This window comes from Pristiophorus japonicus, unplaced genomic scaffold (genome assembly GCF_044704955.1).
Source record: "Pristiophorus japonicus isolate sPriJap1 unplaced genomic scaffold, sPriJap1.hap1 HAP1_SCAFFOLD_1131, whole genome shotgun sequence".
In the NCBI taxonomy this organism is placed as follows: domain Eukaryota; kingdom Metazoa; phylum Chordata; class Chondrichthyes; family Pristiophoridae; genus Pristiophorus; species Pristiophorus japonicus.
In genome coordinates this window covers 5,990-78,078 of record NW_027250790.1, presented here as the reverse complement: position 1 = coordinate 78,078, position 72,089 = coordinate 5,990, and the positions used below count along the sequence as shown (strand labels likewise).

Sequence of the window (72,089 nt, the reverse complement as noted above, 5' to 3'; positions counted from 1 at the left end):
ACAAATCAGGCGCAGGTTACAAATCAGGCGCAGGTTACAAATCAGGCGCAGGTTACAAATCAGGCGCAGGTTACAAATCAGGCGCAGGTTACAAATCAGGCGCAGGTTACAAATCAGGCGCAGGTTACAAATCAGGCGCAGGTTACAAATCAGGCGCAGGTTACAAATCAGGCGCAGGTTACAAATCAGGCGCAGGTTACAAATCAGGCGCAGGTTACAAATCAGGCGCAGGTTACAAATCAGGCGCAGGTTACAAATCAGGCGCAGGTTACAAATCAGGCGCAGGTTACAAATCAGGCGCAGGTTACAAATCAGGCGCAGGTTACAAATCAGGCGCAGGTTACAAATCAGGCGCAGGTTACAAATCAGGCGCAGGTTACAAATCAGGCGCAGGTTACAAATCAGGCGCAGGTTACAAATCAGGCGCAGGTTACAAATCAGGCGCAGGTTACAAATCAGGCGCAGGTTACAAATCAGGCGCAGGTTACAAATCAGGCGCAGGTTACAAATCAGGCGCAGGTTACAAATCAGGCGCAGGTTACAAATCAGGCGCAGGTTACAAATCAGGCGCAGGTTACAAATCAGGCGCAGGTTACAAATCAGGCGCAGGTTACAAATCAGGCGCAGGTTACAAATCAGGCGCAGGTTACAAATCAGGCGCAGGTTACAAATCAGGCGCAGGTTACAAATCAGGCGCAGGTTACAAATCAGGCGCAGGTTACAAATCAGGCGCAGGTTACAAATCAGGCGCAGGTTACAAATCAGGCGCAGGTTACAAATCAGGCGCAGGTTACAAATCAGGCGCAGGTTACAAATCAGGCGCAGGTTACAAATCAGGCGCAGGTTACAAATCAGGCGCAGGTTACAAATCAGGCGCAGGTTACAAATCAGGCGCAGGTTACAAATCAGGCGCAGGTTACAAATCAGGCGCAGGGAATGGGGTGGGGGAAGTTTAAAGGGAAGTTTACAAACATTAAACACTTCAGTTTTACAAATAAAGAGCCATCATCAATAATAAATGATAAAAACATCAATAAATCAACCAATAAAATCCCCCAAAAATTAATAAGAATTTTTTTTTTTAATCAATAAATAAAACATTTTCTACTTACTGACTGCAGCACCGGGAGCCCTCCAACAGCGTGCTGGGTTGCCCCCAGCCCTCCAGTGTGTCTCTGTCTGTCAGTATCTGTGTTTCTGACAGGGAGGCGGGAAGAGCGGTGGAGTTGGGCGGGAAGAGCGGTGGAGTTGGGCGGGAAGAGCGGTGGAGTTGGGCGGGAAGAGCGGTGGAGTTGGGAGGGAAGAGCGGTGGAGTTGGGAGGGAAGAGCGGTGGAGTTGGGCGGGAAGAGCGGTGGAGTTGGGAGGGAAGAGCGGTGGAGTTGGGAGGGAAGAGCGGTGGAGTTGGGAGGGAAGAGCGGTGGAGTTGGGAGGGAAGAGCGGTGGAGTTGGGAGGGAAGAGCGGTGGAGTGAGGGAGAGGGGGGAAGGGAGGGAGAGGGGGGAAGGGAGGGAGAGGGGGGAAGGGAGGGAGAGGGGGGAAGGGAGGGAGAGGGGGGAAGGGAGGGAGGGGGGGGGAAGAGAGGGAGGGGGGGGGAAGAGAGGGAGGGGGGGGGAAGAGAGGGAGGGGGGGGAAGAGAGGGAGGGGGGGGAAGAGAGGGAGGGGGGGGGAAGAGAGGGAGGGGGGGGGAAGAGAGGGAGGGGGGGGGGAAGAGAGGGAGGGGGGGGGGAAAAGAGAGGGAGGGGGGGGGAAGAGAGGGAGGGAGAGAGAGAGAAGGGAGAGAGAGAGAGAGAGAGAGAGAGAGAGAGAGAGAGAGAGAGAGAGAGAGAGAGAGAGAGAGAGAGAGAGAGAGAAAGAAAGGAGAGGGAGGCTGAATGGGCCGGGCCCGGCCGGGCCCAAGACTTCGAGCTTAGACTTACCGGATTGACAGGTAGGTGGCGTCGGGTTCGGGGTGCCGGGAGCCCGGATCGGGGGCGGAGATCGGTCCGGGGGGGTGGGGAAGGTCGGGAGCGGGGGAAGCGGAGATCGGGTCGGGGGGGTGGCGGTCCGGCGGGAGGGGGAGTCAAGTCGGGTCGGGTCCGGGGGCGGGGTTGCGGGAGTCGAGTCGGGTCGGGAGGAAGCAGGAGCTGGGCGTGGAAGGAGCATTATCCACGTAGCCCCAGTGAGGCCATTCGGCCAGGGCTCAGGGCTGCGTGCTTCGGGCCCCTCCCACAGAGTTTTGGGCGCCTGGAGCAACTGCACATGCACGCCCACTGTACTGCGCATGTGCAGAGGTCCCGGCACTGTTTTCAGCGCAGGGACCTGGCTCCGCCCCCTGCAGCTCGGGCTGCGCGCGCCGAGGACCAGCAGGGAGCCGGAGAATCTGGAAGTTTTTTTTTAGGTGCACTTTGTGGCACGAAAAACGGGCGTCCAGGTCGGGGCTGCGCCGTTCTAGGCGCGGCCAGAAACTTGGGTCCATAATTCCATCTACCATGTTCTTGCCCACTCACATAACCTGTCTATATCCCTTTGCATCCTCCTCACAACAAACTTGGATACATTACACTCGGACCTTCATCCAAGTCATTGATATAGACTGTAAACAGCTGAGGCCCAAGCACTGATCCTTGCAGTACCCCACTAGTTACATCCTGTTAACCCAAAAATGACCCATTTATTCCTACTCTGTTTTCTGTCCGTTAACCAATTCTCAATCCATGCTAACATATTACCTCCAATTCCATGAACCCTAATTTTGTGTAATAATCTCTTGTACAGCACCTTATCGAATGAGTTTCGAAAATCCAAATACACTACATCCACAGGTTCCCCTTATCTACCCTGCTAGTTTATAGTCTCAAAAAACTCCAACAGATTTGTCAAACACAATTTCCCTTTCATAAATCCGTGTTGACTCTGCCCAATCATATGATTTTCAAAGTGCTCTGTTACCACGTCCCTAATAGATTCTAGCATTTTCCCTAACTTGTCTATAGTTCCCCACTTTCTCACTCCCTCGTTTCTCGAATAGCAGGGTTACATTTACTATCTTCCAATCTGCAGGGACAGTTCTAGACTCTAGGGAATTCTGCAAGAACAAAACCAATTCATCCACTATCTCTGTAGCCATCTCTTAAAATCCTAGGATGTAGGCCATCAAGGTCCAGGGGATTTGTCCACCTTTAGTCCCATTCATTTCTTGAGTACTATTTCTCTACGAATACTAGGATAATTAACGAAAGAGTAGAGGATAACTAAAGAAAGAGTAGGGCCTATTAGAAATCAAAAAGGTAACCTTTGTGTTGAGGCTGAAGAAGTGGGTATGGTTCTTAATGAATACTTTGCGTCTGTCTTCATAAAAGAGAGGGACGATGCATTGTCGTTAAGGAGGAGGAGTGTAAAATATTAGAGGAGATAAACAGTGAGGGAGGAAACATTAAGGGGTGTAGCATCTTTGAAAGTAGATAAATCGCCAGGCCCGGATGAAATGTAACCCAGGCTGTTGAGCAGCAAGGGAGGAAATAGCGGAGGTTCTGACCATCATTTTCCAATCCTCTCTGGCTACAGATGTGACTAGTAACGTTGTACCGTTGTTTAAAAAGAAAGGAATAGACCAAGTAATTACAGGCCAGTCAGCCTAACCTTGGTGGTGGGCAAATTATTGGAAAAAATTCTGAGGGACAGCATAAATCGTCATTTAGAAAGGCACGGATTAATCAAAGATAGTCAGCATGGATTTGTTATGGGAAGGTTGTGTCTGACTAACTTAATAGAATTTTTTGAGGAGGTAAAGGAGGGTCGATGAGGGTAGTGCGTTTGATGTAGTCTACATGGATTTTAGCAAGGCTTTTGACGAGGCCAAACTACTCAAAAAGTAAAAGCCTATGGGATCCAAGGGAAAGTGGCGAGTTGGATCCAAAATTGGTTCAGTAGCAGGAAGCAAAGGATGTTTTTGTGGCTGGAAGGCTATTTCCAGAGGGGTTCCAAACAGAGCTCAGTACTAACTCCCTTGCTTTTTGTGGTATATATATCAATGATTTAGACTTGAATTTAGGGGACATGATTAAGTTGTTTGCAAATGATACAAAAATTGGTTGATAGTTGATAGTGAGGAAGAAAGCTGTAGATTGCAGGAAGGTAGCAATGGACTGGTCAGGTGGGCAGAAACATGACAAATGGAATTCAATCTGGAGAAGTAGGAGGTAATGCATTTGGGGAGGGCTAACAAGGCAAGGGAATACTCAATAAATATGATACTGAGAAGTGTAGAGGAAGAGAGAGACTTTGGAGTGCATGTCCACAGATCCCTGAAGGTAACAGGACAGGTAGATAAGGTGGTTAAGAAGGTATACGGAATACTTTCCTTTATTCGCCGAAGCACAGAATACAAGAGAAAGACGGTTATGCTTGAACTGTATAAAACGGTAGTTAAGCCATAGCTAGAGTACAGGAACGATGTGATTGCACTAGAGAGCATACAGAGGAGATTTGAGAATGTTGCCAGGACTGGAGAATTTTAGCAGAGAGGAAAAATTGAATAGGCTGGGTTGGTTTCTTTGGAACAGAGGAGGCTGAGTGAAGACCTAATTGAGGTGTATAAAATTATGAGGGGCCTAGGAAGGACCTATTTCCCTGAGCAAAGAGGTCAATAACCAGGGGGCATAGATTTGAAGTAATTGGTAGAAAAATTAGAGTGGAGTTGAGTAAAACATTTTTCATCCAGAGGGTGGTGGGGTGTGGAACTCACTGCCTGAAAGGGTGGTAGAGGCAGAAAACCTCATGGCATTTAAAAAGTACTTGGATGTGCACTTGAAGTGCCGTAACCGACAAGGCTACGAACCAAGATCTGGAAAGTGGGATTAGGCTGGATAGCTCTTTTTCGGCTGACAATGGACCAAATGGCCTCCTTCTGTGCCATAAATTTCTATGATTCCCTGACGAATTTCTTTACGTTCTTCATTCTCACTATACCCTCAGTTCCTCACTATTTCCAAAATGTTTTTTGTGTCTTCTTCCATGAAGACAGATACAAAATATTTGTTTAATGTCTGCCATTTCATTACTCCACATTATAATTTCTCCTGCTTTTGCCTGCAAGGGACCAATGTTTACTTTGGCTAATCTCTTCCTTTTCAAAATATCTATTGAAGCTTTTACAATCTGTTTTTAACATTTCTTGCTATTTTACTCTCATATTCCATTTTCTCTTAATTTCTTGGTCCTCCTTTTCTGAATTCTAAAGGTCCTCCCAATCCTTTGGCTTACTACTCTTTTTGGCAACATTACAAGCCTCTTCCTTTACTCTAATACTATCTTTAATTTATCTCATTAGCGACGGTAGGACCACTTTTCCCGTGGTGTTTTTATTCCTGAAGAAAATGTATACTTGTCGGGAGTTATCAATTATTTCTTTAAATGTTTGCCATTGCTTACCTACAGTCATATCTTTAATGTAGTTTCCCAATTCACCCCTCAAACCTACATAGTTCACTTTGTTCAGATTTAAGTTTTGGACTTAACTAAATCACTCTCAAACTCAACATAAAATTTTATCATTATGATCACTGCTTCCCAGCCGCTCCTTTACTACAAGGTTACTTATTAATCCTATCTCATTGCACAATACTAGATCCAAGATAGTCTGTTTCCCAATTGGTTCCTAGAAATACTGATCTAGAAAACTATCTTGAATGCATTCCATGAACTCACCCTCTACACTATTACTGCAAATTTGGTTTGCCCAGTTTATATAAAAATTTTAAGTCCCCATAATTACTGTCTTACCCTTGTTACATGCACGACACTACAACTTCTGTTAGGGGGCATATAAACTACTCCCACCAGAATTTTCTGCCCCTTGTTGTTTCTAAGCTCCACCCAAAGTGACGCAGGTTCAAATGACCGCTTCTTTTCATACCTGGTAATAGGCCTTCTTTATCTCCCTCTGTGTAGCATTGCGTGCGATCCCCAGCAGCTCATAATAATCATCCTTGGCTAAACTAGAAGACGTGTGAAATCCAACAACACCCAGAGAATGTGGTGCAGAGCCTTGGGGGTGGGGACAGAATGGGGAAAAGGAATTAGGAAAAAACCCACAATCTCCTGCAGAGAAATTGTAACAAGCAATATTACTGCTCCCACATCAAGGAGCAATCCTCCCCTCCCCTCTAACCAAGGAGCTCCACTCTTTAGTCTACCTCTTGTTCCAATCAAACTGCCCCCTCCTCATCCCCGTTTCCTCCTCCTCCAGTTAGGACATTAGGTGATTGTTGCTATATCCAGCCACAACTGGGCAAACAGCAAAAATATTTCACAATACTTTTACTTGAAACAGATTTAGTCTCAAAAAAACTATCTTCATGAGTTTGGCTGAAAGGCCAAAACGTTTGAGGGGAGTCACTTTGAAGTCTGCCCACATTCTGCACTGTACTCCACTTTACCTTCGCCTGCACTCTGGCATCTTGATGCAGAGACAGAAGGAAGCATCATCTCTTCCTCAATCTCTTCAAATAAATCATCATAGGCAGTCCCTCGAGATCAAGGAAGACTTGCTTCCACTTCAAAAGCGAGTTCTCAGGTTACTGAATAGTCCAATACGGGAATTACAGTCTCTGTCGCAAATGGGACAGTCGTTGAGGGAAAGGGTGGGTGGGGAGTCTGGTTTGCCACACGCTCCTTCCGCTGCCTGCGCTTTATTTCTGCACGCTCTCGGCGACGAGACTCAAGGTGCTCTGCGCCCTCCCAGATGTTCTTCCTCCAGGGTGGTCTTGACCAGGGACTCCCAGGTGTCGATGGGGATGTTGCACTTTATCAAGGAGGCTTGGAGGATGTCACTGAAACGTTTCCTCTGCCCATCTGGGGCTCGCTTGCAGTGTAGGAGTTCCGAGTAAGCATATGCTTTGGGAGTCTCGTGTCGGGCATGCGAACAACGTGGCCTGCCCAGCGGAGCTGGTCGAGTGTGGTCAGTGCTTCGATGCTGGCCTGATCGAGAACACGGACGTTGGTGCGTCTGTCCTCCTAGGGGATTTGCAGGATCTTGCGGAGACAATGCTGGTAGTATTTCTCCAGCGATTTAAGGTGTCTACTGTATATATACTGTAAATCATCATCATAGGCAGTCCCTCAAAATCAAGGAAGACTTGCTTCCACTCCAAAAGCGAGTTCTCTGGTGACTGTACAGTCCAATACGGGAATTACAGTCTTTGTCGCAGGTGGGACAGAGTCGTTGGAGGAAAGGGTGGATGGAGAGTCTGGTTTGTCGCATGCTCCTTCCTCTGCCTGCATACTAATTTAAATAAAACTTGCATGGCAACAGTTTCAGACAGGAATCCTTCGATTCACCTAACCACAGTATTTGCTTGGTGCATTTCTAATAACCCTGAATCCCATGTGTTCACCTGTCTGGTTCTTTCTTCAAACCCATTAAGGTTTTGTGTTCCAGCTGCACCGCCCACCACTCCCATTTCCCACCCCTCCAATCTCATCACCCCTCTGCCCCCCCCCACCCATCTCATCACCCCACTGCCCCCCCCACCCATCACCATCACACCCCTCTGCCCCCCCCATCACCCCATTTAAACACATAACATTTAAGCAAAGCTGGCCAAATGTTTGATACTGTGCACTATATTTGCATTGCACTTTGCTTGGTTTCCTCCTCTGACCAGTGGCAGCAGTTACCTCACTCAAGTAGCCATTGTTCTAGAGTGAGCAGCAGTGATATTCATCGGGTTCACCAGCACCACCACCAAGTTCAATTCTTGTCTCACCAGAAGGTTCCTCCCAACCCCTCAATACTCTCAGTGGGTAGTGGTTAGGAAGCATTGATCCTCCCTGGCTTTGGGGGGGGGGGGGGGGGGGGGGGGGTAGGAAGGAAGGAGAGAGAAAGAGAGCACTGACCTTCCCTGGCCGGTTTGGGGAGGGGAGGGGTGAGGTGAGGGGAGGAGTAGTAGTATTGACCCTCCACAGCCCTGGGGGGGAAAGAGAGCAAGGGGGAACACTGGCCCTCACCACAGGGGGGTGGGGGAGTATTGGCCCTTACCGGGGTGGAGAGAGAGAGAGAGAGAGAGCCGGGGCAGGGAGCACTGACCCTCCCCGGCCTGGGGACTCTGGGATTCCCCTCATACTGTCAGGGGAAGGTGAAGGCGATGCAGAAGTGAACAGCCCGATGCGCCTGCCCTTGGACCGGCTGCACCACCGCTCCCCCGGCCCGGCCCGGCCCTCTCTCCTCACCGGGCAGCTTCAGGGCGGGCCTCAGGCCCAGACCACCAGCCGACAGCAGTCCATTGCCCTTCCCAAACGCGGTACACCGGGTGCGGAGGCCGAACACCCGCAGAGTCCCGGCATCGAGCAGCGCGGCCCCGGCCACCGGGCCCCAGGTCACCGACACCAAACGTGACCAGCACCGAGCAGCCGCCATCTTAGTGCGCCTGCGCACTCGGTGGTTCCACCCCCTCGCAGTCACTGCGCCAGCTCGCCTCCACAATCACTGCGCCTGCGCGCCGCACCACGCCGTGCGCAGCCAGCTCGCCTCCATAATCACTGCGCATGGACGCCGCACCACGCCGTGCGCAGCCAGCTCGCCTCCACAATCACTGCACCTGCGCAACAAGCCTGGTTGCCTAGCAGCTTTGAGATAGCAGCTGCCCGAGGCCCAGGCATCGGAAGCGCTTATTTGCATTGGCAAAATGCTCTGATTGGCTCGCTATGATCATATCATCATAAACAGTCTCTCGAAACGAGAATGACTTGCTTCCACGACTCTTTTAGGGAGTACAAAACAAACATCGAGTGCCCATTGATCTGGGGGACACTCCAGACACTTATACCTGCCCTCTTTTTTTTTGTTTTTTTAAAACTTTTTTTTGTGTTTTTTTTTCCTTTTGTGATTTTTTTTGGGCATTAAAATCATATAATTTACAAGTGCCCCCTATAAAAGGGGAGGGGGACACTAAAACCGGCAATTAAAACAAATTAAACTGTAAAATAAATAAAATCAAATTAAAATTTGGTTGCCGGGGGTGATGATGCACTCCAGTCCCTCCGGTGCCCACCTCTCGCGGAAGGCCGCGAGCGTACCGGTGGACACCGCATGCTCCATCTCCGAGGACACCCTGGCCCGGATGTAGGCGCGGAAGAGAGGCAGGCTGAACGACCGCCCGCTGCCTGGCCCGGCTGATGGCACCCTTGGCCGTGCCCAGGAGCAGTCCTATGAGGAGGCCCTCGGACCTACCCACTCCCCTCCGCACAGGGTGCCCAAAGATCAGGAGTGTGGGACTGAAGTGCAGCCAGAATTTCAGGAGCAGCCCCTTTAAATATTGGAACAGGGGCTGCAACCTCGTGCATTCAATAAAAACATGGAACACGGACTCTTCCAGACCGCAGAAATTGCAGGCGGCCTGGGAGCCCGTGAACCGGCTTAAAAATTTGTTGCACGGGACTGCTCCGTGCACCACCCTCCAGGCCAAGTCCCCGATAAATAGTGGGAGGACTCCCACGTAGAGTGTCCTCCATTGCTTCCACTCCAACAAAGGATGAGTTCACAGGTGTTCCAATGAAGGGCCTAATATTCCAGATCCCGAACTACATCTTAAAGGGTGGAAGATGCCTGTGCGTGAATTTTTTTAACCCCTCACGGGCTTGACAGAGCTAGGTCTTGGTCCAGTGGCAAGGATTACCCAAGACGACTGGAGACCTGCTCTGCTGCACGGACCTAGTGCGCACACATATCGCAGTGTGGGCTGGCCAGTGCTGTCCCTGGGCCCCTGGCCCCGAACTCACGCCTCCCCTGGGTCCTGATCACACCCCTCTACAATCTCTCGCCGCTCCTTCGCCCCGACCTCGCCGCTCCTGCTGTATCTTCCCACGCTCCAATCACTGACCTGGACCTTGATGACGTCCCTCTTCGCTGCCGTCGCCCTCCTGCACCAGCTCGTGGTGACCTGGTTGCTGATTGGTCCCCTTGGAGGATAAGTGAGACATAAAAAATAGGAGCAGGAGTAGGCCGTAGGAAGAAGTACTGAAGGTAGAAAGGGCACAAATGTACCCTGCGGCAGGTGGTGAGAGAACAAACACAAGGGAAAAATCTACTTGACCTCATCCTCACCAATGTACCTGTCGCAAATGGACCTGTCCATGACAGCATTGGTAGCAGTGACCGCCGCACAGTATTGTGGAGACAAAGTCCTGTCTTCACACTGAGGACACCCTCCGTTGTGTTGTGTGGCACTATCACCGGGCTAAATGGGATAGATTCAGAACAGATCTAGCAGCTCAAAGCTGGGCATCCATGAGGTGCTGTGGGCCATCATCAGCAGCAGAATTGTATTTCACCACAATCTGTAACCTCATGGCCTGGCATATCCCTCACTCTACCATTGCCATCAAGTCAGGGGACCAACTCTGGTTCAATGTAGAGTGCAGAAGAATATGCCAGGAGCAGCACTAGGCGTACCTAAAAATGAGGTACCAACCTGGGGAAGCTGCAACACAGGACTACATACATGCTAAGCAGCAGAAGCAGCATGCTATAAACAGAGCTAAGCGATCCCATGACAGATCAGATCAAAGCTCTGCAGCCCTGCCATATCCAGTTGTGAATTGTGGTGGACAATTAAACAACTAATGGTAGGAGAAGGCTCCCATGAAAATCCCCATCCTCAATGACAAGGCTGAAACGTTTGCAACCATCTTCAGCCAGAAGTGCTGAGTGCATGATCCATATTGGTCTCCTCCCGAGGTCCCCACCATCACAGAAGCCAATCTTCAGCCAATTCAACTCACTCCACGTGATATCAAGAAGCGGCTAAGTGCACTGGATACAGCAAAGGCTATGGGCCCCGACAACATCCTGGCTGCCGTGCTGAAGACTTGTGCTCCAGAACTAGCTGCGCCTTTAGCCAAGCTGTTCCAGTACAACAACAATACTGGTATCTAACCAACAATGTGGAAAAACTGCCCAGGTATGTTCTGTCCATAAAAAGCAAGACAAATACAAACCAGCCAATTACTGTCCATCAGTCTACTCTCAATCATCAGGAAAGTGATGGAAGGTGTCATCGACAGTGCTATCAAGTGGCACATTCACCAATAACCTGCTTACCGATGCTCAGTTTGGGATCTGCCAGGGCCACTTGGCTCCAGACCTCATACAGCCTTGGTCCAAACATGGACAAAAGAGCTGAATTCCAGAGGTGAGGTGGGAGTGACTGCCCTTGGCATCAAGGCAGCATTTGACCAAGTGTGACATCAAGGAGCCCAAGTAAATTGAAGTCAATGGGGATCAGGGGAAAACTCTCCACTGGCTAGAGTAATACCTAGCACAAAGGAACATAAGAACATAAGAAATAGGAGCAGGAGTAGGCCATACGACCCCTCGAACCTGCTCCGCCATTCAATAAGATTATGGCTGATCATCGACCTCAGCTCCACTTTCCTGTCCAATTTCCATATCGCTTGATTCCGCTAGACCCCAAAAATCTGTCTATCTCAACCTTGAATATATTCAAAGACTCAGCATCCACAGCCCTCTGGGGCAGAGAATTCCAAAGATTCACAAACCTCTGAGTGAAGAAATTCCTCCTCATTTCTGTCTTAAAAGGCTGACCCCTTCTCCTGAGACTGTGCCCCCTTGTTCTCGACACTCTAGCCAAGGGAAACAACCTCTCAGCATGAACCCTTCAGAATCTTGTATGTTTCAATGAGATCACCTCTCATTCTTCTAAACTCCAGAGAGTATAGGCCCAATCTACTCAATCTCTCATCATAAGACAGCCCTCTCATCCCAGGAATCAATTAGACCAAGTGCCGAGTCTCAGAAAAATGTTTTTCCGTTGTGCCCTCTGTGGAAGTACTTCATATTCACACCAATATCAGTTTAAGGACCACTTATCACAAAAATCAATGTTCCCATCTTTGAAAAGTGAGTATTTTGCAGAAATTTTCATTAGAAAAGAGGCAGATATCTCGTCAAAACTCAGTCATGACATAATTGCAGGTTACTTAAGTGACCAATCACACTGCTGTATCTGTCAGCACAGCGAAATCAGCCAATCACGATCTCAGTACTAGATCGATTAGAGTCAGTGGGCCTGAATTTGATGAAGGCCTCCGTCCGCCCAAGTGCCACCCATAGGACCGCCGATGGCCGCCGAGGTACCTGACGGGTACTTTGAGCGGGGTTTTCATTGGAGAGGTCCCTCAAAGGTCGGCGGGTGGCGAATGAGTGACTTACAAAGCCAATCTGGGCGGCAGCGGGCAAAAGGTCTCATTCTCGGCGGCAAAAGCGCTTGCCGCTCAAGTGCCGCCGAGGATGGAGTCGGGCCCACGGAGGGTTGAAGACCTGAAAAGCAAAAGCATAAATTTTTTTTTAAACCATCTGAACACCTGCAGGGGACCCCTCCAGGTAAGTCCCTGTAAAGAAAAAAATTACAAAAAGCCGATTCCCGGCCACATCAATATCGCAGCTCAGTGGGCGGGAGGTCAGTTGCGTGACTCGGCCGTCCGCTGACGTCGGCAGCCGCTTCCCGGCGACTCTCCCCTCCAGCCCGCTCCAAGCCACGCCGAAAGTGGCACTGGGCGGTTTGATGCGAGGAATGTCGGCGGCAGTGAGCGGTAAGTTCTTCAATTTCGGGCCCAGTGACTGCATGCACCGAAACAATGGCGGCTGCATGCACATAGTTGCGGGAGCCAAAGGCAACATAATACTTTGGGGAGTAAAATTTTTCACGAGTGTTTATCAGTGGAAATTTACTGAAACTAACGAAGCTAAAATTGCAGAGAAGGCCATCGAAAGTTTAGATCTGGAGCTAGTTATGGCACCAGAAAGACTCGCAACAATCTTACATTCGATTGGATATCATCAGCAGTGCTGCATGCGTTTCACTGATAAATCGACAGAGCCAAGAAGAAGCAAGAAAGGAAAATTTAGAACTATGACAATGAGTACACGTGATTTTACAGTATTTCCTATGAAACTGTGTCAACCTAGAAATGTTTATATCCAACTTTCATTCCTTAGTTCAATGGTTATGCCGTTTGACATGATCCATTTCGTGGGCCTGCTTCAGCCCCATATACTTATTTCCGTGTCGACTGACTGGGGCCGAATTTGGAGCAGGTTGTGCCTGCAGCTGCCGAGGATCCGCTGGAAATGTATGTTTTCTGGGCGATTCCTCCGGAACCGCCCATCTGCTGTCCAGGCTCCGCCCGGCACCAGATTGGTCGTGGAGAGATCCGCCGGCGTGACGTCATGCTGGATGCTGTAAATCGGCCATTTTAGTCAGGGATGCTGGCCTCAGCCCGCCAGAAGGACCGCTCGCAAAAAGCAGGTCTGACCTGGCCGTGAGTCGGGCGGCAGGGAGAAGGGCTCAGAGTGCTGCAGCGCTGCGCTTCGCGGCTATGGTGCAGATGCTGGACCATCATCACTGGGACTGCTGGAAAAAAGTTAGATGGATGTTGCTTTACTTTATTGCCGATGGTCATGTTTAATTTGGATGTGATAAAAGCGACTGAAATGTGTCCAGGAAACTTTCTTCTTTGACCTGTTTGAAAGACCTTCATTGAGAAGCCCAATGGCAAAGGCAAAATAATTATGAATAAGTGAAAAGTCACATTTTGTCCATCCAAGCTGATTAATTAATTCTGTGATACAGTCCTTCAAGAAGTTCTCAGGGAAGCACTACATATCACATAGCGGGTGAGAGGATTAGGGTTAGAATGATCTATTGTAATCCTGAGACAGCTGCAGACTCTGACAACATTTGTATGGGAGGAAAAGAGTATAAAGTTACAGCTATTCGACTTTAGGGGCAGCGCGATTACAGAGCAAACTGAGGAAGGACTATGGTCAATAGAACACAGCAAGAGACAAGCGTCGTGGTGACTCAGTGGCCTACGGTTGAGGTTTCAATGACTAGTCTGTCACTATCGCCTTGTTAATGTGTCTTTCTTTGTATGCAAGGAAATTACTTCATAAAATCTGTTCTGATTCATCACAAAAGACCTGTACCCAGCATGCCTTGCTGTGGTGACGGACATAAGCCTATTCTGAGAGATGTAATTAATCTGACACATCAAATAACCCTCACAGCACATAAAGCATGTTGCGATGGCCTGATGGCCGTACCCATTATACACAGCAGTCAGATGTGGATGGGAAGATATTCCTGATAAAGCAGATGACCTAAGAGACAGATGTGTGTTCCTCACAAGGCACCACACATGACGTTAAAATCAGACACTCACCAAGAGAAGGTCAACAATGTGAGTGTATTTACAAGTGCACAATAACAAAGGTTACATAACATGATTATATTTACAAACATTACACCACCAACACCCATCCCTCTACCTAACACCACCACCTCTCTTCCCCCACCCTTGAAGCGATGCCCAAGCTCCTCTTCCTCGCCCCGCCTACACCATGGCGTGCTGTTCCCCTGCCCCTCTCTGCCTTTGGTTGACGAGGTTGTGCAAGAGGTCAGCGGGATGTCTGCAGACATGTGCATCTTGGTGAGAAGACCAGGATTTCCTGCTCCTCCGGACCTGTCTGCCTAGAGGGTGTGGGGTCAGGGGCTTGAACTGCGCATCCAGAAGCCATCTCTTGCCTCATCGCCTCAATGGTATCGGTTTTGCGCTCCAACACAGTGATCAGCCAGTCCATCTTGTCATCATGCTGCTGGGTGAAGGTGGTCATGCAGGCAGCTATCTCAGTCATGGCCTGGAGCATATCGCAACCTATCTGCACGCTTGTCCGTAATAGCCGGACCATCTCCTGAATTGCAGAGAGCCATGGTGAATCCTCAGGTGGATGCTCGCTCCTGGTGGGTTCTGGCGCAATGCTTGCCTTCGCGCCACGGCCTCTGCGCTTGGTTGAGCTTGCCAGTGTGGAGTCCTTTCCAAACCCCAGGAACTCGGAGGCCGACGCCGAGGTTCTGCTGACACCTGGCTCACATGGCAGGAGGCTGCTGAAATCCTGTTCCTGCTCCTGGAGCTCAAGGGGCTCAAAGACGGGCCCTTCTCCCTCCTCTCCTCTTCATGGCTCAGGGTGGTGGAGGCTTGCCATGACTATCCCGGGTGAGGTCTTTGTACCTGCGCTCCATCTCCATCTTGAGCCCCTCCAATTCCTGCTCATTGAGCCAGGAAGCTCTGGGCCTGGTTTTGCTAGTCTTCATTGCTGATTTCTGGCCACTCATCGTCAATGATGAAACGAATGGGTGCTCAACAGTTTGTGTGTCTCAATTTCTTCAACTGCCCCTCTCCAACCTCCAACTCTCTCCCCTCCAACCTCCAACTCTTTCCTCTCAAATGCCAACTCTCTCCTCTCCAACCTCCGACTCTCTCCTCTCTAACCTTCAACTCTCTTCTCTCCAACCTCCAACTCTCTCCTCTCAAATGCCAACTCTCTCCTCTCCCCTCTCACACTCACAGGTGGAATGCCTTTATGCGCATGCACAGTACAGCAATCAACCTCAAGCGGCCCAGAAATGACGACACGTCGGAAGACAAAAACTACCCCAAAAACTCGTGAAGTCTCGTGCATGCACATTGGGAGGCCCTCCGAAGATCCCCCCAAGTGGAGAGGCCTCCAACTGCCGCACACTGATGACGCCGGGCACTCACTCCTGCTCCCGCAGGCGACTGCCGCTGACGCTGCCACCCACACAACGGAGTCGAAAGTGGTTCCAGACCGGACCCGGTGGCAACGGGCGGCAAAAAAGTAGGTGCTGCCCGGGGGCCGCCAAAAAATGGGCGGTGGCCACATTCGGCCCCACTGACTCTAAATATCTTACTCTGGTCATAACACACACAAACACAAGGGTCATTGTCAGTGGGGCTGATTAGAATATCCATTTTATCATTCCTTCGCAGCCATTGCAGAACCAGTACAGAAAGAAGAGGAGAGGAGTAAAGCAAAGGTTTGACTGCTTCGCTCAAAGTCGATAGACCCCAAGGTTATACCTGCGAGGGATTCCCATCATCTTCCAGTGCAGTGCCTTCTCTGCAAGATGGACAAGAACATTGTGGAGAGACACAGTCAAAAGAGACGGAAAGAGAGGCTGGTATAATGTCAGACTAAAACTGCAGGTAATGTAAGAACATAAGAAATAGGAGGAGTAGGCCATTTGGCCCATCGAGGCTGCTCCGCCATTTAATAAGATCATGGCTGATCTGATCATGGACTCAGCTCCACTTCAACAACGAAACCACTAGTGGCATCGGACCCAGAGTTGGCCCAGTTGGAGCTCCAAGTCCAAAAAGTTGAAGAAGATGAAAACCAATTGGTGCATACTGAGCTGAAAGAGGCACAACTTACGAGCGACATTGGGCTGTGGGGAGACAATATTTCAGAAGACATGCAAAAACATTGGATTGCAAAAGGTAGTGAGGACTGCCGAAACTGTGACAAAGACTTCCAAAACTACGACGTGATTCATGCCAAGGAAGGATGTCGCCAATACTGTTCGAAGTCCTTCTTCACGCGTGTGCATTCGCTGACAGGGGAACATGTGGAGAAAATGTGGCTCTGTTATACACCTTCAAATGGTAGAGTACACTGCTCTGCTTGCAAGGTCACAGCACAAACAAATAGCCACTTTGCTCATGGGTTTAATGACTGGCAGCATGGAGATGAGAGGATTTCATCTCACAAAAACAGCCACCAGCATAGAGAAGCCACAGTAGTAATGTGCACTGGACAAGCTAACTGGATGGAGATTTGTTTACCTGATGTACTATCAATAAGGCTTACACTGTGTACATGCATGCTGGCACCACTGGAGGGTGCAACTGGTGGGGACTGGGGATTTCTTGCCCCTGTGGCAGGACCCTGTATAAAAGGCTGCATACCATGCTTGTACAGCACTCTGGAGTTTGGAATAAAGGACCAAGGTCACTACAGTTTGAGTACAACACATTGCCTCGTGGAATCATTCATAAGTACATTATAGACATAACAACTGGTGACGAGAATAAGGACTTTCACGCGATCATGGCTGCCTTTGGCACACTGAAAGACTTTGCAGAGGGTGATGATTGGGATGTCTTCACAGAAAAGCTCGAGCAATATTTCGTGGCAAACGACCTGGCAGGGGAGACGGACACATTGGCGGGGAAGCGCAAGGCTAAACCGCTGACCAGTTGTGGGCCCGAGGTCTACCGCCTCATCAGGGACTTGCTGGCACCCACGAAGGCCAAGGATAAGACATACGATGAGCTGACTGAACTAATTTGCGACGAACTTAAACCAAAAGAGGGCATCCTCACGGCCAGGCACAGATTCTACACTCACCACAGACATGAGGGCCAGGAGATTGCAAAATATGCTGCCGACCTCAGGAGACTTGCGGCACTGTGTGATTTTGGCACGCACCTCAACGACATCTTTGTTATAGGAATTGGCCACGAAGGCCTCCTTCACAAGCTATTATCTGCCGACACCACAGTCAACCTGCAGAAAGCCATCAGTCAGGCGTTCATGACCCCGACCAGCAGCATCAAGCAAATCATTCATCCTGTGGACTCAAACCCGGCAAGTACTGTACACTGAATGGTGCCTTTCACAGGCAAGACTGTAGAACGTGGCTCTGCCCAGGGCAGAGAGCACAGACCTCAGAGTTCCAGAAATCAGAGTCCGCTGAGGGGTGCTAATCAAGTAGCACCATGCTGGCGTTGCGGAGGAAACCATAGGGCTCACCAGTGTCAGTTTGCTGAGTACGTATGCAAAGCCTGTAACACAAAGGGCCACATCCAACGCATGTGTAAAAGAAATACGGCTCACCGTCTCGCAGAGGAGTCGGTAGATGACTTTGAATCCAGCGGGGAGTATGATGATTTGGCCAGAGAGGCAGCTCAGCCCCAAGAAGAAGTGTATGGAGTGTATACCTGCACCACCGATTGTCCTCCAGTGAAGATGGAAGTCGAGATAAACGGCATTCCAGTCTTCATGGAAGTGGACACAGGAGCGAGCCAGTCAATGATGAGCCAGGATGCCTTCGGGAGGCTATGGAACAAAAAACGACCCGAGCTGGTTCCAATACAGAAAAAGTTGCTCACCTACACCAAGGAGTCGATCCCAGTCTTTGATAGTGCGGATGTAAGTGTAATCCATAATGGCGTGGTGCACAAGTTACCTCTGTGGATTGTTGCAGGTGATGGTCCAACGCTGCTCAGAAGAAGGTGGATGGGGAAGATCCAGTGGAAATGGGAAGACCTCTTCACTCCAGCAATCGATGTCCCTTGTGCTCAGAGGCAGAGCAAAACCTCACCTTCGCTTGGGCCAGGCACCAGAGAACAGACCAACGCAGCACCTGAGGCACAGACCATCCATCATGACTGCATGGCAATGATCCGATCGGAACAACGTAAAAGTACCTTCCCGGCTCCAGTGGCAGGACTCCTGGGGAGGAAGATCGAATTCACAGGTACCCTTCCAGCATTTGTGGCAGAATCGCGGGAGAGAAGGATCAAGGCAGTCGACCTCGAGGACCGAGGCAAGATGGCGTTCCTGCTGCAGCGAGGGGCAGCGTGGCTGAAAAAAAAGATGGCTGCGGCCAGACCACGAGGTGCAATGCTGAGGGACCAACACGTGGTTTCCAACAAAGGATTTGATTGGGGTAAAGCCAGCAGGGTTCTCTTACAGGAGACCTGCAACCAACTGAACTTAAAGAGACATTGTATGCATGGCAGTCAATGTAACGAACCGATTAAGATTGTGAACAAAATGTTGTTGCGAGATGTCGGTACTGTAAAGAACAAAATGTTGTCGCGAGATGTCGGTATCAGTCCTAATGTAAAGAAGAAAATGTTGTTGCGAGATGTCAGGAATAGAGTGTCCCCAAGAGTAGCAAGCGAGCGAATTCAGGAGGGTAAAGGCGCTGATCCTGATGCCCTGCTCCAGGTGTTCCCATGAGTTATGGGTCAGCGACCTCAGGAGGGTGAAGGCACTGATCCTGATACCCTGCCCCAGGTCTATCCCATGCTGCAGGCACCCAATGGCACTATTCGCCACGGACCTGGAAATGAAAACAGCGCAAATACGCACAGTCGGTCGTTGTCGCCCACCACCCGGGTGGAGACAGCGCAGCCCCCAGACCCAGTCGCTACCTCGGCCATGTCTGGGAGCGAAAGGTCAGAACCAACGAGTTCCCCAAATGGGACCTGGAACAGCCAGGTTCCCAACACCGTTAGAGAGCAGGCAGAAGACTCTGCAGCCCTCAAAGGAGGACAGGGAGGCCATACACATCTGTGGCTCTGCCCGCCACTAGGCAATGGCAAGGACCCCGAGTCCTGGCTCGGTGAGAGAACCAAGCCCACCCTGCTAGCAGGGGACGCATCGCCGCCATCACATGACTAGGATTGCCCGTCCGGTTGCTCTGGAACTAGCGTCCTCGCATACCTGTACTGCTACCTCAGTACTTACCATGACTATACCATGAATGCAATCTACCCAATCCTGGCGCACGACCATAAAACACTACAAATATAAGTCACTAAACCTAGGTGTCACGATACAAACTGAAAAAAAAATTTTTTTTTTCCTTTCTTTGTATTTGCACTATGTCTGATCCTGTATGTTAATGTAACAGGCCAGCTGCATGATCTCGCTGTGGGGGGGTGGGGGCAGGATGTATGTAGCCATGGACACACACATGGATCACACCCAGAAGCCACTGGAACATCCACCGCATCATTGAACCATCCAATCTGATAACCACTACCCAACTTTGTGGCAAAAGGATTTGGGGGTTAACAGGGAGAGAGCCAAGCCAAAGCACAGCCAAGGTGCAAGGGCTATTGGCACTTAAGTCTGGGGAGAGCTAAGCCAGAGCACATAGTGCAAAGGTAATTGGCACAAAGAACTTGAGGGAGAGTGATGTTATATATGCAGACTATGGATGTACTTTATGTATAGTCACTGCATGATTGCATAAGATGGAGACTTGTTTACCTGATGTACTATCAATAAGGTTTACATGCTGGCACCACTAGAGGGTGCAACTGGTGAAGACCAGGGGTTTCCTGCCCTGGTGGCAGGGCCCTGTATAAAAGGCTGCACATCATGCTTGTACAGCACTTTAGAGTTTGGAATAAAGGACCAAGATCACTGCAGTGTGAGTACAACACATTGCCTCGTGGAATCATTCATAAGTACATTATAGACATAACAGACATGACTTCTCGAAAATCATTGACGAAATGATTAGCTGACAAAAATCTAGGAAAAGACCAATTTAATGTTATACTTGTAGTTGCCTCTGTGGAGAAAATGACAAATGCAAATGACAAATGATGGTCTTCCAAAAAAATTCCCATGCATTGCCACATTTTACACTCCACCCCAACCGGAGCCATGCGATCCTTTGGGAGAGGCAAAAAACAGATTAAAAGCCCAGGCCAATTGAGGAAAAAAAAAATCTGGGAAAATTCTTCTCCGACCCATCCAGGTGATTGAAACTAGTCCAGGAGATCACTCTGGCCGTATTCGATTCCCTGCAGTACTTACCATCGTATCTGCGCCAGCCAACAAGAGGTTATCCAATCTAAACCCACTTACCAGCTCTAGGTCCGTAACCCTGCAGGTTACGGCACTTCAAGTACCCATCCAAGCACCTTTTAAATGTGGTGAGAGTTACTGCCTCTACCACCCTTCCAGGCAGTGAGTTCCAAACCCCCACAACTCTCTGCATGAAGAAGCTTCCCCTCAAATCCCCTCTGAACCTTCCACCAACCACCTTAAAGCTATGCCCCCTCGTAATTGACCGCTCCACCAAGGGAAATAGGCCCTTGCTATCCACTATGTCCAGGCCCCTCAAAATGTTATACACCTCAATGAGGTCTCCTCTCAGCCTCTTCTGTTCCAAAAAGAACAAACCCAGCCTATCCAATCACTAAGATTCTCCATTGCAGGCAGCAACCTCGTAAATCTCCTCTGCACCCTCTCCAGTGCAATCACATCCTTCCTATAATACGGTGACCAGAACTGCACGCAGTATTCCAGCTGTGACCTAACCAGAGTATTATACAATTTAAACATAACCTCCCTGCTCTTGTACTCTATGCCTCAGCCAATAAAGGCAAGCATTCCGTATGCCTTCTTAATCACCTTATCCACCTGGCCTGCTACTTTCAGGGATCATCTGTGGACAAGCACTCCAAGATCCCTTTATTCATCTACACTTCGAAGTGACCTACCGTTTAATGTGTATACCCTTTCCTTATTAGTCCTCCCCAAGTGCATTACCTCACACTTCTCCGAATTAAATTCCATTTGCCACTGTTCTGCCCATGGACCAGTAGATTGATATCCTCCTGCAGTCCATGACTTTCCTCTTCATTATCAACCACACAGCCAATTTTAGTGTCATCTGCAAACTTCTTAATCATACCCCCTATATTCAAATCTAGATCATTGATGTATACCACAAAAAGCAAGGGACCCAGTACTGAGCCTAGCGGAACCCCACTGGAAACATCCCTCCAGTCACAAAAATATCCATCAACCATTACTCTTTGCTTCCTACCTCTAAGCCAATTTTGGATCCAACTTGCCACTTTGCCCTGGATCCCATGGGCTTTTACCTTCGTGACCAGTCTGCCATGTGGGACCTTATCAAAAACTTTGCTAAAGTCCATATACACTACATCTTTTGCACTACCCTCATCGACCCTCCTGGTTACCTCCTCAAAAAACTCAATCAGGTTAGTCAAACACGATCTTCCTTTAACAAATCCATGCTGACTGACCCTAATTAATCCTTACCTTTCTAAATGTAGACTTATCCTGTCCTTCAGGATTTTTTCCAATAATTTTCCCACCACTGAGGTTAGGCTGACTCGGTCTATCCCTTTTTCCCTTCTTAAACAAGGGTACGACATTAGTAGTTCTCTGGCACCATGCCCAAATCAAAAGAGGACTGGAAAATGATGGTCAAGGCCTCTGCTTTTTCCTCTTTAACTTTGCTCAACAGCCTGGGATGCATTTCATCCGGGCCTGGGGACTTATCCATTTCAAAGCTGCTGAACCCCTGAATACCTCCTCTCTCATTATGTTTATTTCATCTAGAATATCACACTCCTCCTCGATAGCAGTATCTGCATTGCCCCTTTCCTTTGTGAAAACAGATGCAAAGTATTCAATAAGAACCATACCAACACCTTCCACATAGAGATTACCCTCATGGTCTCTAATAGGCCCTACCCTTTCTTTAGTTATCCTCTTGCTCTTAATATATTTATAGAACATCTTTGGGTTTTCCTTAATTTTACTTGCCAAGAATTTATCATGCTCTTTCTTAGCATTCCTAGGGACTGAAATTGGTCAAAACCGATGGTCTGCCCATTTCTCGGGTACCGCTGGTACGGAGTGTGTGCGATTTTTGTCACTTTTTTCTCGGCGGTATGCCGAGCGGAGTGCAGCCGGCGGTATACAGCTGGTGAGTCCTTTTCACCGGGAATCTTCGGCCCCCGAGTTGTGCGCACGCGCATGCTGCTGCAAAGCTCTGCCAACCCCCCCTCCCCCCCCCCCCCCCGAGAAGCACAGACGAGAATCCACAGAGACTGCTGGCCTGAGAGCTCTGTGCAAGTATGTGGGGTGGGGATCGCTGCTGTGGGGGGAGATAACCTGTGGAGTGAGATCACTGATGTGGAGTGAGATCGCTGCTTGGGGGGATATTGCTGCTCGGGGGAGATCGCTGCTTGGCGGTGGGGGGAGATCACTGGGGGGAGGGGAAGAGACTAGGGGGTGAGAGAGACTGGGGATGAGAGCTAAAAAAATGTTTTACAGATAAAGATGCATACCACCGACAGAAGATCGACTTAAAACCACCTTTTCCAGGACGGTCTGCAGGATCGACGGTATGTCGGTGGTAAGTGATGAATTTTGCGATTTTGGACGGTATGTCGGCAGTGTGCATCCCGCGGTATGTCACTGATGAATTTTCCGTCGGGCGGTATGTGGGCGGTGTGTAGGTATTTTTTGATAAATTTCACGATTTTGAGCAGTATGTCGGCCACGGGCAGTATGTCCACCAATTTCGGGCCCTAAATATCCTTTTTTAATTTTACCTCTAAACTTTCTATATTCCTCCAGAGATGCTACAGTATTTAACCATCAGTATGTGATATAAATTTCCTTTTTTTTCTTTATCCTCCCCTGTAAGTCCCTAGACATCCAGGGGGCTCTAGAATTGTTATTCCCACCCTTTTTCTTTAAAGGCACATGTTTGGCCTGAGCTCTCCGGATCTCCTCCTTGAATGCCTCTCACTTTCCTACAAGGAGCTGTTTCCAGTTCACTATGGCCAAATCGCTTAGCAAAGTTAGCTTTCCCCCAATTTGAGACTTTTATTCCTGGTCTATCCTTGTCCTTATCTATAACTACCTTGAATCTGACTGAATTATGGTCACTGGCACTGGCTCCCACTGATACCTCCTCAACCTGCCCATCTTTATTCGCCAAAACTAAATCCAAAACCGCCCCATCCTGTGTTGGGCTTGTTACATACTGACTAAAATAGTTCTCTTGAATGCATTTTAAGAATTCCGCATACTCTATACCCTTCACACAATATTTGTCCCAATCAATATTAGGATAGTTGAAATCCCCTACTATTACTACCCTATAGTTTTTGGAATTCACAGAAAATTGCCTATATATTTGTTCTTCTATCTTCCTCCCACTGTTTGGGGGTCTATAATGCATGCCCAGCAGTATGATCACTCCTTTTTTATTTTTCAGTTTGACCCATATGGCCTCATTTGATGATCCCTCTAACATATCATCCCTCCTCACAGCTGTAATAGTTTCTTTAATCAATACCGCGACCCCACTTTTTTACCCTCCTCTGTCTTGTTTAAAAATCCTGTAACCAGGAATATTGAGCTGCCAAACCTGCTCCTCTTTCAGCCATGTCTCTGTAATGGCCATAATGTCATACTCCCAAGTGTCTACCTGTGCTCTCAGCTCATCCGTCTTATTCACTATACTCCTTGCATTGAAGTATATACCATTTAGCACAGGAAGACCTCCTTGATTACTACTTACTAACCCTTGTTTCCTCTATCTTATATCTGTCAAGGTATCAGTTTGATTGTTTGGAAACATAATAAAATATGGAATGAATGTTGTCATAGTATCAATGAGAACATGAGGGCGATGCAGACTTTGCAATGAAGGAGGAAGAGTGTGAAATATTAGATGAGATAAACATAGTGAGAGAGGACGTATTGAGGAGCTTAGCAACTTTGAAAGCGGATAAATCCCCAGGCCCGGATGAAATGTATCCCAGGCTGTTAAGAGAAGCAAAAGAGGAAATAGCAGAGGCTCTGACCATCATTTTCCAATCCTCTTTGGCTGCTGGTGTGTTTCCAGAGGACTGGAGGACTGCTAATGTTGTACCTTTGTTTAAAAAGGGAGAAAGGGATAGACCGAGTAATTACAGGCCAGTCAGCCGGTGGGAAAATTATTGGAAAATATCCCGAGAGACAGGATAAATCTTCATTCAGAAAGACATGGATTAATCAAGGACAGTCAGCATGGATTTGTTAAGAGAAGGTCGTGTCTGATTAATTTGATTGAATTTTTCGAGGAGGTAACAAGGAGGGTTGATGAGGGTAGTGCGCATGATATAGTGTGTATGGATTTTAGCAAAGCTTTTGATAAATTTCCACATGGCAGACTGGTCGTGAAAGTAATAGCCCATAGGATCCAGGGCAAAGTGGCAAGTTGGATCCAAAATTGGCTTAGAGGCAGGAAGCAAAGGGTAATGGTTGATTTGTGTTTTTGTGACCAGAAGGTTGTATCCAGTGGGGTTCCGCAGGGCTCAGTGCTGGTTCCCTTGTTTTTTGTGGTATATATCAGTGACCTGGACTTGAATGTTGGGGGTATGATTAAGAAGTTTGAAGATGACATTAAAATAGGCTGTCTGGTTGATAATGAAAAAGAAAGCTGTGGACTGCAGGAAGATATCGATGTACTGGTCAGGTGGGCAGGATAGTGGAAAATGGAATTCAATCCGGGGAAGTGTGAGATAATGCATTTTGGGAGGGCTAACAAGGCAAGGGAATACACATTAAATGGCAGGACACTGAGAAGTGTAGAGGAATAAAGGGACCTTGGAGTGCAAGTCCACAGATCCCTGAAGGTAGCAGGCCAGGTAAATAAGGTGGTTAAGAAGGCATATGGACTACTTGCCTTTATTAGTCGAGGCATGGAATACAAGAGCAAGGAAGTTATGCTTGAACTGTATAAAACACTAGTTAGCTGGAATATTGTGTGCAGTTCTGGTCACCACATTACAGGAAAGATGTGATTGCACTGGAAAAGGTGCAGAGATTTACAAGAATGTTGCTTGGACTGGAGAATTTTGGCCACGAGGAAAGATTGGAGATGCTGGGTATGTTTTCTTTGGAACAGAGGGGAGACCTGATTGAGTTGTATAAAATTATGAGGGGCCTAAATAGAGTGGATAGAAAGGACCTGTTTCCCTTGGCAGAGGGGTCAACAACCAGGGGGCATAGATTTAAAGTAATTGGAGGGAGGTTTAGAGGAGATATGAGGGGAAATTTCTTCACCTAGATGGTGGTGGGGGTCTGGAACTCACTGCCTGAAAGGGTAATAGAGGCAGAAAGCCTCACCACATTAAAAAAATACATGGATGTGCACTTAAAGTGCCGTAACCTACAGGGCTACGCTGGAAAGTGGGATTAAGCTGGATAGCTCTTGGTCAGCCAGGGCGGACACGATGGGCCGAAATGGCCTCCTTTTGTGCTGTAAATTTCTATGATTCTATGTAGACCTGACCTTGACCTGATGCATACTCAGTATAATGCCCTGTGACTTAGCTCACTAATGTCATTTACTGAAGGACGTGAATGGGAGTAAGGGGCCCCATGGCAAGGGTATAGCCCAGAGCCCAAGGCACCCTTAATCTGTCCCTGGTAGCAAGGCATCATCTTAGCTGCTACCAGAGCTACACCAGCTTTCTGACCAGAAAGGAGCAGGAAGATCCTCCAGAAGGCAAGCTGTACCAGACAGGATATAAGCACTTCTGTGAGACAGTGATCGAGGGCAGAATTGCAAAGAACCATGAAGTTCTTAGAATGACAAAGCTGAATAGTTTAAGAAATGCGTTTTTGAGAAAGAGGGTATCAATGCTTCTTCTTATAAAATGTATAATCTTAAACGTAGAATGCAAGAATCTTATCCTTTCCTGAAATTTGTCAGATCATCACACAGTAATGAGAGTGATTTTATTTTTGTAGAAGATCTTGCAACAAAGAAGTTGTTGAGGTGGCAGTCAGAGATTTGCTTTCAGAAACAAGCACAAGTGAGACCGAGGCAGACATGGATACTAGCATGGATCCTGGAGCCAAGTTCCCATCACAGGATTGGATTTAAGATCTGATTGCAGACCCAGGCTGCTCTGGCTCAATAGATGCTCATTGCATCTTTGATCACTTTGGGAAAGATGTATGTGCTGCTCTCATAGGATTTCACTGTTTTTCAGGATGTTATTCAGTGAGTTCCCTGTATGGAATGGGGAAGATGAAATTAGCGAAAGTCCAGAGCGCCAGCAAAGAGCACAGTTTGAAATTTGAGAATTTAGGGACCTCGTTTGCTGTTTCGCAATCCCTTTGTGAAGAACTAGAGGCAGACACTTGGGAACTCTACGGGCAGAGTGGATGCAGAGATGTGAACCAGGCCAGATGTCAAATGTTCAAGATCGGAGGTAATGCCGAGAAGTGCTTGCCACCAAATAAAGATTCACTGTACAAGCATGCCAATTATCAGTCTGCAATTCACAAGTGATGTCTTGATAACATGCCGGAAATCCCATCTCCAAAGGACCATGGGTGGAAACTTGAAGATGATGTACTTGTCACAGACTGGATGACCTTTCCTCCAGCACCAGTCAGTGTAACGGAGCTCGCACATTGTTCATGCAAAAAGATCCAGTGTACACAAGGAAGGTGCTAGTCTTCTCAACAAGTTACCTTGCAACAACATCTGCTCGTGTGTAGGTTGTGAGAATGTTGCATCTTTGCCCGAGATTTCTAGGGCTGAGGAAGCAGATACCCTGGATTCTGATGATATGCATTCCTCTTCAGCCTCTAGCCTTTTTTCAGATCTATTTTGTTTTTTCAGTACTTCTTTCTTTTAAAAAAAAATTACTATTACTTTTATTATTATAATATTTATTATAATGATATGGTTGACAAATGAGAGCGGGTGTCCGTCTGGAATGTCAATAAGTGTGTATGAAATAAATGGTTGCTATGGTAGATTTCTTTCTGAGCAACGGATAGGAAAACAAAACTTCAATTTATTTATAACTTCACCATAAGATGTGTCCAGACCTCAGATGTCCAGAGTGATACTTCTTTTTATCAATTATTACACTATTCATACTTAAAATTTAGCAGGAGCACTGATATGTCACCGTTGCTAGGGAAAAGAAAGTCCATAGCAACTATTTTTATGTTTTTCTTTGTTTTTGGCCATTTCTCGGTAACATTCCATTTTCAGACCTGGGAACATTTGGTTTTTGCTTCAGATACATAGGTTTAACATATTCAGCATGGTTCTAGGTACTTCCTACACAGAGACTACGGTACAAAAAATTTAGTCAACAAAACAGGCTTCGGCCAACGGTCTATTGGTGAAGGAGCGGATGTGGGGTCGGAAGCTCAGCTTGGGGTCAAATAGGATGCAGAGGTTGCGTACAGTTTGGTTCAGCCTCAGATTTTGAACACTTCTATTAAAATCTTCCTTTAACCTTCTCTGCCTGAAGGAGAATAACCCCAGCTTATCTAGCATCTCCACATAACTAAAGCCCCTCAATCCCTGGTACCATTCTCTTTATGTCCTCGCTGTTCAATCATTATGGCTTCTCTGGTAGCGACTGTCCACACGAGCTCATACAGCACAACAGTCAATCATTTCTCATCTTCTGTTTGTTTTTTGACTGATCTGGGTGGATATTTGTGAATGGAGGAAGGAATTTAAGCCCATCGGCAACGCCAGCTGTCTGTTTCTCACTGCCTTGAGAACTTTAATCTTTTGTCATTGGGTCTGGTTCTAACTTGTCCTTACCAAGCTTACCTTACAGCAAAAAGTTAAATACTGCAGATGCCAGGCTTAGCAACCAACCCAGGATTGTCTTGAGGTCGCCAGAAATTAAAAATTAATCTCTTAGACACTGTTGTGAGAAATACAGGAGAAAAATCATATGGGCATAAAAAAAATTGTATGCTTTTTTATCATTTTATTTGTGTAATTGTTATATAGGAGATGGGAAAACAGGATGGTTGACTGGGCGGGACAGTTCCGAAAACCTTGGGCTCCAATTGACAGGAAGGTCTCGCTTGTGATTCACAGAAACTTGAGAGCACCTTGATGGCCTTTAGTGGTGGCCAAAGTCATCTGCAAAGGGGCAGCCAGCAGCTGGGGCATGGCAGGGACCTCTCCACTGTAGCACTCTTGCCTCTGCTTCAGAAGGCTGTGGGTTCAAGCCCCACTCCAGAGAGCACCTAATCCAGCCTCACACTGAGTGAGTGCTGCACCGTCAGAGGTACCTGACAGAGGGCTCGTTGTCAAATCCTTTCTAATTATGCCCTTGGCCTTTTTACTACATTAAAGGGGATATATAAATGCAAATAGTTGTTGGTATGCAGCCTGAGTAGAGCGGGATTTGAGACTGAAATTTGTAGTTATGCAGTGCTCTGTACTCCCAGGCCCCTTCCACTAATGCCCAGCCTCCCCACTTACTCCCAGATCCCTCCCATTCACTCCCAGGTCCCTCCCACTCATTCACAGACCCTGCCCTCTCATTCCCAGATCCCTCCCACTTATTCCCAGATCCCTCCTACACACTCACAGGCCCCACTCACTCAGGCCCCTCCCATTCACTCACAGGCCCTTTTACACAACTATTTTAGTAGAAACTTTCATTCAAGTGCCCCTTTTTTTTGAGGGAACCTTTGTCAAATCAAATTAAAATTCTGCTCCCGGTTGAAATAATGCACTCCAGTCCCTCCAGCGCCCACCTCTCGCGGAAGGCTGTGAGCTTACCGGTGGACACCACGTGCTCCATCTCCAGGGATACCCTGGCGCGACTGTAACTGCGGAAGAGAGACAGGACCCACTCACTCAGGCCCCTCCCACTCATCCAGGCCCCACCCCTCACTCTCGGGCCCCGCCCACTCACTCTCAGGCCCCTCCCTGTCGCCAGTTGCTCCGCGGACGCCGGTGGGCTGTACTATGCTTCCCCCGCGGTGAGGGGTTACCGAGCATTCTCTGGATCCCCCTTCATTTCTCTGTAATCGTGCGCTGCCCAGCAGTGGGCGTGGTTTATGTGATTGACGGGCGGTGCCGTAGCGGGACTGCGCACTCGGCGCGGGGGTGTACCGCGCTGAAGAGGCTCCTCCCCCCCCCTCACCCGCAGTAATAGAGCGGGCCGCAGGCTGTTCCAACCGCTCCCCGAGTCCCGCCCCTCACCAGGCGGCACAATCGCTGGCAGAGCGGCTGTCAGACCGGGACCATGAACCGCTTCCGAGCCTCGAAATACAAGAACACGGTGCCGCGGCTCCCGGGCCGAGCGGTGAGTACCCGGGCAATAAAGCCCTGGTGTCAGCCGACAGGAGGGACAGCTCCGGGGCCTGGATCGGTGTAGAGACCCCACCCTCCCTGGGCCTGTCCCCACCCCGGCCCCTCCCTGGGCCTGTCCCCACCCCGGCCCCTCCCTGGGCCTGTCCCCTCCCCCACTCTGGCCTTATCCCCTTCTCTTCCCCCGCCCTCCAGTTCCGATCAGCCATGATCTTATTGAATGGTACCGCAGGCTCCCGGGGCCAAAAAGCCTACTCCTATTTCTTATGCTCTTGTGTATCCCCATTTCCTATAAGAACATAAGAAATAGGAATAAGCCATACGGCCCCTCGAGCCTGCTCCGCCATTCAATAAGATCATGGCTGATCTGATCACGGACTCAGTTCCACTTCCCTGCCCGCTCCCCATAACCCCTTACCCTCTTATTGTTCAAGAAACTGTCTATTTCTGTCTTAAATTTATTCAATGTCCCAGCTTCCACAGCTCTCTGAGGCAGCAAATTTCACAGATTTACAACCCTCAGAGAAGAAATTTCTCCTCATCTCTGTTTTAAATGGGTGGCCCCTTATTCTAAGATCATGCCCTCTAGTTCTAGTCTTCCCCATCAGTGGAAACATCCTCTCTTATCAAGCCCCTCATAATCTTATACGTTTCGATAAGATCACCTCTCATTCTTCTGAATTCCAATGAGTAGAGGCCCAACCTACTCGACCTTTCCTCAAAGTCAACCCCCTCATCCCGGAATCAACCTAGTGAACCTTTTCTGAATTGCCTCCAAAGCAAGTATACCCTTTTGTAAATATGGAAACAAAACTGCACGTTTCCTATCGCGTATCCCCCCTCCCTTGGATGTCCCTTCATCCAATCTCCCTTCTTTCATAGCAGGCAGTAGTGTCTTGGCTCCATTCAGCATCTCCCACCCACACATGGCAAAAATTGAACATGTATCCTTCCATTCTGTGATGTAGTGTTAGCTGTGACTCAGTGGGTAGCATTCTTGCCTCTGAGTCAGAAGGTTGTGGGTTCAAGTCTCCAGGAACTTGAGCACATAAACCTCGGCTGACACTCCAGTGCAGTGCTGCACTGTCGGAGGTGCTGTTGTTCAGATGAGACGTTAAACCGAGGCCCCATCTGCTTTTTCAGGTGGACGTAAAAGATCCCACCGCATTATTTCAAAGAAGAGCAGGGGAGTTATCCCGCTATCTTGGGCAATATTTATCCCTCAATCAACATAACAAAAACAGATTATCTGGTCATTATCACATTGCTGTTTATGGGAGCTTGCTGTGTGCAAATTGGCTGCCACGTTTCCCACATTACGACAGTGGCTACACTCCAAAATAAAGTACTTCATTGACTGTAAAGCGCTTTGAGACGTCTGGTGATTGTGAAAGGCGCTATATAAATGCAAGTCTTTCTTTATTCTCTCTCTCCCCTCCGCCCCCCCGTCCCGTATCCTGCCCTTCCGTCCTGTATCCTCCGCCCCTCCCCCCACCCCAAACCCATATCTTCAACCCCCCATCTCATCCCCTATCTCTCCTCTCACGTCCCCTGTCCTGTATCTCTTTCTTTCCCGCCCCCCCCATCCTGCGTTAATGTCTGGCCACCTCACTCCTGTGTCATTCCCTTTTCCCTCTTCCCCACCTCCCCCGTTGGTGTTCAGGTCCTGCTGGGGTGGGCGAGTGTTGCACGGACATTTCCGTTGATTCGCTTGCCCCCGGCTGTGACACTGTGCTCGGGCCAGTTCCTCCTGAAAGTCATAGTTGTACTTTGCTGCAGTTGCCAGCCACTTCCTTCCTCTTGGAGCTCACTGCTTGCTGCTGCTTTTCTCTGTCAGCTGCAGCAGGGTGGAAATTGCAACGTTTGCATCAAACGGGGGCTGGGTGCGAGAAAGAGTATTTGTTTATTCCTGGCTGGGCCTTGCCTCTTCATCTCAAATTTATTCATGAGAATCCTGTTCCAACTTACAGTTCCTCACAGAGGCACCAGTGAGGAGAACTCCAGTCTCCTCATGCTGTTGGCATCTCATTTGAAAGATAAGAACTTGCATTACACAGTGGCTTGCACAACTTCAGGAAGTCCCAAAGTGCTTTACAGTATGTTTTGAAGTGTAGTCACTTGTAACGGAGGAAATGTAACAGCCAATTCATGAACAAACAGCAATGTGATAATGATCAGATAATCTGTTTTTAGTGATGTTGGTTGAAGGATAGTTATTGGCCAGGACGCCACGGGGAGACCTCCCCTGCTCCTCTTCGAAATAGTGCCATGAGATCTTTTACATTCACCTGAGGGGGCAGACCTCTGGTGCAAAGTCTCATCTGAATGACGGCCCTCCGACAGTGCGGCGCTCCCTCAGTGCTGCCCCTCCGACAGTGCGGCGCTCCCTCAGTGCTGCCCCTCCGACAGTGCGGCGCTCCCTCAGTGCTGCCCCTCCGACAGTGCGGCGCTCCCTCAGTGCTGGCACTGGGAGTGTCGGCCAGGATTATGTGCTCAAGCCCCTGGAGTGAGGCTTGAGCTCACAACCTTCTGACTCAGAGGTGAGGTTGCTACCCACTGAGCCATGGCTCAGTCTTGAACACTGGCATCATATTCATTCACTGCTAAAGACTGTCCACAATTGTCATAATAAAATAACACGTCGTCCATTTCTTTTAATAGATGGGAATCTGAAGGAGGAGAGACCTGAGGTACTGAGAGGATTTTCAGTTGAGGGATGAATGGGGAGGAAGATTTTCTCTGGTTAGGAAATCAACGGTGGGGGGGGAGCATCAATTTAATATTCGTCGCTGAGAGAGTGAGGAGAGAAATTAGATAGAAATTTCTTCAGGGTTGTTGGATTGCTTTGCCACAATGAGTGGTTGAGGCAGAGACCATTCCATGAATATTGGCTAAATATTTGAAGCAGAGGAAGATATACAGGCCATAAAAGAGAGCGGGAGTGTGTGATTAGTTTTGGATTGTGGTGGTGGGGCGGCGAATGAGGGTACGGGGGCCAGAAGAGCCGAGGGCCCAGGGGCAGCACGGACCTGCCCACACTGCGATATGTGTGCTCACTGGGTCCGTGCAGCAGAGCAGGTCTCCAGTCGCCTTGGGTTAACCCTTGCCACTAGATAAAGGCCTAGCTCTGTCAAGCCCGTGTGGTGGCTGATGTGCAACAGTCACCACACGTTAAAAAAATCCACGCACAGGCATCAACTGGAGTTCAGGACTGGAACATCGGGTCCTTCATTGAAACATCTGTGAACTCTCGTGGAAGTAAGTCATCCTCGTTCGAGGGGCTGCCTATGATGATGGTTCAACTATGGTCTCTGAGCTTCACACAGTCCTTCATTCCCCGGTTGAAGTGTGGTGACCACTGTTATGTAGACAAACAGGGCAGTCATTCTGTGCCAGCAATGCCCCATAAACAGCCCCGAGGTGGTGCTGGTTGAGGCAGTAACGTTTGGACACTGAGTAATCCATGGTTTATTTTTGAAGATTCCCAAAGGATTGTTATTTAAATGGATACTTCACTGTTTGTAATCTCACCATTTCACACAGTGATGTTGGCTGATCCCACAAAGTAAGACTGTGAGTGTTATAGATTTAACAACCGGTGAGCTCAGAACTGTTCTGGAAGCGGGCAGGCCAAAGAGCTAAAGTCCTGTTGGGCTACAGGAGCAGCAGCTAAATAAACACCTCCCCCATCGTAATATACAGATTAGATTCCCATCTATTAAAAGCACTATAGAAATGAAGTGTTACTTTATTAAGATGACAATTATGGGCAGTCTTTAGCAGTGAATGAATATAGAAACATAGAAATTTACAGTGCAGAAGGAGGGCATTTTGGCCCATCGTGTCTGCGCTGGCTGACGAGCCGCTCGGCATTCCGTCAGCAGCCCTGAAGGTTACATATAAACCTTTGAACAATGAACAATGGCGGAAAGGTAAAGAGCACCCAGCCCAACCAGTCCACCCCACACAACTGCGACACCCCTTGCATCGAAACATTTTACACTTCACCCCAACCGGAGCCATGTGATCTCCTGGGAGAGGCAAAAAACAGATTTAAAAACCCAGGCCAATTTAGGGAGAAAAAAATCTGGGAAAATTCCTCTCCCACCCATCCGGGCGATTGAAACTAGTCCAGGAGATCACCTTGGCCGTATTTGATTCCCTGCAGTACTTACCATCGTATCTGTGCCAGCCAACGAGGTTATCCAGTCTAATCCCAATTACCAGCTCTAGGTCTGTTACCCTGCAGGTTACGGCACTTCAAGTGCCCATCCAAGCACCTTTTAAATGTGGTGAGGGTTTCTGCATCCACCACCCTTCCAGGCAGTGAGTTCTAGAACCCCCCCACAACCTTCTGCGTGAAGAAGCCTCCCCTCGAATTCACCTCTGAACCTTCCACCAACCACCTTAAACCTATGCCCCCCTCGTAATTGACCCCTCCACCAAGGGAAATAGGCCCTTGCTATCCACTATATCCAGGCCCCTCAAAATTTTGTACACCTCAATGCAGTCTCCTCTCAACCTCCTCTGTTCCAATGAGAACAAACCCAGCCTATCCAATCAATCCTCATAACTAAGATTCTCCATTCCAGGCAGCATCCAAGTAAATCTCCTCTGCACCCTCTCTAGTGCAATCAGGTCCTTCCTATAATACAGTGTGGAGGCCCCGACCTGCGTGAGAACACCAGCGGCAGGTCGGGGCCATAAAAGGAGCAGCGAGCGGTGGCCCGGGAGCAGCATGGAGACTCCTTCAGGGAGCAGCACGAGCTGGTGCAGGAGGGCGACGGCAACAAAGAGTGACGTCATCAAGGTCCCGGTCAGTGATTGGAGCATAGGCAGATACAGCAGGAGTGACGAAAGACTGTGGAGGGACGTGATCGGGGCCCAGGAGAGGCGTGAGTTCGGGACCAGGGGCCCAAGGGCAGCACGGGCCAGCCCACACTGCGATATGTGTGCGCACTAGGTCCGTGGATCAGAGCTGGTCTCCAGTCGTCTTGGATAATCCTTGCCACTGGACCAAGACCTAACTCTGTCAAGCCCGTGTGGTGGCTGGTGTGCAACGGCCATCACACGTTAAAAAAATCCACACACAGGCATCTTCCACCCTTGAGGATGTAGTTCGGGTCCTTCATTGAAACACTTGTGAACTCACCTTTTTTGGCGTGGAAGCAAATTATCCTCATTTTGAGAGACCACCTATGATAAAACGGCGACCAGAACTGCACGCAGTACTCCAGCTGTGGCATAACCAAAGTATTCTACAATTTAAGCATAACTTCCCTGCTCTTGTATTCTGTGCCTCGGCCAATAAAGGCAAGCATCCCATATGTCTTGTTAACCACCTTATCCACCTGGCCTACTACTTTCAAGGATCAGCGGATAAGCACTCCAAGGTCCCTTTGTTCATCCACCCTTTTAAGTGGCCTACCACTTAATGTGTATACCCTTTATTAGCCCTCCCAAAGTGCATCACCTCTCACTTCTCTGAATTAAATTCCATTTGCCACTGCTCTGCCCACCTGACCAGTAGATTAATATCCTCCTGCAGTCCATGACTTTCCTCTTTATTATCAACCACACAACCAATTTTAGTGTCATCTGCAAACGACTTAATCATACTCCCTGTATTCAAATCTAGATCATTGATATATATATATATATCACAAAAAGCAAGGGACCCAGTGCTGAGCCCTGTGGAACCCCACTGGAAACATCCTTCTAGTCACAAAAACATCCATCAACCGTTACCCTTTGCTTCCTACCTCTAAGCCAATTTTGGATCTAACTTGCCACTTTGCCCTGGATCCCATGGGCTTTAACCTCCGTGACCAGTCTGCCATGTGGGACCTTATCAAAAACTTTGATAAAGTCCATATACACTACATCGAACGCGCTACCCTCGTCGATCCTCCTGGTTACCTCCTCAAAAAATGTAATCAAGTTAGTCAAACACGATTTTCCCTTAACAAATCCATGCTGATTGTCCCTAATTAATCCTTGTCTTTCCAAATGTAGATTTATCCTGTCTTTCAGGGTATTTTCCAATAATTTTCCCACCACTGAGGTTAGGCTGACAGGCCTGTAATTACTTGGCCTATCCCTTTCGCTCTCCTTAAAGGGTACCACATTAGCAGTCCTCCAACACCATTCCCAAATTGAAAGAGGACTGAAAAATGATAGTCAAGGCCTCTGTTATTTCCTCTTTTACTTCGCCCAACAGCCTAGGATGCATTTCATCCGGGCCTGGGAACTTATCTATTTTCAAAGCTGCTAAACCCCTTAATACCTCCTCTCTCTATATTTATTTCATCCAGAATTTCACACTCCTCCTTGATAGCAGTATCTGCATTGTCCCTTTCCTTTGTGAAAATAGACGCAAAGTATTCATTAAGAACCATACCAACATCTTCCACCCCCACACAAAGACCCTCATGGTCTCTAATAGACCCTACCCTTTCTTTAGTTATCCACTTACTCTTAATATATTTATAGAATATATGATGCCAGTGTTCAAGACTGAGCCATGGTTCAGTGGGGAACGATCTCGCCTCCGAGTCAGAAGATTATGGGCTCAAGCCTCACTCCAGAGGCTTGAGCACATAATCCTGGCTGACACTCCCAGTGCCAGTACTGAGGGAGCGCTGCACTGTCGGAGAGGCAGTACTGAGGGAGCGCTACACTGTCGGAGAGGCAGAGTCAGAAAGTGGAGGACTGGGAGTATTATGTGTCGGTCAAAGATAAATAAACTGAGTATTATTGTTGACATAAAAGGCACTGCACTTTGAAAGTCATTTGTTGGATATAAAGTGCTTTGAGACATGAGATGAGGCATCGCATAAATGAAAGTCTAGGGAGCATCTTGAAAGGCAAATGTTCCGAAGAGACGGGCCAGTCATGTGTGCAGGAAGCATCTTTTAAGCTGTGATCAGCTAACTGGTGACTTGACGTTGGTCTTGAGATTGTGTTGGAGCTGGTCCAGTCGTAAGCTTGGAAGTACAAGGGTTGGCCTCTCGCTTTGTAACCTTCCTCTTCAGGACTCAGAAATTACAGTTGTTATTTTATCAATTGCTATTTAATGCAGAGAATCTCTGAACAGCTATTGGTTGCAGTGGTTTCAGATTGCGTTCTTTTGCATTGCATGCTGACTTGGTAAAATAGATTAAAGGTGTTAAATATGCGGGTGGCTTGCCATGTTGTACAGGTAATGGGCTCAATTTTCCCCAGTTAACTGCGCCGTTTTTTTGTGTGCGCTGTTTTTTTTGGCCGAAGTTAAAATATCCAAGCTTCCCCAAAGATTGTGCGCTAGCGTAACTCAGTTATGATGTTTTTAGGGGTTTTTTTGCATCTTAATGGGTGTAACTTGACGTCTGCGCCAGTTTTTTCACATTAATGCAAGTTTGGCCAACTTACATTTTTCCTCGGACGGCGTATGTGACCACTCCCAAAAAACCTTCTGGGCTCTTAAGAAAAACCATGCACATTAAAAAATTGGCGAAGAAAGACGCCATTGTTTTTGAGTGAAGTTTTGGAGGGAGTCAAGAAGGCAAAAAATATGCATCATGAAGCTGAATTTTTTTCAAACTTAAAACGCGGAAAATGGAAGTCTAATGTAATTATTTAAATTTGGATTTTTTACAAAGTGCCACGCCACCACCCAACGTCTCCAAACTAGGCTCGAGGGTCGGTGCGTCGGCCGGCAGAATCGGTCCCTCGCCTGGACATACGGGCTCGGCATCAAAAGAAGCCCAAGGGGGGCGGGTGGTGTGGAAGCTAAATTGAAGGGATGAGAACCCTTACACTATACAGCAGCATCAAAAGAAGTCGGGGGTGGGGGAGGGTGGGGTGGCAGTGTGTTTGCCGAGCCCATGTTCGGGCGAGGGAGCAATTCTGCCGGCCTACCCTTGAGCCCGATGCAGAGATGTTCAATTGGTGGTGGGGTGGTACTTTGGAAAAAAAATCAAAAACTAAAGAATTGCATTCGACTTTGTTGCCCCAAATGTCCGCATTTGAATGCCTAGCTTCCCGTTCTAAGCAAGCCTATTGCGCATGCGCAGACCTGGGTGTGGTCCATACTAGGGCATCGACCTTGGGGAGAGAGAACAAAGAAGCTTGTCCTGCTGTTTTGAGCTGCTTACAAAGGTACAATTTAATCACGGGGGCAATACTTACAATGCCATACCTCGTGCGATACTTCTACATGATGATGAGGAGACGATTGATTTGACGTCATTGCATGAGGAACCTCGGAGCACGTAGGATGATGGGCAGGAGGCTTTACCCACATCGGGTATATCGAGACAGGCATTCATACCTGCACCTGAGTGATGCAGACTGTGAGAACAGGCTGCGTTTCCACAAAGAAGTTGTAACCGAGATCTGTGAGTTAGTAAAAGCAGACCTGCAATCGAAGCGTCGGGGACTGCTTTGTCAGTTGAAGTGAAGGTCTGGATCATTCCAGGCTACAACTGGGGATGTGTGCACCATTTCTCAACATGCAACACATCTGCATTCGACAGGTGACTGCTGCACTATATGCCTGGAGGAATGACGACATAAAGTTTCCCATGACTGCCCAGGCAATGCATGAAAGGGTTGTGGGCTTCTCCAGGATTGTTGGCTTCCCAAAGGTACAGGCCTGCATTGATTACCCACATCGCCTTGTGAGCACCTTTTGGAGGATTCTGAGATGTACAGGACCAGAAAAGGCTTCCACTCCATGAATGTGCAGCTCATGTGTGACGACATGCATCGCACCATGTCAGTTGATGCGCGATACCCTGGGAGCACCCATGATGCGTTCATCCTACGCAAGAGCGCTATATCTGCCATGTTTCAGCAGCAGCCTGAAGGGCAGAGCTGGCTACTGGGAGACAAAGGTTACGGCCTCGCCACCTGGCGCATGACGCCCCTATGCGTAACCCAGACGGAAGCTGACCGGGAATGCAACGTGTCGCACATTACGACGTGCATCATTACAAAGAGGACAATTGACATCTTGAAACAGCGTTTCCAATGCCTGGACCATTCCGGAGGCTACTTGCAATACTTCCTTGAGATTGTCGGTCAGTTCACTGTTGTGTGCTGCATGCTGCACAACTTAGCCATCATGAGGCAGCAGCAGCTGGTAGTAGAAGACCCACCTGAGGTGAGAGTGGCTGATGATAATGATGTGAAAGATGCAGATGCCGAGGACGACGACGAGGAAGCCATGCAACTACCTGAACCTGGAGGGCGGGCCATCGTGCCCCTTTAACGATTGCTCGAGCCTTGCGCCAGCAGCTCATCCGTGATCGCTTTGCTGCCTGAAAGCTCAGCGGCAACTATTCCAGTCAGCCTGACATCAGTAGTGAGTAAAATGATGGAATCAATTATTAAGGATGTCATAGCAGCGCATTTGGAAAGAGGTGACATGATAGGTCCAAGTCCGCATGGATTTGTGAAAGGGAAATCATGCTTGACAAATCTTCTGGAATTTTTTGAGGATATTTCCAGTAGAGTGGACAAGGGAGAACCAGTTGATGTGGTATATTTGGACTTTCAGAAGGCTTTCGACAAGATCCCACACAAGAGATTATTGTGCAAAGTTAAAGCACATGGGATTGGGGGTAGTGTGCTGACATAGATTGAGAACTGATTGTCAGACAGGAAGCAAAGAGTAGGAGTAAATGGGTACTTTTCAGAATGGCAGGCAGTGACTAGTGGGGTACCGCAAGGTTCTGTGCTGGGGCCCCAGCTGTTTACATTGTACATTAATGATTTGGACGAGGGGATTAAATGTAGTATCTCCAAATTTGCGGATGACACTAAGTTGGGTGGCAGTGTGAGCTGCGAGGAGGATGCTATGAGGCTGCAGAGTGACTTGGATAGGTTAGGTGAGTGGGCAAATGCATGGCAGATGACGTATAATGTGGATAAATGTGAGGTTATCCACTTTGGTGATAAAAACAGAGAGACAGACTATTATCTGAATGGTGACAGATTAGGAAAAGGGGAGGTGCAACGAGACCTGGGTGTCATGGTACATCAGTCATTGAAGGTTGGCATGCAGGTACAGCAGGCGGTTAAGAAAGCAAATGGCATGTTGGCCTTCATAGCGAGGGGATTTGAGTACAGGGGCAGGGAGGTATTGCTACAGTTGTACAGGGCCTTGGTGAGGCCACACCTGGAGTATTGTATACAGTTTTGGTCTCCTAACTTGAGGAAGGACATTCTTGCTATTGAGGGATTGCAGCAAAGGTTCACCAGACTGATTCACGGGATGGCGGGACTGACCTATCAAGAAAGACTGGATCAACTGGGCTTGTATTCACTGGAGTTCAGAAGAATGAGAGGGATCTCATAGAAACGTTTAAAATTCTGACGGGTTTAGACAGGTTAGATGCAGGAAGAATGTTCTCAATGTTGAGGAAGTCCAGAGCCAGGGGCCACAGTCTAAGGATAAGGGGTAAGCCATTTAGGACCGAGATGAGGAGAAACTTCTTCACCCAGAGAGTGGTGAACCTGTGGAATTCTCTACCACAGAAAGTTGTTGAGGCCAATTCAAAAAGGAGTTAGATATAGTCCTTACTACTAGGGGGATCAAGGGGTATGGCGAGAAAGCAGGAATGGGCTACTGAGGTTGCATGTTCAGCCATGAACTCATTGAATGGCAGTGCAGGCTCGAAGGGCCGAATAACCTACTCCTGCACCTATTTTCTATGTCTATCTATCTATTCCACATGGACCATGTTTACTATTTAACCTGTTCCGTAATGTTGTGTTGTGTTAATGGAACAAATAATGGAAATGATTGTTATAATTTAAAATAGATTTTATTCAAAAGTTTAACAAACATTTGTTTGTACTTAACTTTTTAATAAAAATATTCTTGTATCAAACTTTAAAGTTTTCAGTTAAGATTACTTACAAACTTTTAAACTTGTAAATTTACATAACTTGCAACAAACTTTTAATTTGAGCGGTTACAACAATAATAACAGCAGCAGCAAAGAAAGGCTGCACCCATCTCTGCTCCACCTTATTCTAAGACCGCCCGCTGTGCATGGTCTTGGTGACTCCACCCCTGCCCGCAGGTGGTGGCACAGTGTTTCTTGGGTTGGTACCAAGCTGCTTCTTTCTAACATCTCTGGTAATGCGCACTTCTTGATTTGGGGGGTGGGTCTGGGCGTGTTCCCTTATTGCAGCAGCTAACTCCGACATTCCCTCCCTCATGTTGCCGGACAGTGTTCCCATTTCTCGTGAGAGTGTTGTTACTTCTCCTGACAGTCCAGATACCTCATCACTCACCCCACTGACGGTGTCCAGGAGTGATCGTGTAAGGTCAGTGCTCTCTGCGCTCATTGCCATCATCTGAACCACATCTGTTGAATCCTGCACCTCAGGAGAGCGCTGTAGAGTTCTCCTTCCCCTCCTCACCCTGGGTTTGCCTCCCACTGGGATACGCAGCCTGGGGCAGTGGGGCCCTGGGTGTGCCTCGCTGCATCCCACTGGGACCCTCAGTCTCGGAAGGTGGGGCCCTGGGTGTGCCTCGCTGCATCCAACTGGAATTGCCAGCCTCGGAATGTGAGAAACCATGGAATATCCCAACACTCGTACCACTCAGGAAAGGGCCTGGCATTTCAATGGACGGCACCTGCACCACCTCCAGAGAGAGTACAACAGTGTGGGCTTCATCTATCACCTCCCCCTCCCCCCCTCACCCCAATGCTCTTGGTCTGGAAGGTGGGATTGGAAGATGTTCTCCTCTTCAGGCTTGTCTGCATCTGAATCTTTTTCTGCATCAGCTTCAGCCTCGTCAGGGTTGGTCTCAAGTTCTACAAAATATAACAGAACAGACAAATGGTTAGCAACAGAGGAGGGGGCAGGGTGGGTGACATGAGTAGGCTCACACAGTGCAGGCAGCAGGCTCATTTGAAGGACCACGATGAATGATGGCACATTGCATCAACCGAAGCGTAGCTGACAGAGACATCCCCAGGAACCGAAGCATAGCTAGCCCGCGCAGTATTTAATATTTAGCAAAGCCAGACTGTGGAATTTGCAGGACTTGCCCTCTCGCTCGAGTATGGGCCCAGCTTGTGCAGTGGTGGTTGCTTTTCTCCAGGCAGGACCCATCAAAGCAGCGACCCTCTCTTCCAAGTGTGTCAGTGGGTGCAGATTTGTCAGGCCTCCTCCTGTTTGAGTTCTTTCCCTTTTGTTGTGTGCCACTTTCCTTTGCAAAGATGAAAATATATATTTTTAGAGAGGGTGTCTTTCTGCTGGGTGGAACATACAGATGGTCACATTTACAATTGCAATTCCATTGAATAAATGAAAATCTTACTTGCCCTAACTACTTGACCAAGGTCCTTCCACTTTTTGCACTGGCCTCCAGACCTCGGGGTGGTCACCATTGCATAGTAATCTTCTGCAAGTTGGTTCCAGCGTTTCTTCATTTATTTTGTTAATTTCTTTTGGTGAAACTTTTATGTGACCTCTGCTGATGTCAGCTCGTGCCATCTACCCTCAATCACAGTAACCAGTGCCTCCCTTTCATCCTGCAAGCAATTCTTGGTCCTTGAGCCGCGTTGCATTTTGTATTGCAGCTCCGATTTTTCCACTGAGAATTAAAGTTCTCGCACACAACTGGCTCTTTTAAAATGGCCGAATGCAGACCGGGAGGTATACTGAGCATGTGCGCCCATCGCAATCACGTTAAAAACATCTGTTTTTTTTTCTGCGCATGCGCAGAAGGGGGGGTGCATCGTTTTTTTGGTGCAGCCATTAGGCTCCACCCCCCGCCAAAGCTAAAGGACAGGCTGCGCGGCGTCAATTTCAAAAAATAGAACGGGTAAACTTGCTAGTTGTTTTTTTTTTGGAGTAGTTGGAGCCAAAAAAAAACGGGCGTATCTCTTGCAGCACACCAAAAAACGGCATTGGGGAAAATTGAGCCCATAGTATGTGCACTTTAGCCCTTGCCTCCCCTCCAAGTCATGGATTTTGTTTGGATGCAGACGGGCATGCACTCGAGGGATATGCTGCAGTCGGAGGGTGGACTTGAAAGTAGATTAGGAGATATAGAAATGATAAATTCTTTGCACCGAATGGATATTGTGAAAAAAAAATAACCATTATCTTGGATCAGGAATCTGTAGAAATTATATTTATATTTCCAAGCTAGATTGCACAACCAACAAGCAAACTTTTGAATCTAGTTGTTCTGAGCAGTAACTGTGGCATCAACGCAGAAGGTGGCCAACTCTCAAATCAACAGTTTCATTTGCTGCCCATTTCTCTGTCGGCCGTGGCTCAGTGGATAGCACTCTTGCCTCTCAGTAAGAAGGTCTTGGATTCAAGCCCCACACTTGAGCCCATAATCCTTCAGTGCAGTGTAGAGGGAGTGCGGCACTCTCAGAGGTACCATCTTTCGAATGAAACGTTAATCTGAGGCCCTGTCTGGCCTCTTGGCTGGATATAGAAAATCCCATGACACTATTTCAAAGAGGAGAGGGGTGCTCCCTGGTGTTTTGGACAATATTTCCCCCTCAACCAACATCGCTAACACTGATCATTATCATGCATTGCTGTGTGTATATTGGCTGCCCTGTTTCCTACATTATAACAGTGACTACACTCCAAAAGTGAAGTATTGGCTGTAAAGAGCTTTGGTCATGAAAGGTGCTATATAAATGCAAGTCTTTCAATATCTGCACCCTTTATAATGCATGTTAATTCCTTTAGAAGTATGACAAATCCAAACTGCGTACATTAAAGTTGGACAGTTCAAAGGAATGTTGCCGGTTATAGGATTTAAACATTGTGGATTCGGCTCGGGTTACTGTGCGATGGGAAAAAGTTTTGTAGCAGTTTTCCTCGGGAGATAATGTGGAGTTACCTGTCCCTTATTTATTCAGTGTCAGCCGTGGCTCAGTGAGTAGCACTCTTGCCTCTGAGTCAGAAGGTTGTGTGTTCGAATCCCACTCCACAGGGGCTTGAGCATACAAATCTACGCTGTGCATCAGAAATAGGAGTAGGCCACTTGGCCCCTCGAGCCTGTTCCGCCATTCAATAAGATCATGGCTGATCTGATCATGGACTCAGCTCCACTTCCCTGCCTGCTCCCCATAACCCTTTACTCTTTTATCACTCAAACATTTGTCTATCTCCGCCTTAAATATATTCAATGACCCAGCCTCCACAGCTCTCTGGGGCAGAGAATTCCATAGATTTACAACCCTCTGAGAGAAGAAATTTCTCCTCATCTCAGTTTTAAATGGGCAGCCCCTTATTCTAAGACTATATCCCCTCGTTTTAGTTTCCCCTATGAGTGGAAATATCCTCTCTGCATCCACCTTGTCGAGCCCCCTCATTATCTTACATGTTTCGATAAGATCACCTCTCATTCTTCTGCACGCCAATGTGTATCGACCCAACTTACTCAACCTATCCTCATAAGTCAACCCCCTCATCTCTAGAATCAACCGAGTGAACCTTCTCTGAACAGCCTCCAATGCAAGTATATCCTTCCTTAAATACGGAGACCAAAACTGTATGCAGTACTCCAGGTGTGGCCGCACCAATACTCTGTACAGTTGTAACAGGACTTCTCTGTTTTTATACACTATCCCCCCTTGCAATAAAGACCAACGTTCCATTTGCCTTCCTGATTACTTGCTGTACCTGCATACTAACTTTTTGTGTTTCATGCACAAGGACCCCCAGGTCCCTCTGTACTGCAGCACTTTGCAATTTTTCTGCAATTAAATTATAATTTGCTTTTCTATTTTTTTTTCTGCCAAAGTGGATAACCTCACATTTTCCCACATTATACTCCATCTGCCAAATTTTTTCCCACTCACTTAGTCTGGCTATATCCCTTTGTAGATTTCTTGTGTCCTCTTCACAATTTGCTTTCCCACCCATCGTTGTATCATCAGCAAACTTGGCTACATTACACTCAGTCCCTTCATCCAAGTCATTAATATAGATTGTAAATAGTTGAGGACCCAGCACCGATCCCTGCGGCACCCCACTAATCACTGTTTGCCAAGCGGAAAATTTATCCTGATTCTGTTTTCTGTTAGCCAATCCTCTATCCATGCTAATATATTACCCCAAACCTTGTGAGTGTTTTATCTTGTGCAGTAACCTCTTATGTGGCACCTTATCAAATGCCTTCTGGAAATCCAAATCCACCACTTCCACTGGTTCCCCCTTATCCACCCTGCTCCGTTAGATTCTCAAAGAACTCCAGCAAATTTGTCAAACATGGTTTCCCTTTCATAAAAAACCATGCTGACTCTGCTTGATTGAATTATGCTTTTCCAAATGTCCTGTTACTGTTTCCTTAATAATGGACTCCAGTATTTTCCCACAACAGATGTTAGGCTAACTGGTCTAGTTTCCTGCATTCTATCTGCCTCCTTTTTTAAATAGGGGCGTTACATTTGCGGTTTTCCAATCCGCTGGGACCGCCCCAGAATCCAGAGAATTTTGGTAGTTTACAACCAATGCATCCACTATCTCTGCAGCCACTTCTTTTAAGATCCTAGGATGTAAGCCATCAGGTCCAAGGGACTTGTCCGCCTTTAGTCTCATTATTTTATCGAGTACTACTTCATTAGTGATGGTATTAAGTTCCTCCCTCCCCATAGCCCCTTGTTTATCCACTATTGGGATGTTTTCAGTGTCATCTGCCGTGAAGACTGATACAAAATATTTGTTCAACGTCTCTGCCATTTCCCTGTTCTCCATTATTAATTCCCCAGTCTCATCCTCCAGGGGACCAACATTTACTTTAGCCACTCTTTTCTTTTTTATGTACCTGTAGAAACTCTTACTGTTTTTATATTTCGTGCTAGTTTACTTTCATAATCTATTTTCCCTCTCTTTTTATCACTTTTTTAGTCGTTCTTTGCTGGTTTTTAAAAATTCCCCAATCTTCTGGCCTCCCACTAGTCTTGGCCACATTGTATGCCCTTGTTTTCAATTTGATACCATCCCTTATTTTCTTAGTTAGCCAAGGATGGTTATCCCTTCTCTTAGTCTTTCCTTCTCATTGGGATATATTTTTGTGCGTTATGAAATATCTCCTTAAATGCCTGCCACTGCTCATCAACCGTCCCACACTTTAATCTATTTTCCCAGTCCACTTTAGCCAACTCTACCTTCATACCTTTGTAGTCTCCTTTGTTTAAGCTTAGGACCCTGGTTTGAGAACCAACTTTCTCACCTCCAACTGAATTTGAAATTCAACCATATTATGGTCACTCATTCCTAGAGGATCCATTACTATGAGATCATTTATTAATCTTGTCTCATTACACAGTACCAGATCTAAGATAGCCTACTCCCTGGTTGGTTCTGCAACGTACTGTTCAAGGAAACTATCCCGGATACATTCTATGAACTGTGAACTGAGAAGGGCGGTAAGAGAAGGGATAACCAGCCGTGAATAACCAAGGAAATAAAGGAGTGTATCAAATTAAAAACCAATGCGTATAAGTGGCCAAGGTTAGTGGGAAACTAGAAGATTGGGAAAATTTTAAACGACAGCAAAGAATGACTAAGAAAGCAATAAAGAAAGGAAAGATAGATTACGAAAGTAAACTTGCGCAAAACATAAAAACAGATAGTAAAAGCTTTTACCGATATATAAAACGGAAAAGGGTGACTAAAGTAAATGTTGGTCCCTTAGAAGATGAGAAGGGGGAATTTAATAATGGGAAATGTGGAAATGGCTGAGACCATAAACAATTATTTCGCTTCAGTCTTCACAGTGGAAGACACAAAAACCATGCCAAAAATTGCTGGTCACGGGAATGTGGGAAGGGAGGACCTTGAGATAATCACTATCACTAGGGGGTTAGTGCTGGCTAGGCTAATGGGACTCAAGGTAGACAAGTCCCCTGGTCTGGATGAAATGCATCCCAGGGTATTAAAAGAGATGGCAGAAGTTATAGCAGATGCATTCATTATAATCTACCAAAATTCTCTGGACTCTGGAGAGGTACCAGCGGATTGGAAAGCAGCTAATGTAACGCCTCTGTTTAAAAAAAGGGGCAGACAAAAGGCAGGTAACTATAGGCCGGCTAGTTTAACATCTGTAGTGGGGAAAATGCTTGAGGCTATCATTAAGGAAGAAATAGCGGGACATCTAGATAGGAATAGTGCAATCAAGCAGACGTAACATGGATTCATGAAGAGGAAATCATGTTTAACTAACTTACTGGAATTCTTTGAGGATATAAAGAGCATGGTGGATAGAGGTGTATCATGGATGTGGTGTATTTGGATTTCCACAAGGCATTCGATAAGGTGCCACACAAAAGGTTACTGCAGAAGATAAAGGTACGCGGAGTCAGAGGAAATGTATTAGCATGGATCGAGAATTGGCTGGCTAACAGAAAGCAGAGAGTCGGGATAAATGGGTCCTTTTCGGGATGGAAATCGGTGGTTAGTGGTGTGCCCCAGGGATCGGTGCTGGGACCACAACTGTTTACAATATACATAGATGACCTGGAAGAGAGGACAGAGTGTAGTGTAACAAAATTTGCAGATGACACAAAGATTAGTGGGAAAGCGGGTTGTGTAGAGGACACAGAGAGGCTGCAAAGAGATTTAGATAGGTGAAGCGAATGGGCTAAGGTTTGGCAGATGGAATACAATGTCGGAAAATGTGAGGTCATCCACCTTTGGGGGGGGTGGGGGGGGAGAAACAGTAAAGGGAATATTATTTGAATGGGGAGAAATTACAACATGCTGCGGTGCAGAGGGACCTGGGGGTCCTTGTGCATGAAACTCTTTTTGGAATCCCAAAAAGTTAGTTTGCAGGTGCAGCAGGTAATCAGGAAGGCAAATGGAATGTTGGCCTTCATTGCGAGAGGGATGGAGTACAAAAGCACGGAGGTCCTGCTGCAACTGTACAGGGTATTGGTGAGGCCGCATCTGGAGTACTGCGTGCAGTTTTGGTCACCTTACTTAAGGAAGGATATACTAGCTTTGGAGGGGGTACAGAGACGATTCACTAGGCTGATTCCGGAGATGAGGGGGTTACCTTATGATGATAGATTGAGTAGACTGGGTCTTTACTCGTTGGAGTTCAGAAGGATAAGGGGTGATCTTATAGAAACATTTAAAATAATGAAGGGGATAGACAAGATAGAGGCAGTGAGGATGTTTCCACTGGTAGGGGAGACTAGAACTAGGGGGCACCCTCAAAATACGGGGGAGCCAATTTAAAACCGAGTTGAGAAGGAATTTCTTCTCCCAGAGGGTTGTGAATCTGTGGAATTCTCTGCCCAAGGAAGCAGTTGAGGCTAGCTCATTGAATGTATTCAAATCACAGATAGATAGATTTTTAACCAATAAGGGAATTAAGGGTTACGGGGAGCGGGCGGGTAAGTGGAGCTGAGTCCACGGCCAGATCAGCCATGATCTTGTTGAATGGCGGAGCAGGCTCGAGGGGCGAGATGGCCAACTGCTGTTCCTAATTCTTATGTTCTTATGTTTCTCAAGGCTACCCTGGCCAATTTGCTTTGTCCAATCAATGTGAAGGTTAAAATCACCCATGATTATTGCCATTCCTTTATTACAAGCCTCCATTATTTCTTGATTTATACTCGGTGTAGTAATGTTAGGGGGCCTATAGATTACGCCCACCAGCGACTTTTCCCCCTTATTGTTCCTTCTATCCACCTAAACTGATTCAACATCTTGATCCTCTGAGCCAATATTGTTTCTCACTATCTCACTGATATCATCCTTTATTAACAGAGCTACCCCACCTTTTTTTCCTTTCTGTCTGTCCTTCCGAATTGTCAAATACCCCTCAATATTTAGTTCCCAGTCCTGGTCATCTTGCAACTATGTCTCTGTAATGGCTATCAGATCATACCCAATTTTATTTATTTGTGCTGTCAACTCATCTATTTTGTTATAAATGCTATGTGCATTTAGACAAAGAGCTTTTAAATTTGTTTTTTTACCATTTTTTCCTGCCTGTTTCCTCTGTTCTTCAAATTCACTTTCTACAATTTTGCTTTTCAATTCCAGCTTTATCCCCTTCCCTACTGAATATAGGTTCCCATCCTAGGTTCAGTAGGAAGGGGAGTGAAGCTGGAATTGTAGTGCTGAGGGAGTGCGACAAAAGAAGAGTTGTAAAACTGGAGACGAAAGAAAAACTTGGATTTATATAGCGCTTTTCATGACCACCGGACGTCTCCAAGTGCTTTTTGAGTGTAATCACTGTTGTACTGTGGGAAACATGGCAGGCAATTTGCGCACAAGCAAGCTCCCATAACAGCAATGTGATAATCTCTTTTTTTTTGATTGAAGGATAAATACTGACCAGGACACCGGGGATAACTCCCCTGCTCTTCTTCAAAATAGTGCCATGGGATCTTTTATGTCCACTTGAGAGAGCAGATGAGGCCTTGGTTTAATGTCAACTTCGATTTTTGGTGCTCAAGTGCCTGGAGTGGGATTCGAACCCACAACCTTCTGACTCAGGCGAGGGTGCTACCCACTGAGCCACAGCTGACACTGAATAAGTGACAAGTAAATTCCATGCACAGCACTGTAAATCTTTTTATCTGCCTCTACAGGATTGGATCAGTGACATTCGAGCTGGCTCTGCTGTTTCCTATGGGAATCATATCAAATCAAGCTGTGCCTTCATCGCCTTCAATACAAACAGCCCGGGTAAGTGCGAGAAATGGGCCACAGTAACTTCAGAGGTTTCTGCATTTTAATGAAGGTGGAACATTCCCAATGGCCGACGGGGAAAAAGGCATCTCCTATCGGAGCGTTGAGCCGCACAGGGCAGATTGTCGGTCTGGACCGAGTTAGCTGATCTCACCTGGGGCTGCAGCTGGCCGCAACCGGCTTTTGCTGGGGAAAGAGACATCAGCCTGGATCTCTGCTCATTATCCGCAATTAGAGCCAGGCTGTTCAGGAGTGAAATCGGGAAGCACTTTTTTTTTTTTACACAAAGGGTAGTGGAACTCTGGAACTCTCTCATCAAAAGGGTGTGGATGCTAGTGGTCAATTGAAATGTTAAAGACTGGGATCGATAGATTTTTATTGGGTATTGGTATCAAGGGATTATAAAGAAAAGGTGGGTAAATGGAGTTGATACAGATCAGCCATGATCTCATTGAATGGCGGAACAGGCTCGAGTGCTGAATGGCCTCCTCCTGTTCCTACGTGATTCCCTGCTTCGCGCATTTAAAGCGGAGATGAGGAGAAATTTCTTTTCTCAGGGTCGTGAATCTTTGGAAATCAATACCCCAGAGAGCTGTGGAGGCTGGGTCATTGGATATATAGATAGACAGATTTTTGAACGATAGGGGAATCGAGGGTTATGGGAAGTGGAGTTGCGGCCACGATCAGATCATGATCTCATTGAATGGCGGAGCAGGCTCGAGGGGCCACATGGCCTACTCCAATATGGTCTTATGAATACCATGCCAACACAGTGTCGTGGCTCCCACATGAAGGATGGCACCTTGGGGTGAGCCACCCGATTACAGCTGGTACCTGTGGGTCTGTCAACCAGTGAGAGTCAACGCCTGCAGTGCACAAGTGTGGCAGGGATGAAAATCAATAGAAAAGGCAAGGATTAATTCTCTGCTCACAACTGAGGGCAGGACAAGGATTGGGAGTGGGTGAAAGGGCAGAGATTAACACTGCAGTAAATGAACACGCAGTTTGGATAAACTTCATCTATTACCTTAATCCAAGTTTCACTGGGAGTTTTTAATCACCAGATCAATAACTCTTCCCAAGTCTGAACGGGCTGTATTATAAAGTCACTCTGCTGTTTCATGTAGGAGGAGGGAGTCTTGGAATTCTGTCGCTGAAAAATGGAAATCAGGACAAGCGGCAGGTGTCAGAACTTCAGTGTCATGCAGGTAAGGGCGAAAACTCTGCTGGGGTTCCTGGTGCGGGATCCTGTACTGCCATCGGGGCTGTTCATTAGGGTGCAGTGACTGAGCAGCATCGTGCTGCTGTGAATAACACTAGTATTCTGTCGGAATTGCCTCTCCGCTGTCTGTGTGTGTCTTTCAGCACTTTGTTAACAGGCTCTCGTATTTCCACTCACTGGCCCTTGTCTATTCAGATCATAGCAGATCTACCCGTGACTGGACACCGTCTTTTTAAAATAAATTCATTCTGGGATGTGGGCGTCGCTGGCAAGGCCAGCATTTATTGCCCATCCCTAGTTGCCCTCGAGAAGGTGATGGTGAGCCGCCGCCTTGAACCACTGCAGTCCGTGTGGTGAAGGTACTCCCACAGTACTGTTAGGGAGGGAGTTCCAGGATTTTGGCCCAGCGACGATGAAAGAATGGCGATATATTTCCAATTCAGGATGGTGTGTAACTTGGAGGGTGTTATATATGTAAACACTCTAGTAATGACTCCACGAGGTAAGGTATTGTACTTGAATTGTTGTGACCTTAGCCCATTTATTGTAGCTCCCTGAGTAGGACACAATGAGGTGAGCTCCCTTTTATACTTGGTTACCTGCAGTGTGCAGGTGACCCTTAGGTCTCCACCAGTAGCACCCTCTGGTGGTATAGGTATGGTGTACACAGTATGAGGATATATTCAGTGGTCTAAAGTTACAGTACTTTATGCATACACAACAGAGGGGAACTTGGAGGTGGTGGTTTTCCTATGTGCCTGCTGCCCTTGTCCTTCTAGGTGGTAGATGTCGCGGGCTTGGGAGGTGCTATCGAAGAAGCCTTGGCGAGTTATTGCAGTGCATCTTGTAGATGGTACACACTGCAGCCACAGTGCGCTGGTGGTGGAGGGGGTGAATGTTTAAGCTGGTGGAGAGGGTGCCAATCAAGGGGGCTGCTTTGTCCTGGATGGTATCGAGCTTCTTGAGTGTTGGAGCTGCACTCATCCAGGTAAGTGGAGAATATTCCATTAAACTCTTGACCTTGTAGATGGTGGAAAGGTTTTGTGAAGTCAGGAGCAATGTTCCCTCTAATTTATCTTTGGGCTTCACAGCCCTTTCAAAATTCCGCCCATGCATGGTTTTTCCATTTAAGAGCTGGCTGCACGGAACCTTGAGTGCCGCTTGGCCGAGCAGCTAAAAGGGAACATTGGTCAGGAGGTGTGTCACTCGCTGCAGAATACCTAGCCTCTGACCTGCTCTCATAGCCACAGTATTTGTTGCTGGTCCAGTTAAGTTTCTGGTCAATGATGACCCCAGGAGGTTGATGGGGGTTTCTGCGATGATAATGCCGTTGAATGTCATGGGGAGGTGTTTAGACTCTCTCTTGTTGGAGATGGTCATTGCCTGGTACTTGTGTGGTGCAAATGTTACTCGCCACTTATCAGCCCAAGCCTGAATGTTGTCCAGGTCTTGCTGCATGCGGGCATGGACTGCTTCATTAGCTGAGGAGTCACGAATGGCACTGAACACTGCAGTCATCAGCGAACATCCCCATTTCTGATCTTATGATGGAGGGAAGGTCATTGTTGAAGCAGATGAAGATAGCTGGGCCGAGGACACTGCCCTGAGGAACTCCTGCAGCGATGTCATGGGGCTGATATGATTGACCTACAACAACCCACAACCATCTTCCTTTCTGCTAGGGATGATTCCGGCCTTTGGAGATTTTCCCTCTGATTAGCATTGACTTCAATTTTATTAGGGCTCCTTGATGACACACTTGGTCAATGCTGCCTTAGTGTCAAGGGCAATCACTCTCGCCTCGCCTCACCTCTAGAATTTATCTCTTTTGTCCATGTTTGCACCAAGGCTGTAATGAGGTGTGGGTCCTGGCGGAACCCAAACTGAGCAATCGTTTACAAGTTATTGATGAGTAAGTGCCGCTTAGTAGCACTGTTGACGACAGCTTCCATCACTGAGCTGATGATTGAGAGTAGACTCATGGGGCGATAATTGGCCGATTGGATTTGTCCTGCTTTTTGTGGACAGGACATACCTGGGCAATTATCCACATTGTTGGGTAGCTGTACTGGAACAGCTTGATTAGAGGTGTGGCTATTTCTGGAGCACAAGTCATCAGCTCGACAGCCGGAATGTTGTCGGGGCCCATAACCTTTGCTGTATCCAGTGTGTTCAGCCGTTTTTAGATATCACATGGTGTGTATTGAATTCGCTGAAGACTGGCTTCTGTAATGGTGGAGGCCGAGATGGATCATCCACTCGGCCCTTCTGGCTGAAGGTGGTTGCAAAAGCTTAATTTACTGAATCTGGTGCGCTCGTGCAGAAGGGACTTGTGTTTCACAGTGTAAACACTCTGAGCTGTATGCCCTCCCCTCCCCGATTCCCATTGACTTCAGTTTTACTGGGTTCCTTGATGCCACACTCGGTCAAATGCTGCCTTGATGTCAAGAGCAGTCATGCTGCTCCCACACATTGCTGACAGTCGGTTCCTCTTTGTATCCTGCTGGATTAGTGATGGTAGAATCACCCTGGCAGTCGCAAAATACAACGATAATGGAGTTGTTGACTAATCCATAGCAATCAATCTCTCGCCATTCGTCTACAACAGAGGCAGACATGAGGTGAAGATAATTGGTGGTGCTGAGATGTGGAGCGATAGCACTAACCGTTTCTTTTCTCTTTGCAGATCAGGTGACTGATTTTGATTTCTCCCCATTCGATGATGGGTTGCTGGCAACATGTTCAGCCGATGTGACGGTAAGGTGCCATTCTGGGCAGGGCAGCCTGTGCGGGAGGGGAAGTAGGGTGTTCCATGTGGTTACAGCTTGGGGTGTGGGGGGAGGTGGGGGAGGCATGGCTGTACACCACCTTGGGGGCCACTGTGTCCAGGGAGCTAGAAATCTAGTGTATTGGCTGAAGAATGGAATGAAATCCCAGTGTTTTATGCTGATTGTTTCTGATCATCAGGTGAAGCTGTGGCGATTACCCGACACTGTTGAGCAGGTATCGTCTGCACAGAACATCACACTGGGACCAGAGGCTGCGAGGGTGGAATGCGTGCTGTTTCATCCGACCGCAGATGGGGTGCTAGCAAGTGGAGCCGGAAGTACTGCCAAAATATGGGACCTGACTCAGCAGAAAGCCCTGGCGGGTGAGACTTGAGAGAGATCTGATAGAGTAGGTTGCTGCCGCAGTATAGAAAGAACTTAGAAACATAGAAATTTACAGCGCAGAAGGAGGCCATTTCGGCCCATCGTGTCCACGCTGGCCGACAAAGAGCCGCACGGCCCTTGGTCAGCAGCCCTAAAGGTTACATATAAACCTATGAACAATGTCGGACAGGCAAAGAGCACCCAGCCCAACCAGCCCACCTCACACAACTGTGACACTCCTTATACTGAAACATTCTATAGTCCACTCCAACCGGAGCCATGTGATCTCCTGGGAGAGGCAAAAACCAGATAAAAACCCAGGCCAATTTAGGGAGAAAAAAAATCTGGGAAAATTACTCTCCGACCCATCCAGGCGATCAAAACTAGTCCAGGAGATCACCCTGGCCGTATTCTATTCCCTGCAGTACTTACTATTATGTCTGCACCTACAACAAAAGGTCATCCAGTCTAATCCCAATTACCAGCTCTCGGACAGTAACCCTGCAGGTTACAGCACTTTAAGTGCCCATCCAACCATCTCTTAAAAGTGGTGAGGGTTTCTGCATCCACCACTCTTCCAGGCAGCGAGTTCCAGATCCCCACAACCCTCGGTGTAAAGAAGCCCCTCCCTCAAATCCCCTCTAAACCTTCCACCAACCACCTTAAAACTATGCCCCCTCATAATAGACCCCTCTATCAATGGAAATAAGCCCTTACTATCCACAATGTCCAGACCCCTCAATATTTTGTACATCTCAATGAGGTTTCCTCTCAACCTCCTCTGTTCCAATGAGAACAAACCCAGCCTTTCCAATCTGTCCTCATAACTAAGATTCTCCATTCCAGGCAGTATCCTAGTAAATCTCCTCTGCACCCTCTCTAGTGCAATCATGTCCTTCCTATAATACAGCGACCAGAACTGCACGCAGTCCTCCAGCTGTGGTCTAACCAAAGTATTATACAATTTAAGCATAACCTCCTTGCTCTTATATTCTATGCCTCTGCCAAGAAAGGCTAGCATTCTGTATACCTTTTTAACCACCTTATCCACCTGGCCTACTTTCAGGGATCTGTGGACAAGCACTCCAAGGTCCCTTTGTTCATCTACATTATTAAGTGGCCGACTGCTTAATGTGTATACCCTTTCCTTAGCTCTCCCAAAGTGCATCACCTCACACTTCTCTGAATTAAATTCCATTTGCCACTGTTCTGCCCACGGACCAGTAGATTGATATTCTCCTGCAGTCCATGACTTTACTCTTCATTATCAACCACATAGCCAATTTTAGTGTCGTCTGCAAACTTCTTAATCATACTCCCTATATTCAAATCTAAATCGTTGATATATACCACAAAAAGCAAGGGACCCAGTATTGAGCCCTGCAGAACCCACTGGGAACATCCTTCCAGTCACAAAAACATCCATCAATCGTTACCCTTTGCTTCCTACCTCCAAGCTGATTTTGGATCCAACTTGCCACTTTGCCCTGTATCCCATGGGCTTTAACCTTCATGACCAGTCTACTATGTGGGACCTTATCAAAAGCCTTGCTAAAGTCCATATATACTACATCGTACGCACTACCCTCATCGACCCTCTTGGTTACCACCTCAAAAAATTCAATCAGGTTAGTCAAACACGATCTTCCCTTAACAAATCCATGCTGACTGCCCCTAATTAATCCTTGCCTTTCCAAATGTAAACTTGCATTTGTACAATGCCTTTCATGACCTCAGGTCATCCAAAAGTGCTATACAGCCAATTAAGTGCTTTTGAAGTGTAGTCACTATTGTAATGTCGGGAAACACGGTGGTAATTTGCGCACAGCAAGCTCCCACAAAAATCTGGTCTCAGTAAAAGTGGACATGAAGTTGTCGGATTGTCGTTAAAAACCCGCCTGGTTCACTAATCTTCTTTAGGGAAGGAAACCTGCCGCCCTTACCCGGTCTGGCCTATACGTGACTCCAGTTCCACATCAATGTGATTGACTCTTAACTGCCCTCTGAAGCCTTAGCAAGGCGCTCTGTTAACATAGAAACATAGAAAATAGGTGCAGGAGCAGGCCATTCAGCCCTTCTAGCCTGCACCGCCATTCAATGAGTTCATGGCTGAACATGAAACTTCAGTACCCCCTTCCTGCTTTCTCGCCATAACCCTTGATCCCCCGAGTAGTAAGGACTTCATCTAACTCCCTTTTGAATATATTTAGTGAATTGGCCTCAACTACTTTCTGTGGTAGAGAATTCCACAGGTTCACCACTCTCTGGGTGAAGAAGTTTCTCCTCATCTCGGTCCTAAATGGCTTACCCCTTATCCTGTTGTATCAAACGCTACCAGCGATTCAAGAAGGAGGCTCGCACCACCTTCTCAGGGTAACTAGGGATGGGCAATAAATGCCGGCCTTGCCAGTAATGCCCAAATTCCGAGAATGAATTTTAAAAATGAATCATCAGACAGTCTGCTTTAGTGATGTTGGTTGAGGGATAAGTATTGGCCAGGACACAGAGAACTCTCCTGCTCTTCGAATAGTGCCGTGGGCTCTTTTATACCCACCTGAGGGCCTATGGAGCCTTGATTTAACGTCTCATCTGAAAGACGGCACCTCTGACCATGCAGCACTCCCTCAGTTTTGCACTGGGAGTTGTCAGCCTAGGTTATGGGGCTTGAACCCACAAGGTGCGAGTGCTGCCACCAAGTCGAGGTTGATACTTTGTTGAGCCATTTAGAATTGTTTGAGGGTTGGTACAATAGTGTAAATCCCTTCTCCATCTTGTACCTGGTGTTGCCCCTCTGCCTTGCAGCTCTGCCTTCTGAATCACTTATCTCTCATCTCCTGCCTTGTTGGTGTTAAACCCCAATGGATCTGTGCTTTACTCCAAGTTTACTTTGCTCCCAGCTCTTGAAGACCATGGGGACCAAATCCAGAGCTTGACGTGGAAGAAAGATGGCTGCCTGCTGGGCTCATCGAGTAAGGTAAATGTAACTGATCAGAGAGAGAGAGAGAGACAGGCCAGGGTCGATCCAACACTGTCCAAAAGGTCTGGGATAAATACCATGTGGCCCATCACTACCTGTATCTCATCACTAAGCATTTCTCGAGTCGCTTTCAGCTCTGCTTGTAGCGATAACTCAGTTGCTTAAGGCAATTGTGAGGTCCTTTTTTCTCATGTTTACTTGCCACTTTTTGCAGCGATTAAATGACCTCCATGCCTGGGGAACAGAACATACTGTGGTGCAGGTATCCGGCATACCCAAGGATTAGAAGTAAAGCTCCCTCTATACCATTCCATCAAACACTCCAATATCAGTGAGATACAAAATAAAACTTCCTTCAATCTAAGGAATGGGGAGATTGTTCCTTCAGCAATTAGTCCCAGGCAGTTGTGCTTCTGAGGCCATGGGTGGTCTAAGTTTTGTGGCAATAAAATTGGGCCTAGTTTTCCTGCCATTGTTTGGAAATTGTTTTTCTGACTGGTTGAAATCCCCGAAGCATGCAGACCTGGAGGAGTGGTTACCAAGTGCACTATCCAAGGGGTAGTCGGGGAGAATCACCTTCAATAGGTTCCTGTCACTCTGACATTTGGCCATTCCCAGAATCTACCCTGGTCAGGACACTGCTTATGGACAGACCCCTGTGTTTTATTATGAGAGAAAGAAAGAATGACTTGGATTTATATAGCACCTTTCACGACCACCGGATGTCTCAAAGCGCTTTACAGCCAATGAAGTGTTTTTGGAGTGTAGTCACTGTTGTAATGTGGGAAATTGTTTTTCTGGCTGGGTGAATTCCCTGAAGCATGGAGACTTGGAGGAGTGGCAGCCAATTTGCGCACAAGCAAGCTCCCACAAACAGCAACGTGATAATGACCAGACAATCTCTTTGTTTTTGTTATGTTGATTGAGGGATAAATATTGTCCAGGACTCCAGGGATAACTCCCCTGCTCTTCAAAATAGTGCCATGGGATCTTTTACGTTCACCTGAGAGCGCAGACGGGGCCTCGGTTTAATGTCTCATCCGAACGACAGCACCTCCGACAGTGCAGCACTCCCTCAGCACTGCACTGGGAGTGTCGGCCTAGATTTTATTTTGTGCTCCGGTCCCTGGAGTGGGACTTGAACCCACAACTTTCTGACTCAGAGGTGAGGGTGCTGTCCACTGAGACACAGCTGACACTCATAGAAGGCATAGAGTACAAAAGCAAGGAAGTTATGATGAAAAAAGGCAACTTCTAATTATTTCTTCACTATGACTATGCTCCTTGCTAATTGAAGTTAAAGGATATTCCCAGCTCTGGGGTGTCCTAGTCTTTCATCATTGCAGGTCGCATACATGAGTTCCATGCAATCTCGGGAGTCACATATAGGGACGATTATTCAGGTTTCCTGCCCAGTGGAAATGCTGGGCCGTGACCTACCGCCCTGTTGCTGCCGTTACTGTGGCAATATAGCTACTGCTGGGCAGTCAAAAAGGCCTCAAGTCAGGCGGTTTAAGATGCTAATCGGGGTCCTATACCAAAATTGCCATTCCTGGGTTCAACAGCCCAGCCAGAGAGGCCCCGGGAAGGTTAGTTTTCACATATCGATGTAGGGGTCAGGTGGAGCAGGAGTCACTTTTGGTCTGGGTTCAGCCTCGCTTCCCAATGTCTCAAGGCGCTTCGCAAACCATGAATTACTTTGGAGTGCAGTATCAGAGACAAATGTGGCAGCCATTTTGTACAGATCCAGCAATTATTTAGTGGTGAGTAAACTGGCCGCTTTCTGCTCTGAGTAACTCTGTCCAACCTCTGTCATCGAGCTACAGTACGCGGATGACACCTGCGTCTGTGCATATAGAGGCTGAATTCCAAGTCATAGTCAACATATTCAGTGAGGCGTACGAAAGCATGGGCCTTACACTAAACATCCGTAAGACAAAGGTCCTCTACCAACCTGTCCTCACCGCACAGCACTGCCCCCTCGTCATCAAGATCCATGGTGTGGCCCTGGACAACGTGGACCATTTCCCATACCTCGGGAGCCTCTTATCAATAAGAGCAGACGTTGACGACGAGATTCAACACTGCCTCCAATGCAGCCTTCGGCCGCCTGAGTAAAGGAGTATTTGAAGACCAGGCCCTCAAATCTGCCACCAAGCTCATGATCTACAGGGCTGTAGTAATACCTGCCCTCCTGTATGGCTCAGAGACATGGACCACGTACAGTAGACACCTCAAGTCGCTGGAGAAATACTACCAACGATGTCTCCGCAAGATCCTGGAAGTCCCCTGGGAGGACAACGTTAGCATCCTCGTCCAGATCAACATCCCCAGCACTGACCACACTTGATCAACTCCGCTAGGCAGGCCACATTGTTCACAAGCCAGACACGAGACTCTACTCGGAACTCCTTCACGGCAAACGAGCCAAAGGTAAGCAGAGGAAACTTAACAGTGACCCCCTCAAAGCCTCCCTGATAAAGTGCAACATCCCCACTGACACCTGGGAGTCCCTGGCTAAAGACCACCCCAAGTGGAGGAAGTGCATCCGGGAGGGCGCTGAGCACCCCGAGTCTCATCGCTGAGAGCATGCAGAAATCAAGCGCAGGCAGCGGAAGGAGCGTGCTCAAACCTGTCCCACCCTCCCTTACCCTCAACGACTGTCTGTCCCACCTGTGACTGGGACTGTGGTTCTCGTATTGGACTGTTCAGTCACCTAAGGACTCATTTTTAGAGTGGAAGCAAGTCTTCCTCGATTCCAAGGGACTTTGTCTATGATGATGATTACTGCAATAACAGCTAAAATGAGAGCTGAAAACATGACGCAGTCAGTTCCATTACTGCAATGTGGAGCAAAGTGTGCGTGAGTGAGACCATGCAGCTCATTAGTTTAAATGTGCGGTTAGATGATCTCCGCTGCTGCAGGAGTTCTATAATCAGCCTCAGTGTACTGGACTATACAGGGGAAAATCTTCATCACAATCCAGTAGCCCAAGCCACAGGATGCATGTGTGTCTGTCAGGTGAGGATAGGTTTTGGCTTGGTTGTGATGCCCTCACTGTCAAATAGCTGCTGCCTTTGAGACCAGGCTCATAATTCCCATTGAGTACCTGCTATACATTTTCAGTCAGGTTATTTTCAATCGGAGAGGCAGATTATTATTCCAGATATTTGGAACCCTTTGTGTGAAACAGGTCTGTCCTGTATCTGATTTAAGTTTAGTTTTCAGCAGGTTATGTTTATTTGATCACTCTTTTCTCTCAGCTCTGCTCTCCTACGGTCCTGCTCACCTCTGCTCCCAGTCCAGCAACATCTTGATGTTAAAATTCTCATCTTTGTTTTCAAATCCTTCCATGGCCTCGCCCCTCCCTATCTCTGTAATCTCCTCCAACCCTACCCCTTCCCCCCGGAGATATCTGCGCTCCTTATAATTCTGGCCTCTTGAGCATCCCTGATTATAATTGCTCAACTATTGGCGGCCGTACCTTCAGCTGCCTGGGCCCCAAACTCTGAAATTCCCTCCCTAAACCTCTCTGCCTCTCTCCTCTTTCAAGATGCTCTTTAAAACCTACCTCATCTGTCCTAATATCTCTGTGTGGCTGGGTGTCAAATTTTGTTTGATAACGCTCCTGTGAAGCACCTTGGGACGTTTTACTATGTTAAAGGTGCTATATAAATACAAATGATTGCTGTTAACGAGAAAGTAAGTGGTTGAATAAAGGTAATAAGAAAGCTGGAAATACATAGCCGATCAGTCAGCAGGAAAGTCAGGTAAGATTTGATCGGGACTGACTGTAGACGGATCTACACAAAATGGAACCCTGCCTCTTTCTCCTGACAGAGCATGACTTGTGTATTTCCAGCATTTTCTGTTTTGCCTTATCATAGAATCATAGAATGGTTACAGCACGGAAGAAGGCCATTCGACCTGTCGAGCTCTCGGCTAGTCCCACTCCCCCGCCCTTTCCTGTAGCCCTGCAAATATTTATCCAATTCCCTTTTGAAAGCAGTGATTGAGTCTGCCTCCACACCCTCTCAGGCAGTGCATTCCAGATTCTAACCACTCGCTGCGTAAAAAGGTTTTTTCTCTCATCGCCTTTGGTTCTTTTGCCAATCTCCTTAAATCTGTGTCGTCTGGTTCTCGACCCTTCCCCCAATGGGAACAGTTTCTCTCTATCTACTCTGTCCAGCCCCTCATGATTTTGAACACCTCTATCAAATCTCATCTCTTCTCAATCTTCTCAGCTTGAAGGAGAATAACCTGAGCTTCTCCAGTCTATCAACGTAACTGAAGTCCCTCATTCCTGGAATCATTCTTGTAAATCTTTTCTGCTCCCTCTCTAAGCCCTTCTCATCCTTCCTAAAGTGCGGTGCCCAGAATTGGACACAATACTCCAGTTGGTGCTGAACCAGTGTGTTATACAGATTCATCATAATTTCCACACTTTTGTACTCTATACCTTTATTTATTAAGCCTTTTTAACCGCTTTCACAACCTCCCCTGCCACCTTCAACAATTTGTGCACACATACCCCCATGTCTTTCTGTTCATGCATCCCCTTCAGGATTGTGCCATTTAGTTTATATTTTCTATATTTCCTCTCCTCTCTCTTTCTTTCAACCAAAATGTATCATTTCACACTTTTCTGCGTTAAATTTCATCATCCACGTGTCTGCCTATTTCACTAGACTGTCTATCTTCCTGAAGTCTACCCCTCCTCACTGTTCACTATACTTCCCAGTTTTGTGTCATCTGCCAATTTTGAAATTGTGCCCTGTACACTCATGTCCAAGTCATTAATATACATCAAGAAAGCAGTGGTCCCAGTACCGACCCCTGTGGAACACCACTGTATACCTTCCTCCAGTCTGAAAAACAACCGTTCACCACTACTCTCTGTTCCCTGTCACTTCGCCAATTCCATATCCATGCTGTCACTGTCCCTTTTATTCCGTGGGCTTCAACTTTGCTGGCAAGCTTATTATGAGGCACTTTGTTGAACGCCGTTTGGAAATCCATGTCAACCGCATTACCGTCATCAACCTTTTCTGTTACCTCATCAAAAAAACTCCATCATCATCATAGGTAGTCCCTCAGAATCGAGGAAGACTTGCTTCCACTCTTAAAATGAGTCCTTTGTTGGCTGAACAGTCCAATACGAGAACCACAGTCCCTGTCATGGGTGGGACAGATAGCTGTTGTGGGAAAGGGTGGGTGGGACCGGTTTGCCGCATGCTCTTTCCGCTGTCAGCGTTGGTTTCTGCATGCTCTCGGCGATGAGACTCGAGGTGCTCAGCGCCCTCCCGGATGCACTTCCTCCACTTGGGGCTGTCTTTGGCCAGGGACTCCCAGGTGTCAGTGGGGATGTTGCACTTTATCAGGAGTTCAGAGTAGAGCGCTTGCTTTGGGAGTCTAGTGCCTGGCATGCGAACAATATGGCCTGCCCAGCGGAGCTGATTAACTGTGGTCAGTGCTTCAATGCTGGGGATGTTGGCCTGGTCGAGGACGCTAATGTTGGTGCGTCTGTCCTCTCGGGATTTGTAGGATCTTGCGGAGACATCGTTGATGGTATTTCTCCAATGACTTGAGGTGTCTACTATACAAGGTCCATGTCTCTGAGCCATACAAGAGGGCAGGTATTACTACAGCTCTGTAGACCATGAGCTTGGTGGCAGATTTGAGGGCCTGGTCATCAAACACACTCTTCCTCAGGCGGTCGAAGGCTGCACTGGCGCACTGGAGGTGCTGTTGAATCTCGTCGTTAATGTCTGCTCTCGTTGATAAGAGGCTCCCGAGGTATGGGAAATGGTCCACGTTGTTCAGGGCCGCACCATGGATCTCAATCAAGTTGGTTAAACACTATTTGCCTTTAACAAATCTGTGCTGGCTTTCCTTAATTAATCCACACCTATCCAAGTGACTGTTAATTTTGGCCCTGATTACTGTTTCTAATAGTTTCCCCACTACCGAGGCTAAACTGACTGGCTTGTAGTTGCTGAGTTTATCTTTACACCTGAACAAGGGTGTAACATTTGCAATTCTCCAGGCCTCTGGCACCATCCCCGTATCTGAGGAGGATTGGAAGATTATGGTCAGTACCTCCATGATTTCTGCCCTCAATACCTTTAGCATGTTAGGATGCATCCCATCCACTCCTGGTGATTTATCTATTTTAAGTACAGCCAGCCTTTCGAATATATCCTCTATCAATTTTTATCTTATCAATTATCTTTACCATGTCGATGGCAGCATCCTCTTCCTTGGTGAAGACAGATGCAAAGTACTCATTTAGTACCTCAGCCATACCCTCTGCCTCAATGCGTAGGTCATTTTAGTCCCAAATTGGCCCCACTCTCATCTTGCTACCCTATTACTATCTGTGCCTATAGAAGACTTTTGAATTCCCTTTTATGTTAGCTACCATTCTATTCTCATACCATCTTTGCTCCTCTTATTTTCTTTTTCACTTCTCTTAGCTCGGTAAAACTTGAATGATATTGTAGTATGGCTGTGAATGTTGTGATACTCCAGAATCCGTGTCACACGTTTCAAATAACTGCAAGTTTATAGTGTGTGCTGCCTTCTTTAGCCGAGAGAGGACGCTGTGAGCTGCTCGACAGCGAGTCCGGTCACAGCCAAAAATGGCCACTAGGTGGTGTGTGTTCCCCATCAATGGGGGGCACGCAGCCATCACCAGTTATGCTCTCTAAGGGGCTAGAATTTCCAAACCATTTCCGCCGAATTTTTTGGCGGTATTGCTCGTTTTCGGCGGAAAACCACCCGGCGGGAATTTCCCCAAAGAGTTCTGCCAGCGGTTTCAAAATACTGCTGGGGAGCGGCCCGCAGGCACGCCCAGCTGAAATAATCGCTACCGCCCACATTTGGTCACAGCGGTGTATATAGTATCAGGCAGTCCCTCGTATCGAGGATGACTTGCTTCCACACCAAAAAGGATGAGTTCACAGGTGTTTCAGGGAGGGACCTGATATTCCAGATCCCGAACTACATATTGAAGGGTGGAAGATGCATGTGTGGACTTTTAACGTGGGGGGGCCGTTGCACACCAGCCCCCACACGGGCTTGACAGAACCAGGTCTTGGCTAACCTATAGGTCTCTGCGGTGACCTGTGGGTGAGTAGGAAAAATCCGCCCACGAGAAACCAGCCGGAGCTGGGCAGTAGATATGAGGCCCTGCAAAAAAAGGTAAGTTAGTGTTTTTTATAATTCTTTCAAAATTCTTTTATAGCGATTAAATGAAAAAGGGTCCTGAGAAAGTGTTCTTATTTATTTTTTGTTTCTTGGGAAAAATATTTTTTGTGCTCGCCCCCCCCCCCCTCCCCCCCCTCTCCTAGGCCCAACCTGCAGCCTCGGACTAGATTTGAGTAAGTACTGTCCAATTTGATTAAGAACAGACCAATTTGCCCAGGATCGTGTTTTCAGCCGAGAATCTGTGTGTAAGACTGGGCGAAATTTTTTCCTTTTTTGTGCAATTTTTTGTTAAGATTATTAAATTATTGTTTTTTGGGGCGGCAATCCAGCGGTGGCGGATTTTGTGAAAATTCTGTCGCGCGCGCCCTCTCGCTCTGTCGCGGGCGCGCCCTCTCGCTCTGTCGCGGGCGCGCTCTGTCGCGGGCGGGCCCTCTCACTCTGTCGCCCGCACACGCCCCCCCCCCCCTCTCTTTCTCCCCCCCCCCCCCCTTTTGTGTCAGCTGTGGCTCAGTGGGTAACACATTCGCCTCTGAGTCAGAAGTTTGTGGGTTCAAGTCCCAAACCACGAACTTAAGCACATTAATCTAGGCTGATATTCCGGTGCAATGCTGAGTACTGTGTGTAATGAGCAAGTGTGACCTTAGCTCCTTTAAGATTCCAAAAGTGCAGGTACCTCGTGGGTGGCCTGCTCATATACTGTGCTCCCAAGGGATGCTGGGATCCCTTGGAACTCCAATAGGTAGGCCCTCTGGTGGTCAGGTGTGATGCAGGTTACAAGAGGTTAAATACATGACTTCGCAGGGGAGTGATGTTAACAGTATACTTATTTACAAGGTGAGACGATCTGGGGCTTTGCGCTTCCTTGTCGATCGTCTCGGTATAAATGTTGGTGTGGGTGGGTTGGTCAGTTCTTCACTGGGCTGTTGGGCAGCCGGGCTGCTGGGGATGATGAGTTCGATTTCGTGGTCAACTATGATGTCAGTTGCCACTTGTGTGTGTGTGTTGGAGGGTCAAAATTGTTGGTGTCCTTTTACGGTTGTACGTAGCTGTTGGTGAACCGCAAGTTGATTTGGTCCAAGTGTTTTTAGTGCGTTTGTTCATTGGTCAGTTTGACCTGAAATACCCTATTCCCCTCTTTGGCTGTGACCGTGCCAGCGAGCCATTTGGGACCATGTCCATAATTGAGCACAAACACAGGATCATTGATCTCAATATCATGTGACAAATTTGCGCGGTCAGGGTACACACTTTGTTGATGCCGTTTGACCTCCACGTGATCATGTAGATCAGGGTGGACCAGAGAGAGCCTTGTTTTAAGCACCCTTTTCATGAGCAGCTCAGTTGGGGGAATCCCGGTGAGTGAGTGGGGCCGAGTGCGGTGGCTGAGCAGTACTTGGGACAACCGGGTCTACAGGGAGCCTTCCGATACGCGTTTCAAGCTTTGCTTGATGGTCTGAATTGCCTGTTCTGCCTGGCCATTGGATGCGGGCTTAAATGGGGCAGATGTGACGTGTTTGATCCTGTTGCGGGTCAATGAATTCTTTGAATTCAGCACTGGTGAAGCGCGGCCCATTGTCGCTGACTAGGACATCAGGCAAGCCGTGCGTGACAAACATAGCTCGTCGACTTTCAATGGTGGCCGTGGATGTGTTTACAGACACTATTGCACATTCAATCCACTTTGAGTAAGCGTCCACGACAACCAAAAACATTTTGCCTAGGAATGGGCCCACATAGTCTACATGGATCCTCGACCACGGTTTGGATGGCCAGGACCACAAACTTAGCGGTGCCTCTCTGGGTGCATTGCTCAACTGAGAGCAAGTGTTGCACTGGCGCATGCATGACTCTAAATCTGAGTCGTGGGATCTGGCTATTGCTTTCATCATTACGATGTCTGGGTGGGTGTTATGCAGTTCTCAAATGAATGTGGCTCTGCCTTTCTTGGGCAAGACTACACGATTGCCCCACAAAAGACAGTCCTGTAGGGACAGCTCATCTTTGCGTCTATGGAACGGCTTAATCGCTTCCTGCATCTCCACTGGGACACTGGACCAGCTCCCATGGAGGACACAGTTTTTTACCAAGGACAGTAAGGCGGGCCGTAACGGGGGATTTCTCGTTCTCAAATGCCTCCATGACCATGTCCACTGGCTGTGCCATTTCCACCCCGGTGGTGGGCAATGGTAGCCGACCGAGAGCATCTGAGCAGTTCTCTGTGTGTGGCGGATTACATAGTTGTATGCAGACAGCGTGAGCGCCCATCTTTGGATGCGGGCAGAGGCATTGGTATTAATCTCTTTGCTCTCCGAGAATAGCGCTGAGCGGCTTGTGGTCAGTTTCAAGCTCGAACTTGAGGCCAAATAAGTACTGGTGCATTTTTTTTTACCCCATAAACACACGCCAGAGCCTCTTTTTCAATCATGCTGTAGGCCCTCTCGGCCTTGGACAAACTCCTGGATGCATACGCAACTGGTTGCAAATTCCCCGATTCATTAGCCTGTTGTAACACACGCCCGACCCCGTATGACGACGCATTGCAAGCTAACACCAATCGTTTACATGGGTTATACAGGACAAGCAGTTTGTTAGAACACACTAAGTTTCTGGCTTTCTTAAATGCAGCCTCTTGTGAATTCCCCCAGACCCAGTCGTCTCCCTTGTGCAGTAACGCATGTTGGGGTTCTAGCAGTGTGCTTAACCCAGGTAGGAAATTACCGAAATAGTTAGAGTCCCAGGAACGACCGCAGCTCTGTCACGTTCCGTGGTCGCGGCGCGTTCTTGATGGCCTCCGTCTTGGCGTCGGTGGGTCTGATGCCGTCTGCTGCGATTCTCCTTCCTAAGAATTCGACGTCCTGCGCCAGGAAAACACACTTCGAGCGTTTCAACCTGAGCCCCACACGATCCAACCGACTAAGAACCTCCTCCAGGTTCAAGTGCTCCATGGTGTCTCGACCTGTAACCAATATGTCATCCTGGGAGACCACTATGCAAGGAACCGACTTTAGCAGGCTCTCCATGTTCCACTGGAAGATCGCTGTGGCTGACCGAATCCCGAACTGGCACCGATTGTAGATAAACAGACCTTTGTGTGTGTTGATGCAGGTGAGGCCTTTCGAAGACTCCTTCAGCTCCTGCGTCATGTAGGCCGAGGTCAGGTCCAGCTTAGTGAACGTCTTCCCTCCAGCCAGGGTCGCGAATATGTCGCGAATATGGGTAGCGAGTACTGCTCCTGTAGCGAAAAACGGTTAATTGTTACTTTATAGTCCCCGCAAATTCTAACCGTACCGTCCTCCTTGAGTACCGGAACAATCGGACTGGCCCAGTCGTTGAATTCCACCGGCGCAATGATGCCTTCGCGTTACAGCCTGTCCAGCTAGATTTCCACTTTTTCACGCATCCTGTACGGTACGCCCGAGCCTTGTGGTGGATGGGTCGTGTACCGGGAACCAAATGGATCTGCACTTTCGCCCCTGAGAAGCTTCCAATGCCTGGCTCGAATAACGAAGGGAACTTGCTCAGAACCTGGGTACATGCAGTGTCATTGACAGACGAAAGCGCTCGGATGTCGGCCCAGTTCCAGCGGATTTTCCCCAGCCAGCTTCTGCCGAACAACATGGGGCCATCCCCTGGCACAATCCACAGCGGGAGTTCGTGTACTGCTCCATCATATGACTTCACTGCCAATTGCAGGGATTAGTTCCTTTTGTGTAAGCCCTAAGTTTGGTGTGAATGGGGCTGAGCTTAGGCCTGTGTGCCTTCTTTCCCCACAGCCTGTCGAAGGCCTTTTTACTCATTATGGACTGACTTGCCCCCAGACACTGGAATATCGTTCAGTTCAACTTTCAACATTATTGGTGGGCATTTCGTCGTGAACGTGTGTACCTCGTACACTTCTGCCTCCTCTGTACGAGTTTCCAATAAATACTTTGCATCTGTTTTCACGAGAGGGGCGTTGCAGACACTGCAATCAGGGAGGAGGAATGTGAAGTATTAAATGAAATAAACATAGTGAGAGAGGAAGTATTAAGGGGTTTAGCATCTTTGAAACTGGATAAATCGCCAGGCCCTGATGAAATGTATTCCAGGCTGTTAAGAGAAGTAAGAGAGGAAATAGCAGAGGCTCTGACCATCATTTTCCAATCTTATCTGGCTACAGGTGAGGTGCTGGAGGACTGCTAACATTGTGCCATTGTTAAAAAAGGGAGAAAGGGATAGACCGAGTAATTACAGGCCAGTCAGCCTAACCTCGATGGTTATTGATGAAATGATGAAATTATTGAAAACATTTCTGAGGGACAGGATTTCATTTGGAAAGACAGATTAATTAAGGACAGTCAGCATGGATTTGTTAAGGAAAGGTCGTATCTGACTTATTTGATTTAATTTTTTGAGGAGGTAATGATGGTCGATGAGGTCAGTGCATTTGTAGTGTATGTGGATTTTAGCAGGATAGGTAGATAAGGTGGTTAAGAAAGCATACGGGATACTTGCCTTTATTAGCTGAAGCATAGAATACAAGAGCAGGGAGGTTATGCTTGAACTGTATAAAACATTAGTTAGGCCACAGCTTAGAGTACTGCGTGCAGTTCTGGTCACCATGTTCCAGGAAAGATGTGATTGCACTGGAGAGAGTACAGAGGAGATTTACAAGGATGTTGCCTGGACTGAAGAGTTTTATCTATAAGGAAAGATTGGATAGGCTGGGGTTGTTTTCTTCGGAACAGAGGAGGCTGAAGGGAGACCTAATTGAGGGGCCTAGATAGAGTGGATAGGAAGGACCCAATTCCTTTAGAAGGGTCAACATACAGGGAACATAGATTTAAAGTAATTGGTAGGAGGATTTGAGGGTAATTTTTTTTAACCCAGAGGGTTGTGGGGGCCTTGAACTCACTGAAAGGGTGGTAGAGGCAGAGACTCTCACCACATTTAATAAGTACTTGAATATACACTTGAAGTGCTGGAACATACAGGGCTATGGACCAAGAGCTGGAAAGTGAGATTTGGCCGAAATGGTCTCCTCCTGTGCTGTAAATGTTTGATTCTATGATTCTGCCTCTGTCTCTGCCTCTCTCTGCCTGTCTTGGCCTCTCTCTCTCTCTGCCTCGCCCCATCCCCTCTCTCCACCTCGCCCCCTCTCCCTCTCCCTCTCCCTCTCCCTGGTCCTGTTGGCCAGCCTCTAGGCAGTGTGTGATGCCCTGGTCCTACTTGTCTGTCTGTGGCCAGTATTGGGCAGTACACACTGCTCTCGAGTAGTGTTTGGTTATTATGCCTGATGATTTATGTTAACTTATTTATTTTAAACACTGGCTCTTGCTCTGAATGTGGAGTAAGCCATCTTCCTTTATTTAACGATTTTTCCCTTTCTTTCTTAGGATAAGAAGCTTCGACTTTTCGACCCGCGGACCAAGCCTTCAGCTGTGCAGGTAATTGTCGCTTCCTCTGCCCTGGTCCTTCCCTTTGGTCCCGTGTGTGGGAGTAGGATGTGATGGGATGGTTGGTACTGGACTGAGCGGGGCCTTTCAGGACCTCACAATACCTGCACCTTTGAACAGGGTGTTGCGGGTGTAACTATCCAGCAATGAAGGGCTGATAGTGCAGACTGGGTATGGGATGTTCGGGGAACTGTTGGGCAGGGCATCCACTGTGAGCGTATAGAAAACACGCTCACTGGGTGTGTACAGCCTCGTGTGACACACTCGCTGGGTGTGTACAATATCGTGTGATACACTCGCTGGGGGGTGTTGTGGTTTGTAGTGCAGTTTAAGGTTTGTTTGCCAGGTTGATTCCCCCTGAATAAGCCCAGTTACCCTCTGTGTTGTTTCTGCATTCTCCGAAGGAACCACTGAGTCACCCATTGCTGCTTCCTTACCACCAGCAACTCCATCCTCCTCTCTGGCCGACTTCCCAGCCAAGTAAGCACACTGGGGGCTAATCTGGCCAACCTCCTTCCCCTCCTGCTCGTCCTACCCACCATTACCCCCCCGGACTCTGCCAGTGGGTCAATCACTACCCCTCTCTACAGTTCCCTCCAGAATGTCCATTCGCCCATGGACAAGGCCCTGATCATACATGGCCTCATTGTCTATGATTGCATTGACATCCTGAGTTTGACTGAAACTTGGCTCAAAGGTGGAGACACCTTGCTGAAGCCATCCCACCTGGCTATACCTTCCATCATCTGATCCAGTCAATCCACCACTGTAATGGTGTGGCCTTTACCACAGTCACACCTTGGTCTCTCTCCCTACACCTCTGGCTCCCTCTCGCCCCTCCCATAAATGCTCATTCCCTGCTGCCCAATCCCCGTTTCTCACTGAGATGCCGTTCGTCGCACAGCCTCTTCACTGAGTAGCTCCTCAACCTCGATGATTTCAATCTCCATCTCGGCTTCCCTTGTTCTCTTTCCCACCCCTCCTGAATTCCCCATTCTCCCAACCTCCCTGAACCTCTTGCTCCATATAAAATCTCTCGCCCATATTCGGGGCGAACCCATGCCACTTCCTGTGGCTAATCCGCACCCACGGCCTCAATCACTGACCAGGCAAATGTCCAATCATAGCCTTGTAATCCCCGTAACCACGCCCCCTGCCCCTGGCACGCCACCTCCCCTAGCCCCCCCCCCCTTGCCGCTCCCCTCAATCCCGAGTCTGCCTGGCCTGGTTGGGGGTTTATGTTTTTCCCAGCGCACTGTCGTGGGGGAGGGAGGTGCAGTTGGATGGAGTTTTTTAAAGTCTCACATGGCAGACATCCATTTCCTGCTGGAACGGACACTGCTGACAGATGATTGGATATTTTCACCACTGGTGTGAACAGGCCGAGCACAGGGGGCAGCAGAGAAAACACGTGAAACTGTCGTACGTTTGTCCGTCAATGGGTCACACGCTTTACAGTACAACAGTTTAGAGTTGCAGACGATTGGTGGAATAATAGAACATTGGTTCCTACAGGCATCCAGTGTCAGCACTGAGCACCCTGGGTCTCTCTCTACACTGTCCCATCAAACTCTCCCAGGGCAGGTACAGCACGGGTTAGATACAGAGTAAAGCTCCCTCTACACTGTCCCATCAAACACTCCCAGGGCAGGTACAGCACGGGTTAGATATAGAGTAAAGCTCTCTCTACACTGTCCCATCAAACACTCCCAGGGCAGGTACAGCACGGGTTAGATACAGAGTAAAGCTCCCTCTACACTGTCCCATCAGTAGAGTTTTGTTAGGTAAGGGAAATCAGGGGTGTATCCTCCCCCTCCCCAAGCGGGGAGTTAGGGGTCTGATTAGCATCCAGTGCCGGTGGGAATGGCTGTGGGCGCTGAGCCAGGGGTGAAAGGGTTGGAGGATCTGGCGAGGAATCGGAGGGTGCGGCTCCTTCTGGGGCCCTGTGGCCACTCAGCAGAATTTAAATCCAGGAATTCTCTGCAAGTCCCAGGCGATGAAGCAGATTTGATTGTTGTTGGGCCAGGGCTGTGGGTAACCGAGCAGTTTGGAAATCCTGACTCTGCTGCTCCTTGTGTGACGGTAATCTAAGTGGCCTGGTGTTTTTTCAGGGGCCTCCTGGATGTGCTGCGGTGTTTCTAAAAAAAAATGCTTCACCCCCTCCCTCCTCCTCGCCTATCCCCCCGCCTCCCTCCTCCTCCTCTCCCGACCTCTGAGGCAATGGTTTGTGAAGATGTGTTCGCGTGCCAAACACCTGGGTTGAATTAGGGCTCGGGGCTGTGCTCCATGCACTGATTGCTCGTAACCTCCTCTTATGCTGCCGTAAATGGCTGAAACGCTGCTCCGTGCTTAGCTGTTCTCATGAGAACTTCCCACAGTCACAGATCAGAAGCACGGGCCTTTGGAAAGGTCCCGGCCTTCCAGTTCTCATCTTAAAGGGGCCCTCTTGCTGTTTTTTGGCTCTGGCAGTTTCTTGGCAGGCAAAGGAGCAGGGTGGGTGAAGGGTGGAGGGGTGCGGGTGGGGTTACGGATATCTTTATTATTAGTTCTGGGATGTGGGCATCACTGGCCAGGTCAGCATTTATTGCCCATCCCTCGAGAAGGTGGTGGTGAGCCACGGCCTTGAACCGTGGGAGTCCATGTGGTGAATGTACTCCCACAATGCTGTTAGGGAGGGAGTTCCAGGATTTTGACCCAACAACGATGAAGGAACGACGATATATTGCCAAGGCAGGATGGTGTGTAACATGGTGGGAAACTTGTAGCTGATGGTGTTCCAATGCGCCTGTTGCTCTTGCCCTTCTAAGTGGTAGTGGTTGTGGGTTTGGGAT

General features: G+C 47.9%; 2 protein-coding genes across 3 annotated transcripts in view; one reads left to right on the top strand and one right to left on the bottom strand.

Annotated features, from left to right (window-relative positions):
• The window catches only part of LOC139241810 (dnaJ homolog subfamily A member 3, mitochondrial-like), a 26,979-nt gene extending 18,550 nt beyond the window's left edge, over positions 1 to 8,429 (bottom strand). For both annotated transcript variants that reach the window (XM_070870086.1, XM_070870087.1), the window contains exons 1-2: positions 8,209 to 8,429; positions 5,894 to 6,024 (exon numbers count right to left, since the gene is read on the bottom strand). In XM_070870086.1, coding sequence (XP_070726187.1) covers positions 5,894 to 6,024; positions 8,209 to 8,395 — 318 coding nt within the window. In that variant the 5' untranslated portion in view covers positions 8,396 to 8,429. The remainder of the gene's footprint in view (positions 1 to 5,893; positions 6,025 to 8,208) is intronic.
• Positions 8,430 to 29,362: 20,933 nt separating this feature from the next.
• LOC139241811 (coronin-7-like) lies at positions 29,363 to 69,249 on the top strand (the record flags this gene model as incomplete). Its single annotated transcript, XM_070870089.1, has 7 exons — positions 29,363 to 29,574; positions 49,163 to 49,259; positions 50,390 to 50,470; positions 53,171 to 53,241; positions 53,452 to 53,635; positions 56,534 to 56,610; positions 69,199 to 69,249. Coding segments are annotated over exons 1-7 (621 nt in total), but the record flags the coding sequence as incomplete, so codon positions are not given.
• Between the last annotated feature and the right edge of the window lie 2,840 nt (positions 69,250 to 72,089).